This window comes from Oncorhynchus gorbuscha, linkage group LG12 (genome assembly GCF_021184085.1).
Source record: "Oncorhynchus gorbuscha isolate QuinsamMale2020 ecotype Even-year linkage group LG12, OgorEven_v1.0, whole genome shotgun sequence".
Lineage (NCBI taxonomy): Eukaryota > Metazoa > Chordata > Actinopteri > Salmoniformes > Salmonidae > Oncorhynchus > Oncorhynchus gorbuscha.
In genome coordinates this window covers 37,013,531-37,075,967 of record NC_060184.1, presented here as the reverse complement: position 1 = coordinate 37,075,967, position 62,437 = coordinate 37,013,531, and the positions used below count along the sequence as shown (strand labels likewise).

The 62,437-nt window shown below is 44.1% G+C and overlaps 3 protein-coding genes across 4 annotated transcripts in view; 1 reads left to right on the top strand and 2 right to left on the bottom strand.

Annotated features, from left to right (window-relative positions):
- Positions 1-3,801: 3,801 nt before the first annotated feature.
- Positions 3,802-40,447, bottom strand: LOC123990962 (kinesin-like protein KIF26B). Its single transcript, XM_046292023.1, has 15 exons — positions 40,212-40,447; positions 39,641-40,000; positions 37,666-38,160; positions 34,762-34,850; positions 34,420-34,603; positions 30,470-30,697; positions 30,001-30,094; positions 24,141-24,394; positions 17,508-17,709; positions 16,718-16,874; positions 16,411-16,570; positions 12,768-16,212; positions 9,057-9,226; positions 7,483-7,633; positions 3,802-7,112 (listed from the first exon to the last, which is right to left on the bottom strand). Exons 1-15 carry the CDS (start codon positions 40,272-40,274, stop codon positions 6,913-6,915), a joined length of 6,252 nt encoding a protein of 2,083 aa, XP_046147979.1. The 5' UTR covers positions 40,275-40,447; the 3' UTR covers positions 3,802-6,912.
- A 7,821-nt stretch (positions 40,448-48,268) lies between these two features.
- LOC123990961 (heterogeneous nuclear ribonucleoprotein U-like) lies at positions 48,269-58,208 on the top strand. The gene is made up of 14 exons (XM_046292022.1): positions 48,269-48,936; positions 49,869-49,983; positions 51,813-51,892; positions 52,191-52,330; positions 52,557-52,656; positions 52,910-53,022; positions 53,377-53,640; positions 53,881-54,000; positions 54,227-54,355; positions 54,603-54,771; positions 55,203-55,484; positions 55,773-56,101; positions 56,330-56,506; positions 57,572-58,208. Exons 1-14 carry the CDS (start codon positions 48,444-48,446, stop codon positions 57,620-57,622), a joined length of 2,562 nt encoding a protein of 853 aa, XP_046147978.1. The 5' UTR covers positions 48,269-48,443; the 3' UTR covers positions 57,623-58,208.
- Positions 58,209-61,166: 2,958 nt separating this feature from the next.
- Positions 61,167-62,437, bottom strand: part of LOC123990960 (left-right determination factor 2-like) — a 6,489-nt gene continuing 5,218 nt past the window's right edge. For both annotated transcript variants that reach the window (XM_046292021.1, XM_046292020.1), the window contains exons 3-5: positions 62,233-62,437; positions 61,878-62,117; positions 61,167-61,748 (exon numbers count right to left, since the gene is read on the bottom strand). The exon at positions 62,233-62,437 is cut by the window's right edge and continues 39 nt beyond it. In XM_046292021.1, the coding sequence (XP_046147977.1) occupies positions 61,424-61,748; positions 61,878-62,117; positions 62,233-62,437 (770 nt within the window). In that variant the 3' untranslated portion in view covers positions 61,167-61,423. The remainder of the gene's footprint in view (positions 61,749-61,877; positions 62,118-62,232) is intronic.

Here is a 62,437-nt window from a genome sequence, read left to right as displayed (position 1 = left end):
CAAAAACATGTCACCATGTCATTGGATTTAAGGTAAAAAGTTGGGTGGAAAAAAATACAAAATTCCCTTACTTTGGTGACTTTTTCAAATCCAATCAGTTTTCCACATTGATTCAAAGTCATCACATTGACTATTGTTTTTTTAACCAGTTTTTGCCCAGTGACATATGTCACTCTGGTTGTTGGAGCTATTTGTTGTATGGGGAATATGGGCTGCATCAAGGTGTATTTGTTCCTGTCGATGAATGTTCCATTCTCACAGGCACCTGAGCCTGTTTGGGGATGTGATTTCAATCACAATCCACTTCCCCCAATGGAATCTTTTTGTTTAAATACCCTGTACAGTAGGTGGCAGCAATACACAAATAGTTGTAGTCTGCCATAAAACCTTAAATAAGAAGAAGGAGGAGAAGGTGCATTTGTGAGTAGCCTAAATCTGTCTTTGATGATAGCCAGTGCCTACCCAACCTCTGACCGCACTTCACTGGCTGGTAAATGTGGTTTATTGCCCATGCCCAGTAGTTACACAATGTGGAACAGTAGACTATTGGGTAAAAGGTATCTCCTTTGAAACAGATGTTTTCAAATATCTATTGGAGAGCTTTGGTATCATTCTCATGGAAAGCTTATTCAATATCTGACACTTGATGTTGCGCTAGTGTGTCAGTAAGGTACTGTATCTGAGTCAGTGTTCTTTTCAGTGGCATGTACATCTTGGTAAGGCAAACTTACCCAATTCTGTTTATGCATGCCAGCAAAGCCACAACACAACACTAAACAATACATTAATTCCACTATAACAGTGACAAACGGTACCCACATACTGTTAACTACATAAATCTGTCCCAACAGCAGAGCTTTCTTTTCAGCACCATGGAGTGAATCCTTACCACTGTTACACCTTGCTATCAGCAGACCCTTGTCTGGCAGAGGAATAGTTCATTCAACCTCATTTACTGCCTTTTTAAAAAACATAGCTGATATGGCTGACTTGCTTAAACAAATGTGATTTTTGCTGACAATTGAGATGTACAAAATATGGCATAAGGGAACAATGAGCGGATAAGAGGCAATCTGTAAATTTGATTAAGACATTAATGAGCGAGTTAAGACTGATGTAGTCAGTATAACTATTTGTTTAGCACTATTGAAATGTACAGCAACAGAATTCAAAACATTGGCCGTTCTTACAGTATTCTCCCTGCACACCAAGTCAGAACGTAGGATAAGTAAATGGGGCATATAAGCAGACAATGAAAGCTACAATATTACAGTATTTTATTATAACATTTCTCTAAAACAGGCTATAGGCTACATGTGCACAACCAAGTCAGAACAGTAGGCTAAGTTATGAGGGGAAAAGGGACCAAATTATTATTATTTTTTTTTTTCACCTTTATTTAACCAGGTAGGCTAGTTGAGAACAAGTTCTCATTTACAACTGCGACCTGGCCAAGATAAAGCATAGCAGTGTGAACAGACAACACAGAGTTACACATGGAGTAAACAATTAACAAGTCAATAATACAGTAGAGAAAAGGAGAGTCTATATACATTGTGTACAAAAGGCATGAGGAGGTAGGCGAATAATTACAATTTTGCAGATTAACACTGGAGTGATAAATGATCAGATGGTCATGTACAGGTAGAGATATTGGTGTGCAAAAGAGCATAAAATAAAATAAATATAAACAGTATGGGGATGAGGTAGGTAAAATTGGGTGGGCTATTTACCGATAGACTATGTACAGCTGCAGCGATCGGTTAGCTGCTCAGATAGCAGATGTTTGAAGTTGGTGAGGGAGATAAAAGTCTCCAACTTAAGCGATTTTTGCAATTCGTTCCAGTCACAGGCAGCAGAGATGTGTTGCCATCGTGACCAGTGAACTGAGATAAGGCGGAGCTTTACCTAGCATGGACTTGTAGATGACCTGGAGCCAGTGGGTCTGGTGACGAATATGTAGCGAGGGCCAGCCGACTAGAGCATACAGGTCGCAGTGGTGGGTGGTATAAGGTGCTTTAGTGACAAAACGGATGGCACTGTGATAAACTGCATCCAGTTTGCTGAGTAGAGTGTTGGAAGCAATTTTGTAGATGACATCGCCGAAGTCGAGGATCAGTAGGATAGTCAGTTTTACTAGGGTAAGTTTGGCGGCGTGAGTAAAGGAGGCTTTGTTGCGGAATAGAAAGCCGACTCTTGATTTGATTTTCGATTGGAGATGTTTGATATGAGTCTGGAAGGAGAGTTTACAGTCTAGCCAGACACCTAGGGACTTATAGATGTCCACATATTCAAGATCGGAACCATCCAGGGTGGTGATGCTGGTCAGGCGTGCGGGTGCAGGCAGCGAACGGTTGAAAAGCATACATTTGGTTTTACTATCGTTTAAGAGCAGTTGGAGGCCACGGAAGGAGTGTTGTATGGCATTGAAGCTCGTTTGGAGGTTAGATAGCACAGTGTCCAAGGACGGGCCAGAAGTATATAGAATGGTGTCGTCTGCGTAGAGGTGGATCAGGGAATCGCCCGCAGCAAGCGCAACATCATTGATTAGTAGCTCATGAGGCACATGAGCTACTAACAGTTTACTACACAACATACACATAGTATTACTTTCTTAGCTACAGTATACATAGCTCTCTGGCATATTACATAATTTATGCAGCAGCATACAATACTTTTTTAGACTCACCTTGTTGTGCTGTGCTCACTTGAACAGGAAGATGGTGCGGCGGTCCTTCTTGTGGGCATATTTTGTCATAAAACTTTGTCATCAAAGTCTGGCATTCTCTGGATTTATGGTTCTTTCAAGACAACTGAGAACTCTGAAAAAACAAGGTCGAATCATGACGTCAGTGATCTTCAAGCCGGGGCTCTAAAAAGAGGCCAGAGTTCCCGACTTGGAATTCCGAGTTGGATGAACGTTCAAAACGTATTTGACCAGTCGGAGCTCGTTATTTTCCGTGTTCCCAATTGTCTTGAACTCACTGAAGTCTGAGATTTCCCAGTTCAGAGTTTCCAGTTGTTTTGAATTCATGCTAGATTGACAGCATGGACAATGTGTTCAACCTTTTCTGGCCCATGATGTTGAATGTTTATCCTTTTAAGCATGGGAAAGAGACCCTTAAACCCAGACTTGGACCACACACCCTCTCCACTGAATAGCAGGCTAGTGACTGCTTTGCAACGCTTGCAGTTAGACACTGATTCCTTCTAAACCACTCATTGTTGAATCTGCGATTTCTAACTTGTTGTGTAACGTTTATGTCCAATGGCCGATGAGCACCGATGCATTTTATCTGTAATGTCTCTCATATGACAAGGATAGAAAAATATTTGCCAGTAGTGATTCATGATGATGACTGCTTGCTAGCAGAAGTATGATGTTGACATGATCAGTCCAATCAAAGCTATGGTAGATATAACGTGATTTGACGTCACTTTACCTGTGGCCAATGACCTTGAGCCTTCTTGGATGGACACTTCTAATGTAACCCTATGGCAGCACCCAAGGGGCTTGAATTTTAGAGCTCTCCTCGTCGATTTTGTGGTGACGTATTGTCCGCGTGAGTGAGGGAACACTGAGCCAATCACTGCACAACTAGAGAACATTACCAACCCCTACGCTCCGTATTTTCCTCTTGCTGCCCCACCACCACAGAAAGCACTAAGCTAGGCTGAAACATCTGCATTTTGGAGCTGCCTTACTCAAGAAAGCAAAAAAAGAGACCATGTTTGTATTATTATTTTTTACATTGTTTGCAAACTGATTTGTGACACATTATCAATGCCAAAATATCATTCAAAATAGGCAACAAAGAAAAAAATTCTATTTAGATAAACAAGTGAGGCTCAGAACAGTTGGCCCCACCTGCCCTGAATGACGGGTGACCACTGGTTCTTCTAGCCTACTCCCATATGCTTGATACATCTGGTAGTCCTTAGGGCCCTCTGTCCCATGTACAATTAATTATTTAAAAATATGTACAGTATAGCCCTTGTGCATATGTAGACAATATTTCTATAACTGGTCATTTAAAGTCTGAAATCCAACAGACACTGTGGGTTCATAGAAAGATACGTTGACAATTTCTATTGTGACAAAGTGGTGACACGTCAAACACAGGCAGACCCAGAGCTGAGGAGTATTTACCCTTTGAATTCCCTCTTCCTTTCTGCCCTTTCTAAATATGAAAAAAAAACATTTGTCCTGTTCACATCTGCGTTGTTATCTTTGGGATGATTTGCAATGAGTCCTAAATGGCTGTGAAGTAGAGCAGAAAGAGGGAAATGCTGGGATGGGGAGCGATCCAGGGAGTGTGTGTGTAATGAGTCTGACTTTTCGAAGTGAACTCCAGCTGACTGCGCATCCTCATTAACTTCCCACTAGAAAACATTTGTAGCGACATCCACTAATGGCTAAGCTGCTTGCAACATATAACAATAATGTGGCTTAAACTTAACATCCTGCAATTGACTCAAATAGACTGTTAAACCCTGTAGATATGAAAGGAACATATACACTCAGTTTAACCAATGTAGTAATTGCATCGTCTTCTGATAGGCTAGGTGGAATTCTTTGCCATAATGCTTGGACCTATTCAGGCTTTTCAGATCCACGGGACAGACGGAGTGCACGGGGGAGCCTGGTCCCAGATCTGTATGTGCGGTCTTGCCAACTCCTTCCAGATCACAGGAGGTTGGAGGCACCTTCATTAGGGAGAACAGGTTCGTGGTAATGACTGGAGCGGAATTAGTGGAATGGTATCAAATACAGAAAACACATTGTTTCCAGGTGTTTGATGCCATTCCATTTGCTCCGTTCCGGCCATTATTATGAGACGTTCTCTCCTCAGCAGCCTCCACTGTTAGAGATTAAACCGATGTTGGACCAAGCTAGCCTAGGGGGGTAGGAGCTGGAGCTCCGTTTGGGATTCAGTGTTACTGTCGTTCTCTGTGATAGTGTTTTGTCACCCTTCTCAAACGACCGTTTAAAACAGTGTACTCCGTGTTGGCGTTAATAACAACACAAGCCAAGCCTCCAGCTCTCATACCAAGTCGTTAGACTCGGGTGAAACGAACAAAACACAAGGGGTACACAACCGCTTTAGGACAGTTTATCCTTTGTCAATACCATAATAAATGCAGAGAAATATGAAGATGTAGGTTATAAAGACTTGACATACGACATGCTGATACTGTAAATAGGATTCATAAAACGGACATCATGGAGTGTGTGTGTGTGTGTGTGTGTGTGTGTGTGTGTGTGTGTGTGTGTGTGTGTGTGTGTGTGTGTGTGTGTGTGTGTGTGTGTGTGTGCGTGTGTGTGTGTGTGTGTGCGTGTGTGCGTGCGTGCGTGCGTGCGTGCGTGCGTGCGTGTGTGAGAAATGTAACACTCATATACGTTAGATAAGTATTCACCCCCTGACTAAATACATGTTAGAAACAACTTTGGCAGTGATTACAAAGGTGAGTCAGCTTGGCTTAGTCTCTAAGAGCTTTGCACACCTGAATTGTGAAATATTTCCCCATTAATCTTTTCAAAATCATTCAAGCTCTGTCAAGGTGTTGGGGTCATGGCTACACAGCAAACGTTTTATCCTGAAAAACTCCCTAGTCTTTGCCAATGTCAAGTATCCCCGGGTGATACCATGATGCAGCCAACACTGTGCTTGAATATAAGGAGGCAGTTACTTAGTGATGTGTTGTGTTGAATTTGCTCCAAACATAAGGCTTTGCATTTAGGCCAAAAAGTGTATTCCTTTACAATCACCAATGGCCTCATGGTGACATCCCTGAGCAGGTTCATTCCTGTCCTGCAGCTCAGTTCAGAAGGACGACTGTATCTTTGATGCGTCTGCGTGGTTTAATATATAATCCACAGCATAATTATTAATTTGACCATGCTTAAAGAGATACTCAATCATTTGATTTGTTATTGTTACCCATCTACCGATCACTACCCTCCTTTACGAGGCTTTTGAAAACCTTGCTGGACTTTGTAGTTGGATCTGTGCTTGAAATTCAATACTTGACTGAGTGATCTTACAGATGTTGTATGTATGGGGGACAGAGGAAGGGGTAGTAAGTATCCTTACCTTGTGCGAGACGAAACAGCTCATAGGGCAGGACCCTATCTTCTGTTTCTATAGCGTGAGGCCACTGAGTTGGTACACAGGAAGGGGTAGTCATTAAAAAATCATGTCAATTCCTCTTTCGCACATAGTGTGTCCATGTATCTTATGTGATTTGTTGTGCCAAATTTGACTACTGAACTCATTTAGGCTTACCTAAACAAAGGGGGGGAATACGTATGCAACTATATTTCAGTTATTTCATTTGTATTCATTTGTAAACATTTGCACTATTTTCTTTTCACTTTGACATTATGGATTATTTTGTGTAAATCAGTTAAATCCATTTCAATGCCACTTTGTAATGTAACAAAAGGTGGAGAAAAAATTCAAGGGGGCGAATACTTCTGATACCCACTGTAACGGTGAATATTGACCTGTATCGTGTGTCAGAAGAACATGCACCATTCGGAGTGAGAGTGCTCTGTGGCATTCAGAGAGATGCTGATTCAACTCTCTCTTATTCAGGAGAAGTCAACACTGAGTGATACTTCTCACTACTGTTAGGGAGTTGAAATACAAATACCTGTGTATGTTTTCAAGTGGAATTCAGATAAGCATAAAAAGATGGTGGTATTCCATTAATGGCCTTCTCTCTCTCTCTCTCTCTCTCTCTCTCTCTCTCTCTCTCTCTCTCTCTCTCTCTCTCTCTCTCTCTCTCTCTCTCTCTCTCTCTCTCTCTCTCTCTCTCTCTCTCTCTCTCTCTGTACATCTCTTTTTCTCTTTCTTTGTAAATCTCTCTCTTTGTACATCTATTAACAACAATGGGAAGAAAATTACACTAAATCCCCATGAATCCTTGCTGCTGTTCTGTCCGGCGGCGTCTCCACACTTGCCGGCGCTTGGTGGCGACGTCGAAGCACGTGACCATCATGACGTTGGCCTTGCAGAGGTTAACCTTGCTCTCCAGCCTCGCCGTGACCACCTCTAACGCTTCCAGGTGTTCCAGGGAGTCAACCTCAAACGTCTGCCACAGGTCAACTACACAAACACAACACAGTGATCAGTGATGACTGGCCAGCAAATTAGCATGATCAAAAACGGCCTATTTCAGCTAGGCATCATCTTAATAAAACATGAACTACAGAGGCCTCTCAGGATCAACATTAGCCACACAACACCCTTACAAATACACCAGAAAAGGACATGAGATAAGAGGAGAGGCAATCGGGGAAGGGAATATCTTATTATACCGGTTCTATGGCAATACGAAGACTCCATGCAATGGCTGCTATTGCATTGGTCAATAATGAAAAGATGATTGTTCACACCTTGTAGTCTAAGTCCAGTTGCTTAGAGAAATAAACTGACTAGTTAATGAATTGCTGATTACTCTATAGTAAACACTTACACTCTTGGTTCCATTTCCCTGGCTCCAGCATGAGATTCTGTTTGGCCAGCACCAGCTCTCTCTTCAGGCTGTTGTACTTGGCTCTCACCTCTTCGATCCTCTGCTGACGGTGCTCCAGGAACTTGAGTTTGGCACTGAAGCAGGCTATTCCCTGTTAACAACAACACAGCCAAGGACAATGAGAGCTTCAGCTACACATCCATTTACACAGAGAAGAGCCTCTTCAGAACAACAAGCCTCATATTATGGATGCAAGCCATTTTCTTAGGTTAGTTCATAGTGTATATGTATTGTATTTAAATACAAACGTATATACAAAAACATGTTTTTAATCGAGCACACAGCCATGCAATCTTCATAAACATTGGCAGTAGTATGGCTCGTACTGAAGAGCTCAGTGACTTTCGACGTGGCACCATCATAGGATGCCACCTTTCCAACAAGTCCATTTCTGCCCTGTTATTGTGAAGTGGAAACGTCTAGAAGCAATAATGGCTCAGCCGTAAAGTGGTAGGCCACACAAAACGGGACAGCCGAGTGCTGAACTGTGTAGCGTGTAAAAATCATCTGTCCTTGGTTGCAACACTTACTACCGAGTTCCAAACTACCTCTGGAAGCAACGTCATAACAATAACTGTTCGTTGGAAGCTTCATTAAATGGGTTTCCATGGCCAAGCAGCCGCACACAGGCCTAAGATCACAATGCACAACACCAAGCTTCAGCTGGAGTGGTGTAAAGCTCACTGCCATATGACTCTGGAGCAGTGGAAACAAGTTCTCTGGAGTGACAAATCACGCTTCATCATCTGCCAATCTGGGTTTGGTGGATGCCAGGAGAACGCTACCTGCCCGAATGCATAGTGCCAACTGTAATGTTTGGTGGAGGAAGAATAATGGTCTGGGGCTGTTTTTCAGGACTAGGCCCCTTAGTTCTAGTGAAGGGAAATCTTAACGCTTACAATGACATTCTAGATGATACTGTGCTTCCAACTTTGTGGCAACGGATTGGGAAAGGCCCTTTCCTGTTTCAGCATGACAATGCCCCTGTGCACAAAGCAAGATCCATACAGAAATGGTTTGTCAATATCACTGTGGAATAACTTGACTGAATTACACAGAGCCCTGACCTCAACTCCATCAAACACCTTTGGGATGAATTGGAACACAGACTGTGCCCGACCTCACTAATGCTCTGTGGTTGAATGGAAGCAAGTCCCAACAGCATTGTTCCAGCATCTAGTGGAAAGCCTTCCCAGAAATGTAGAGGCTGTTATAGCAGCAATGGGGGGACCGACTCCATATTAAGGCCCATGATTTTGGAATGAGATGTTCGATGAGCAGTTGTCCACATACTTTTGGTGATGTAGTGTATGTATGTATGTACTGCACATGGACTTTATACATGCAATGCATTGTATGCTTGCATTGTAAGTTTGCCATTGTTCTTGAGTTGTGTTTGGCTATTTATGGTTTTGTACACAAACTCAAGAATAGCTCTGATTTCTCCTGATTAACTAAACTAAACATGTATCCAAGCCTATCCTCAAACACCCACTGACATCTTGTCCCCTCACCTGTTTGCCTGCTCCTCCTCTCCTCTGCAGCCTATCCACGTCATCTATCTCATAGACCTTGATCTCGTAGGCCTCTGAGATTCCCCTGTCCACCCAGCGAGACCTGGGCCCACTGGCAGACCTCCTCAGAGATTGGGACATGCCATTGGACAGATGTCGCGGGTGTGAACCTACAGGTCAGATGAAATGGAATAAGATAGTGTAGAGCGGTGCAGAGCAGTGTAGTATAGAGTAGTGTAGAGTAGATTAGTGTAGAGCAGTGTAGTGTAGAGTAGAGTGGAGTAATTCAGAGCCAGGGAAGGCATGAGACTGTAATGAAACATTTTATCTTGTGAAGAGACAGCCTTGAAAATGTTAATCTTGTTTCAGTCATAAAGGAACCTTGGTTCCTGCCTGTGCTTGGTAAAGATATGATGGGGAGGCAACATGACCCCCTCCTTAGGATCATCTGGCAGAATGCCGAGAATATGTTCTATAAGTTAAGATAAGAGACGGTGCCAGACACATGCGGCACCAACCCTATGGACTATGTCTATGTAACGTGTCTAACAGGACTGCCCCGGCAGAGCTCCTGATAGACCAATATGGTGCATCAAGTTTGTTGGAACCTCTCCAGTTAACTGTTAATAAACAATGATTCGTTTAAGATTGACTTTGAGTGTCCCTGTGTAGAATTTCCTTGACAATTTGGTGTCAACGAACAGGATGATTGATTCTGCCTGCGTTGCTTTCCAGTGGGGGTCTGCTAGGAAAACCGCTGGCAAGTTCTATGAAGTGCGAGGGAAATTCTCTCCTGACCAAAAGAGGATGAGACCCGCCCAGACCCTTACTGTGAGCTGCCCAGGAGGAGACACATCACCTGCAAACAATTGAGGGACTCAGCAACTGAAGTCAATTTAAATGAATTTGTATAAAAATAGGAAATAATTATAATAAAACCAATTAAACTAAACATAAAAATGGAGGAAGGTACCCCCAGTCCTAAGTCAAGTAATAGCACGAAGTGAATGTGGATGTGAGTTGTGTGAGTGTAGTGAATGCGGATGTGAACGTTTTATGAGTGTGGAAAGTAATAAGCTGATTGAAACTGGGAAAATAACAAGATTGAAATTTGGATATTAAGAAATATTATTGGATTTGTAGCCTTAGGTTTAGTTAACAGAAAATCATGTTCAACATTCATTGGTTCTATTTATAGTTTTATTGGTTAGGGATAAATCAAGTCTCGTACCTTTACCAAAAGTCTGAGACTTTATTTCTCAGACCCTTTAGACAGTCATACAATGCTTTAAAGGGACCACTCTGAATATTTATCAGAATAGTTTTTACAACATTTACTTACGTGTGGGTGTGCAAGTCGTATATTTGTATTATTTTTCTCCATTGTTACTTTATCAAATATCTAGTAACTGTCACGACTCCTACCGAAGGTGGCTCCCCTTCCCGTTCGGGTGGCGCTCGGCAGTCGTCGTCACCGTCCTACTAGCTGCCACTGATCTTTTCCTCCCCCTCCTTGTCTGTTTATTAGTTACACCTGTTGTTAATAAGGTTTATTAGTTGGGCTTTTTACTAGCCAGCCGGCCCGCCTGCTGGGTGTGCGGGATTGTTTTATGTGTACTCTTTGTACACGCATGTATATCACAGTTGTCCGTGTACGTGAGCTGTTTTGGGACTGTTTAGTTCCCCTGTGTTTTGGGGCATTTGTTTTGAGTGGCGTCTGTTTTCACCTGGTCGGTGTATAAAGAAGTAGCCTACTCTGAACTCTCTGTCTCTTGCGTCTGACTCCTTCCTCCACTACACCCCGAGCATTACAGTAACCCATTAAACTCTTCATATGTTACTTTATCTCTAGTAATCCATTATACTTTTCTTCACCAATTCCTCCTTTAGACTAGTCTTCTAATCATACAGATGTTTAGATATTTACACCATATTTACACATCGGGAATAGTATTTCTCCTTTCATATCTCTCACATGCACAAATTCCCTATTCAATACAGATCATCATAAATGCCTACAGACATCCACACCACTCATGTGCATGTTCAACGACTCTAAATAACACCTTGTGCTATTATCAGTGGTTCTCAGACCACGTAGACTATCGTTACACACGTGCTATTCTAAAGGACAGTGGCGGCTCAGGTGAGAGAAATCGGGACATTATCAAGGGCGGCTTCAGGTGAGAGAAATCGGGACATTATCAAGGGCGGCTTCAGGTGAGAGAAATCGGGACATTATCAAGGGGCCAGCCAAATGCTAGACCGAGAGTGCCGGGGGGGAGGGGGGTGGTCAACCATGCCAGTAATTGATTTAGGCTTACCCAAAATGGTTTATTTGGGGTATCAGGATGATTGTGGAGGTCTGCACACTGCGGAATCTAGAGTACTTTAGACTAGAAATGCATTGAGATACTGATATGTCATTAACATGCCACTCGCCACAAAAGCTCCAGCTGAAATGTTATTTCCAGAATCCATAAATGAAATTGTGTAATGAAGCATGTGGAATTGTATGAAGCGAAGATCTTAAGCCATGGTTTTGCAAGTTGGATTGTACAACCCAGAATGGAGGGTTTGAAAGTGTCCGTGTTTTTAAGCATTGATTTTGTTTACTTACTACTTTGATTGTAGATTTTAGCTTTAGTATGATGATTATGAAAGAAATTAGATTCACTCCCGTTAATTTAAGTATAACCTTTATTTTAATTTTGTTACAATGATGCATTTTGATATAGAAGCTAAAAATCTAATGCTTACCTTAAAATGTAATGATTATTAAGAGGATGGAACATTTTATCTTGTGAAGAGACAGCCTTGAAAATGTTCATCTTGTTTTAGTGTCATAAATAATCCTCGGTTCCTGCCTGTGCTTGGTAAAGATATGAAGGGTGGGCGACATGATCCCCTCCTTAGGACCATCTGGCAGAACACCAAGACTATGTTCTATAAGTTAAGATAGGAGATGGTGCCAGAAACATGCCAGAACCAACCCTATGAACTATAACTATGTACTTGTCTGTAACCAGTACAATACAGGTCTAACGGGACTGCCCTGGCAGAGCTCCTGACAGAAGTTCACTATGGTGCATCAAGTTTGTTGGAATTTCTCCAGTTAACTCTTCTCCAGACCTCCCTGTTAATAAACAATTATTAATTTAAGATTGACTTTGAGTGTCCCTGTGTAGAATTTCCACGACAAGACAAATACAAGCCCCACTAATATCAAGACTATTTTTACTTGACAATTCAAGCACTTTTCTCCTTGGGCTCATTAATTAATGATGTGACCTAGATAAAGTCTTTGGAGGCAAATAAGAGGACAGTAAATGCAATGGATAGTAATCTGTGCAATACCAATGAATTACATAAAAAGCCAATATTACTGTACAATGCATTACAATTTGTGAAAATGCACGTCACACACATAGCGCTGTTCCTCACTTCATTGCACATCCATGTTTTTTGTAGTTGTTAACACAGAAGACTTTGTTCACCAAATCCACAGAGCACATTCCTGCTATTTTAACACAACACAAAATGCAAAGCAGGAAACATTAATCACACACTTGTAACTACAGCGACTTACAATATGACCAGCGGGTAAAACTGGTTCAAATGCAGTCATTACCAGGTCATTTCAACCAGTTTTGTCCAGTTTTGCTCGCTGGCTGTGCATTCAATTAAGGAATTACCCAGATCAGATCTTACCGTTGCTGCTCCTCCTTTTGGGGTTCCTCTCACTTCGGGCCACACTGATCATAGAACAGCTCTTATTGCTGATAGAGTCTCTGTTGGATGTAATGCTCCCTGTGGCTTCGCTGTCCCTAACCATGCTCTCATAGCCACTGCTCACCACGCTGTTCCTATTGGTCAATAACGCTGTCTTACCCATGGCCGGGGGCAGCTCCCCGCTCAACACACTAGTGACATCACTGGCGTGCCCGCTGAGGTGGTTGGGCCTGCGAGGCGCTGTTACCCTGGCATAGGGTGAGGGTACAGGGTGAACAGGATGAACCTCTCCCATGGATCTACAGGCAGCTCCAGCCGCTGCTGCCATCTTGTCTAGAACTAGTCCTCCGGAGGCCCCACCAGAGGGGTAGGGCTCTCTGCCGATCTGGAGGAGCTCTGAGATGCGCCCGTTGATTACCCGGACGGGGGACTTTGCTATGAGGCGTGGTGGTAGGGTCTGGGGCGAGGGGGTCTGGTTTCGGCTTAGAGACTGGGTGGACCAGGGTGGACCATGCTCATTTCTCTTCCCATCAGGGGACAGACTGGCGCTCCTGTTGATGGACTGACGGAACGCCTTGGGAGAGAAGCTGAGGTTTTTGGTACTGGGGATGGGGATGGATATCCGGCGGACCTTAGGGCTGGTCATCATCAGTTTCCCCACCGCAGAGAGCTTAGATCGGCTGGTTCTAGGAGACTGGAGGGCTGTGGAGGTGGTGGTGTTGGGCTCAGTTATAAAGGTTGACTTGTTGGTTTTGGGAGAATGGGCTGTGTAGGAGGTGTTTTTGTCAGTCAAGGGAATGGACCTAGGGGCCCTCCTGGGGCTCCTGCTGGCCCGGGTTAGGGTGGATTGGCTGGACTCCCTTTCCCAACTTCCTTTGGAGCCCTTGGAGCTCCCCATGGAGCTCACAGAGGATAGGCTACTGCCTCGGTCCAGAGTGTGGAACTCTAGTGGTATTCTACCTAAAGAGTTGGTCCTGCTTGCCAACTGCTCTAGTTTAGCACTGAAGAGCCTACTGCTTTCCTCTATGGGAGATTCCAGCTTGCCGCTATCATATCTAACACTCCGAGTGGATGGCTTGGGCTCCAACGGTGAACTACTGGCTGTGCTGAGAGGACTGTTACTAGTTCTCTGTCTCTGCTGCTGCTCCAGGCTGTACTTCCGAGCTGGTGAGAAGGGGAGAGGGAGGCTCTCCCTGGCACAGGAGAAGATTCCCTGCCTGGCTGAGGATGGCCTCCTCTCCAGGGTCACCCAGGGACTACCAGGGGTGGATGATGTAACGTCTGGGGCTTTATCTTTATACTCCTCGCTCATTACATAGCTCTCCTGCTTGTTGATATTATGCCAACCTCTTGGTAGACTGGCTGTTTTGTGGTGGGTAGCTGCAAGGTAACCAGGGATACAATTCTCTGGTGTATTCCTGCTCCTTTCACTACTGTCCCCTGGTGTCTTTGGAGTAATTAGGGAAGATGGAACAGGTAAGACCCGGTCATAACAGGTTAGGGAACAGGTGGTGAACTCCCCTCCTCTGGGATAGCTCCTTTCTGCTTGGTTACCACTCCTCCCTCTGGCCCTATTCTCTAATGACATCATCTCATAGCAACCGGTCTCCTCCCAGGCATGTGTGTCACATGATGCAATACTATTAGTTTCACCTGGGAAAGGCATCAAAACACTCTCGTTGGTATTCTTCTCGTGATTCCTCTCAGTAATATAGAACGCACCTTCTGTCTCCATCGCCGTTTTACTTCCTGAACCTTTTAGATGATCTCTCTTCTCGGGTTCAGCATAAGCATCCGCTCGCGTGAAACGGGTGTTAGAAACCCCTCGGCGATGACGAGACCCCTCCGCATCACTACTCCTACTGAGGTCAGCGAGCGAGGGGTTTATAAAGGAGGGCAAGACCCGGTTCTCCACCCTGGAGAGAGAAGACATGGCTTTGGGTTTGGTGTTGGCTTCCACAGCCATGATCTTAGTGGTAGTAGCAGGGTCCATCGCCTTGATAGTGGAACCTGTAGAATCTTCACTAATGTTACTGATAATCCTGATGGGAAGGGAACCCAGTACTGACCCTGAAGAAGCCTGGCCAGAGGAGGAGTGGGCATCCCTGATCCTGATGATGTTCCCTGCCCGGCCTCCTCTCTCCAGCGCCCCGCTGATGGTCACCTCCTCCACCATGGTGAACACCAGCTCATCCTGACCCGTCTGGTCCAACGGCTGCTGGACCATGACCGTGATGGTGGCCTTCATCTCCTTCAGGTCTGACTCTGTAGTAGGCTGCTTGGAAAGCTGGGGAAGGATCATCTCTCCTAGGAGAACACTGGTAGCCAAGGAGGAGGTGGTGGAGGATGAGGGGGAGAGGAGGGATGGAGAGAGAGAGGGGGATATCGGAGTGCTCTTGCCCGCCGGAGAGGTCCTGGTCTGGTGTTGCAGCAAGCCAGACCTCCCTGGGTATCCAGCTGGCTCCAGAGGCAGAGGAAGAAGAGACAGAGGAGGATGAGAGCTTGGCACCGGGCTGATCTGAGTGTAGATGTCACTGTGCTGTGGAAGAAAGCTGTACTCAGGGGGGTTGCCTTGGTTCTGGCAGGCTGGATGTATACTGATAGAGCCACATGGGTTTGGTTGGTCCTCTTTGGAGCTGGCTGCACTTCCCTCCTCACAGTCATACAGACCAGAGTCCTCTCTCTGAAAACTGTCGACCGGAAGACTGCCATCTGTCACCCGGCTCTCTTTCTCGCCCACAATGGAAAGCTCACACCACTTCACCTTCATATTCAGTAGTTTCAAGGAGGTATTCTCCACAGTCTCAGTTCTGCCTAAGCCATCTTGGGGGACTGGAAGGGACTCGGTCATGGCAGACGGTTCTTTTAACGATGACTTGGTAACTGTTTCGCTGACGCCGATGCACCCGAGTCGCTCCTGCAGCTCTGCGAAAGTGTCACACTTAAGACTTAAGTTCCTCTCACATTGGCCCACTTCTGCTGTATTCTGAGGAAGTTGTTCTTGGATGATGCTCTCATTCTTCTTCTTCTCTCCCTGCAGTCTGGGCATGATGTTTAGAAGGTGCTGCAATAGCTCTTTCTTTAGAGCAGAAAGCTCAGCATCCTCCGATTCCGCTTCAGCCTTATTCTGGTGTAGAGAGTGGATAATGGGGGTAAACTCCGGCTGGCCCTGGCCCTGCTGGGTCAGCTCCGCACTGGGCTGCTGGACCGAGCCATCGGGGTTGACGTGGATGACCGTGTCACAGCACTGGTTGCTGCTGGAGTGGTCATCCAGCAGATCGCCACCGAGCCTGAGCTGGGGCAGGTCACTGAGGTCAGAGTCCACAGCATTGGTAGAGTGAAACGCTCTGAGAGAGAAGGGACTACTCCCTCCACTCCTCTCTCTAGTCAGACTTCTACCACTGGGAGAGCAGGATGTTGAATACTGAGAGCGAGAGAGAGCGAGAGAGAGAGAGAGAGGTCAAAGTTAGTGATCATTTTTTTGCCTCGCCACAAAACAAAATGCTACTAAACTGCTTCAATTGTTTACTGTTAGGCCACCCAAGGTTAATTGAATACCACTTTTAACAATTCTTGGCACCAAGAATGTAATGGTAAGTAATCTATAATTCAGTAGACATACGTTTGCCTTCTTCTGTGTCCTGCGAATGCGCGAGGAAATTTGGACAGTGGAGAGTGTCTCTGGGAAGTGTTCTGGTGAGTCAGTCACATGGGCCAGCACGGTCGTATGACAGTTAATATTACCCAGAGACTCCTGTAGCAGCATGGTCACTTTACTATCTCTGTGGTGAGCACAAAATACAACCATCCTCATCATCACCGTCCACATAACACGTACATATACGTACAATTATATGACATACCAGTATTAAAGACTCAATTTCATGATCTACTCTATTGTTTTAAATTGAAAGTCTCCAGTTTCTAACCTGTAGGGGATGTTTTTGTTTCCATTGTTGAGTAGGGCCAGTATAACACTGCCCAGTTCAGACTCAGGACGTCCTGTTCTGCTGTCACTGGTTCTACAGGTCCCCTTTATACTGTTAGCCAGGTCTATCATGATCAACCTGCTATGACCCCCTGGTACTGAGAGAGGGAGAGGAGTGGAGAGGGAGAGGAGAGGAGAGGAGAGGAGAGGAGAGGAGAGGAGAGGAGAGGAGAGGAGAGGAGAGGAGAGGAGAGGAGAGGAGAGGAGAGGAGAGGAGAGGAGAGGAGAGGAGAGGAGAGGAGAGGAGAGGAGAGGAGAGAATTCACTAGAGGAAATGAAGGGCGGAAAAACTGAGATCACCAGAGAGAATAGTTGAGAATAGAGCAAAGAAAATAATAAAAAATAAATCCAAAGTATTCCAAGTATTGTTAGAAAACAAATGAGGTACAGTTTATTCAGTCAGCCGTATGCAAATGAAGTCTCCAGATATTAGCTTGATAGCTTACTCACGAGTCCGTACGGTGACACATACAGTGCAAGCTACGTACAGGTCACTGACCAATAAGAAGAAGGAAAAAATACGAACAAAAATAAAGAGCGTACAGACATTTTTACTGTCAGTGTCTTGACAAAGTACTCTGACTGAAACGTGGACACAATAGGCAATGTGCATAGGTAATAACCTTATTTCCTACACACCGTAGATACAGGGCCCATATATATCTCTATCTGATCTATATACGGAATAGCATGCCAGAGTTATCTTTTCTACAATGTACAGAAATAGCCACCTTTGCCGCTGCCCTCTGTGAGCTGCTGTTGGACGTGCAGAGTAAAAAACATATGGGAGTTGGAGGAGGACGATGGTGTGGTGATGTCACTGCGAGCTCCACTCGTCGGGCCGCCGGCACGGTGGCGCGATGCGATGGCTGCATCCAGCAGGAAGGCAGCTCTCTCGGCGTTGGGGGCAGATACCACACTGTGGTGCCGAAGCTGCATTAGAGGAAGAGATCATACTTCACTTTATTTTATATTTGTATTTTATTTTCACGACAGAACATAGATAATGTATGTAGAGAGGGAGAAAGGTCGGATAGAGGTACAACGGCACAGAGGGGGAAAGGGGGACTCCGGGACAGACACCGGCACAGCAAGGCATGAATATAATATGACGTGTTGTTCAATGTGACAATGCCAATGTAATTTTGTAACAGGGATTATGTACTGTAATTAAGTTAAATCCCACTCCCTGGCTCTTCTGATAATGCATCTGAATAAGGAATGAATTAGTGTTGTCTAATTCCTGACTGTGTTAGTACCAAACAAAACAGTAATTATATATAAGTAATTATATACAGTGCCTTCAGAAAGTATTAACACTCCCTGACTTTTGCCACATTTTGTTGTGTTACAGTCTGAATTTAAAATGGATTAAATTGCTATTTTGTGTCACTGCCTACACACAATACCCCCTTAATGTCAAAGTGGAATTGAAAAAATATATATATTTTTCGACATTTTTACAAATGTATTAAAAATTAAAGGCTGAAATGGCTTGAGTCAATAAGTATTCAACCCCTTTGTTATGGCAAGCCTAAATTGTCACGCCTTGGTCTTAGTATTTTGTGTTTTCTTTATTTATTTGGTCAGGCCAGGGTGTGACATGGGTTATAGTGGTGCGTTTTTGTCTTAGGAGTTTTGTGGGGTGTCTACGTAGTCTATGGCTGCCTGAGGCGGTTCTCAATCAGAGTCAGGTGATTATCGTTGTCTCTGATTGGGAACCATATTTAGGCAGCCATATTCTGTGAGTGTTTCGTGGGTGATTGTTCCTGTCTTTGTGTTTGCACCAGATAGGGCTGTTTTGGTTTTCGTTATTTCATTTAGTTTTTTTTTGTAGTTTTTGTATGTTTAGATTTTCCTTCATTAAAATATAATGAATCACCATCACGCTGCATTTTGGTCCGATCCTTGTTCTACCTCTTCATCAGAGGAGGAGATAGAAGAGAGCCGTTACAGAATCACCCACCCCACCCAGACCAAGTGGCGTGGTAACAGGCAACAGTGGCAGCAGGAGCAGCGCGACAAGAATTTCTGGACTTGGGAGGAAATCCTCGACGGGAGAGGACCCTGGGCTAAACCAGGGGAGTGTAGCCGCACCAAGGTGCAGTGAGAGAAGGACTGGACATGGGAGGACGAACTGGACGGTGAAGGACCTTGGGCTCAGCCTGGAGAATATCGCCGCCCCAAGGAAGAACTGGAGGCGAAGAAAGCGGAGAGGCGCTGGTATGAGGAGGCAGCACGGCGACGCGGATGGAAGCCTGAGAGTCAGCCCCAAAAATGTATTGGGGGGGGGCTCACAGGGAGTATGGCTATGCCAGGTAGGAGACCTGCACAAACTCCCTGTGCTTAGAGAGACCGGGCAGGCACCGTGTTATGCTATAGAGCGCACAGTGTTTCCAGTGCGGGTGCATAGCCCGGTGCGGTTCATACCAGCTCTTCATATTGGCTGGGCTAGAGTGGGCATCGAGCCAGGTAAGGTTGGGCAGGCTCGTTGCTCAAGAGCTCCAGTGCGCCTGCACGGTCCGGTCTATCCAGAGCCACCTCCACACACCAGTCCTCCAGTGGCAGCTCCCCGCACCAGGCTTCCTGTGCGTGTTCTCTATCCAGTTCCACCAGTGCCAGCACCACACATCAGGCCTACAGTGCGCCTCGCCTCTCCAGCGCTGCCGGAGTCTCCCGCCTGTTCAGCACTGGCAGAGCCTTTCTCCTCTCCTGCGCTGCAGGAGTCTCCCGCCTGTTTAGCGCAGCCAGAGCCTTCCTTCTCTCCAGCGCTGCCGGAGTCTCCTGCCTGTTCAGCGCAGCCTGAGCTGCCAGTCTGCATGGAGCAGCCTGAGCTGTCAGACTGCATGGAGCAGCCAGAGCTGCCAGTCTGCATGGAGCAGCCAGAGCTGTCAGTCTGCATGGAGCAGCCAGAGATGCCAGGTTGCATGGAGCAGCCAGAGCTGCCAGTCTGCATAGAGCTGCCAGTCTGCATAGAGCAGCCAGAGCTGCCAGTCTGCATGGAGCTGCCAGTCTGCATAGAGCAGCCAGACCTGTCAGTCTGCATGGAGCAGCCAGAGCTGCCAGGTTGCATGGAGCAGCCAGAGCTGCCAGTCTGCATAGAGCTGCCAGTCTGCATAGAGCAGCCAGAGCTGCCAGTCTGCATGGGGCTGCCAGTCTGCATAGAGCAGCCAGAGCTGTCAGTCTGCATAGAGCAGCCAGAGCTGCCAGTCTGCATGGAGCAGCCAGAGCAGCTAGATCCGCCAGTCATCCAGACTCTTCCAGATCTGCCAGTCAGCCAAGACTCTTCCAGATCTGCCAGTCAGCCAGACTTTTCCAGATCTGCCAGTCAGCCAGACTCTTCCAGATCTGCCAGTCAACCAGACTCTTCCAGATCTGCCAGTCAACCAGACTCTTCCAGATCTGCCAGTCAACCAGACTCTTCCAGGTCCGCCAGCCAGCCAGGATCTGCCGGAGCCAACTACCTGCCTGAGCTTCCTCTCAGTGCTGGGCTTTCCCTCAGTGCTGGGCTTCCCCTCAGTGCTGGGCTTCCCCTCAGTGCTGGGCTTCCCCTCAGTGCTGAGCTACCCCTCAGTCCCGAGCTACCCCTCAATCACAAGCTGCCCCTCAGTCCAGTGGGGTTCTGGGTGGGGACTATTGGGCCATGGTCGGCGGCGAGGGTGGATTATCCCAGGACGCGAGGGGGAGGAACTATGACATTAATGGAGTGGGGTCCACGTCCCGAGCCGGAGCCGGAGCCGCCACCATGGACGGACGCCCACCCAGACCCTCCCTATGGTTTTGAGGTGTGTCCGGGAGTCCGCACCTTAGGGGGGGGGGTTTCTGTCACGCCTTGGTCTTAGTATTTTGTGTTTTCTTTATTTATTTGGTCAGGCCAGGGTGTGACATGGGTTGTTGTGGTGTGTTTTTGTCTTAGGAGTTTTGTGGGGTGTCTACGTAGTCTATGGCTGCCTGAGGCGGTTCTCAATCAGAGTCAGGTGATTATCGTTGTCTCTGATTGGGAACCATATTTAGGCAGCCATATTCTGTGAGTGTTTCGTGGGTGATTGTTCCTGTCTTTGTGTTTGCACCAGATAGGGCTGTTTCGGTTTTCGTTATTTCATTTCGTTATCTTTGTAGTTTCTGTATGTTTAGTTTTTCCTTCATTAAAATATCATGAATCACCATCACGCTGCATTTTGGTCCGATCCTTGTTCTACCTCTTCATCAAAGGAAGAGATAGAAGAGAGCCGTTACATAAATAAGTTCCGGAGTAAACATTTGCTTATCGTAAGAGTAGGGGTGTTAACCCTGATGTCCTACCTAAATTCCTAATCTGGCCCTCATACTGTCACCTAATCATCCCTAGCTTACGATTGGCTCATTCCTCTGCCCTGCAACTACTCCCCAGGCTGTGAATGAGTTTTCAGTCAATTTACCTGGTAAAAAAAGAAGGGCACCTATTGGTAGATGGGTAAATGTTTAAAAAGCAGATGTTGAATATCCCCTTGAGCATGGTGACGTTATTAATTATACTTTGGATGGTCACACCCAGTCACTACAAAGATACAGGCGTCCTTCATAACTAAGTTTCTGGAGAGGAAGGATACCGCTCAGGGATATCACCATGAGGCCAGTGGTGACCTGTCATTCAGGGCAGAGCTCCCAATTTTTAGCTAAAATAAATACAAAAATATTTTATACATTGGCTCGTGTTCTGTCACTCATAAGGGCGCTACGTCACCACCAAATCTAAGGGTAAAGCTAGAAAATTCAATCCCGTTGGGTGCTGCCATAGAGTTACATTAGAAGTGCCCATCCAAGAAGGCTCAAGGTCATTGGCCACAGATAAAATTACTATCCCATTATGTCTACAGTAGCTTTGATTGGACTGATGTCAACATCATACTTTCAAAATCTTAGCTGACAGTCATCATCATGAATCAAGTTGACAATCTACTGGCAAATCCTTTTTAATCCTTGTCATATGAAGATAAATAGTGAAAAGAAATTATAGATAAAATGTGTCGGTGCTCATTGGACAACAACAAGTTGGAAATTGCAAATTCAACAATGAGTGGTTTGGAAAGAATTAGTGGCTAACTGCAAGTATTGCAAAGCAATCACTAGCCTGCTATTCAGTGGAGTGGCTGTGTGGTCCAAGTCTATGTTTAAGGGTCTCTTTGCCAAGCTTTAATGATAAACATTCAACATTGGCCATGCTGTCAATCCAGCAGGATTTTTGCCGTGCTCAAAACAACTGTTAACTCAGAACTGGGAAATCTGACTTCAGTGAGTTCAAGACAACTGGGAACTTGGGAAAAAATGAGCTCTGACTGGGAAAATACATTTTAAACGGTCATCCAACTCAGGAACTCTGGCCTCTTTCTAGAACTCCGACCTGAAGATCACTGATGTCATCATATTTCAACCTTGTTTTAACCAGAGTTCCCAGTTGTCTTTAAAGCACCATAAATCCAGAGAATACCAGACTTTGATGACAAAGTTTTATCACGAAGGACCGCCGTGCCACCTTCCTGTTGAAGTCAGCACAGCACAACAAGGTGTCCAAAAATGTATTGTATGCTGCTGCATACATTATGTAATATGCCATAGAGATATGTGTACTGTAGCTAAGTGTATGTTGTGTAGTAAACTGTTAGTAGCCCATGTGCCTCATCCTTAAAATTTGGTCTATTTTCCCCTCTTAATTTTACCAGCTATTCTGACTTGGTGGTGCACATGTAGCCTATAACCTGTTTTAGAGAAATGTAATCAATGAATATTGTAGGAGCTTTCATTGTCTGCTTATATGCCCCCTTCATTTATCCTATGGTTCTGACTTGGTGTACAGGGAAAACACTGTAAGAACGGCCCATGTTCTGAATTCTGAATTTTTAAAGGGCTGCTTCGCTGCCAGACAAGGCTCCGCTGATAACCAGGTGTAGTAGAGGTAAGGTTTTGGGACTGCTGTTGGGACTCTGCTGTTGGGATAGCTTTATGTTGTTCCTAACAGTTTGTGGGCACCGTTTCTTACTGTTATAGCGCAATTAAAGTATTGTTTAGCGTTGTGTTGTGGCTTTGCTGGCACACATTCCCAAAACATTAGTTTGCCCCACAAGATTTACATGCTAAAATAGCCACCATTCGTATGAGGCGAATGGTGACTTTTAAACAGTTACAGAGTTTAATGGCTGTGATAGGAGAAAACTAAGTATGGCTCAACAACATTGTAGTTACTCCACAATACTAACCTAAATGACAGTGTGAAAAGAAGGAAGCCTGTACAGAATAAAACTATTCCAAAACATGCATCCTGTTTGCAATAAGGCACTAAAGTAAAACTGCAACAAAAAAAACAAAAAATGTAAAACTTCATTTCCTGAATATAAAGCGTTATATTTTGGGCAAATCCAACACTCTTCATAATTTCAAGCATGTGGTGGTTGCATCATGTTATGGGAATGCTTGTCAACAGCAAGGACTAGGGAATTTTGGGGGATAAAATAAACGGAATAGAGCTAACACAGAAAAACTTGGTTCAGTCTACTTTCCAACAGACACTAGGAAACATTCACATTTTAGCTGGAAAATAACCTAAAAAAACAAGACCAAATATACATTGGAGTTGCTTACCAAGACGACATCGAATGTTCCTGAGTGGCCTAGTTATAGTTTTGACTTTAATTGGCTTGAAAATCTATGGCAAGACTTGAAAAATGAGAAATGATCAACAACTTACTTGTCAAAGCTTGGAGAGATTTTAAAAGAACAATGTGCAAATATTGTACAATCCAGATGTACAAAGCTCTTAAAGACTTACCCAGAAAGACTCACATCTGTAATCGCTGCCAAAAGTTATTCTGACATGTATTGACACGGGGGTGTGAATACTTATATAAATGAGATATTTCCGTATATCACTTTAAGTACATTTTAAATACATTTCTAACATTTTTAAAAACATGTTTTCACTTTGGCATTATGGGGTACTGTGTGTAGATGGGTGAGAAAAAAGATCCGTTTAATGCATTTTTAATTCAGGCTGTAACACAACAAAATGTGGAATAAGTCAAGGGGTTATGAATACTTTCTGAAGGCCCTGTAAGATACCCTTAGAGTGACATGACACCTTAGTGACATGTGTAGTAGTAACAATGTAACTACAGTAGCATGTGTTTTTCTGTGTTCTTAAGACTTGGGACTTCATTAAGAAACTGTTCTTACGCAGAGATTTCATACCAAGGCTGCACATAGAGAAATTCAATAGAGAGCTGACTCTTCCATATTCTGCATAGCAAAGAATCAAGTCAGTTCTATAAACGTTACACATTTCTATGTGATCTGAACCGTCCACAACAATAAGCCCCTGTATCATCATTTACCTGTATTCCATAGATGGGGTCCTCAAAGAGATAAAGGTCTGCTGATGGGCTGTCCTGGAGGTTGCCTGACAGTAAGTCCCTGAGGGTCTCGTCCTCCCCACAGACCTCCATAGCGGACACAGACACAGCCAGGCTGGCCCCAGTCCTCTCCCTCCTCCTCCTCTCTGTGTGACTGTAGAACCAGGAGATGGCACATGGGATGACCCCTAAACTCTGGCTGCTGCTATCACTACCCATCATGGTGTTCGACTTCCCTGTTAACCACAATAATAAGACACACACAACACAGTCAGTTTGGGTGCTCTGTGTGTGTGTGTCTTTGTGTGTGTGCGTGCGTGCGTGCGTGAGAGGGAGAGAGAGAAAGAGACAGAGCATCTTGGTAAAGAGCTCGCGGGTAGGGGGGGGGAGCTTCAGAGTTGGTTTATTGAAACTGTCAGTATTTACAGTACATGTCCCAATTGTAGGGTTAACTTGGAGGACAGAGGGGATAGAAAGGGCAGATTTCCACCCACATTAAGGTTCTAACAAAACAGTTTTAATTGTCCACACCCAAAACACTGTCAAAATACCATCTTCTGAAATGGAAGTTATTTAAGCAAGGCTCAAGGTGGTGTGTTATATGGCCAATATACCACGGCTAAGGGCTGTAATCCAGGCATTCCGCATTGTGTCGTACATAAGAACAGCCCTTAGCCGTGGTCTATTGGTCATATATACCGCAATCCCCCTAGGTGCCTTATTGCTATTATAAACTGTTTCTCAACGTAATTGTCACACCCGTGCTATACAGTCTGATGTACCAGGGCTTTTAGCCAATCAGCATTCAGGGCTTGAACCTCCCAGTTTATAATACAGAACATATTTCCTCCAATTTAATAATGAATTTATTGATAATACCAGATTGGATTTACATACGGCACTTTACATTGTGTGCCACTGCCACTTACTAGCAGACACTTTTATCTTCCTCCAATAAGCACTTTGAAAAAAAGATGCCACTTAGTACCAAAAAGGGTTCTTCCCTGACCCCCACAAGGAACCCTTTCAGAACCCTTTTTATAGAGCTTTTTATAGAGCAATGTGTAGAAGCCACCTAAGTGATCCAGTATAAAGGAGGGAGGGACTTTTGTCCCGTATTACAGTACCATAACTCTAGTGATCCGTGACCTAGGTTTACTCACTCTAATCCAAATGCTAATTGAATTAAGGTAAGAGAATTGGTTTTGTCCAATTAAAGGCGAACCAGCCTGCCATCATTCATTCCAGAGGGCCATTCTATGGAGGGAGGGAGAGAGATTGATATCCCCTGGCAGCCGACCTGCCGCCGTCTACACCGCCCGACTAATTCAATCTGATTTACGGTCGGTCGGTGGCGTCATGTGTAGTAGAAAGGTATAGCTCCAAGGAGACACTGCCCTTACAGGAGAGAAAGGGGTTTTATGTATTTGTGTCACACAGACAGTCATCTATTAAAAGCCTTTAGTAAAGCTAAGTGGATTCCATTTTCCTAATAGCAGAGCAGAGATCGTTTTACAGTCCATTTCGTTTTTTAGTCCACCTCGGCCTTCTCATCCTGACTGACAAAATATTTGTGTCATGTTGACGTGTTTTGCAGGCAGAGCGACGGCGGAAGAAGCTTAAAAACACTTGGGATGTATTATGGATGAATCTCCCGCTGTTATTTATCGAAGAGGTGGAAAATGAATGGAATGGAAGATGGGATGAATAAAGGAGAGGACGGATGGAACACCTCCCATGCCACCACAGCCCCCATAGGGAAAAGAGAGATGGAACACCTCCCATGCCACCACAGCCCCCATAGGGAAAAGAGAGATGGAACACCTCCCATGCCACCACAGCCCCCATAGGGAAAAGAGAGATGGAACACCTCCCATGCCACCACAGCCCCCATGGAGAAAAGAGAGATGGAACACCTCCCATGCCACCACAGCCCCCATAGGGAAAAGAGAGATGGAACACCTCCCATGCCACCACAGCCCCCATAGGGAAAAGAGAGATGGAACACCTCCCATGCCACCACAGCCCCCATAGGGAAAAGAGCGATGGAACACCTCCCATGCCACCACAGCCCCCATAGAGAAAAGAGAGATGGAACACCTCCCATGCCACCACAGCCCCCATAGGGAAAAAGAGATGAAAGATGGAACACCTCCCATGCCACCACAGCCCCCATAGGGAAAAGAGAGATGGAACACCTCCCATGCCACCACAGCCCCCATAGGGAAAAGAGAGATGGAACACCTCCCATGCCACCACAGCCCCCATAGGGAAAAGAGCGATGGAACACCTCCCATGCCACCACAGGTCCCATAGGGAAAAGAGAGATGGAACACCTCCCATGCCACCACAGCCCCCATAGGGAAAAGAGAGATGAAAGCGATGGATGCAACTCCCATGCCACCACAGCCCCCATAGGGAAAAGAGAGATGGAACACCTCCCATGCCACCACAGCCCCCATAGGGAAAAGAGAGATGAAAGTGATGGAACACCTCCCATGCCACCACAGCCCCCATAGGGAAAAGAGAGATGAAAGCGATAGATGCAACTCCCATGCCACCACAGCCCCCATAGGGAAAAGAGAGATGGAACACCTCCCATGCCACCACAGCCCCCATAGGGAAAAGAGAGATGAAAGCGATGGAACACCTCCCATGCCACCACAGCCCCCATAGGGAAAAGAGAGATGAAAGCGATGGAACACCTCCCATGCCACCACAGCCCCCATAGGGAAAAGAGAGATGAAAGCGATGGATGCAACTCCCATGCCACCACAGCCCCCATAGGGAAAAGAGAGATGAAAGCGATGGATACAACTCCCATGCCACCACAGCCCCCATAGGGAAAAGAGAGATGAAAGCGATGGATACAACTCCCATGCCACCACAGCCCCCATAGGGAAAAGAGAGATGAAAGCGATGGATACAACTCCCATGCCACCACAGCCCCCATAGGGAAAAGAGAGATGAAAGCGATGGATACAACTCCCATGCCACCACAGCCCCCATAGGGAAAAGAGAGATGAAAGCGATGGATACAACTCCCATGCCACCACAGCCCCCATAGGGAAAAGAGAGATGAAAGCGATGGATACAACTCCCATGCCACCACAGCCCCCATAGGGAAAAGAGAGATGAAAGCGATGGATACAACTCCCATGCCACCACAGCCCCCATAGGGAAAAGAGAGATGAAAGCGATGGATACAACTCCCATGCCACCACAGCCCCCATAGGGAAAAGAGAGATGAAAGCGATGGATACAACTCCCATGCCACCACAGCCCCCATAGGGAAAAGAGAGATGAAAGCGATGGATACAACTCCCATGCCACCACAGCCCCCATAGGGAAAAGAGAGATGAAAGCGATGGATACAACTCCCATGCCACCACAGCCCCCATAGGGAAAAGAGAGATGAAAGCGATGGATACAACTCCCATGCCACCACAGCCCCCATAGGGAAAAGAGAGATGAAAGCGATGGATACAACTCCCATGCCACCACAGCCCCCATAGGGAAAAGAGAGATGAAAGCGATGGATACAACTCCCATGCCACCACAGCCCCCATAGGGAAAAGAGAGATGAAAGCGATGGATACAACTCCCATGCCACCACAGCCCCCATAGGGAAAAGAGAGATGAAAGCGATGGATACAACTCCCATGCCACCACAGCCCCCATAGGGAAAAGAGAGATGAAAGCGATGGATGCAACTCCCATGCCACCACAGCCCCCATAGGGAAAAGAGAGATGAAAGCGATGATACAACTCCCATGCCACCACAGCCCCCATAGGGAAAAGAGAGATGAAAGCGATGGATACAACTCCCATGCCACCACAGCCCCCATAGGGAAAAGAGAGATGAAAGCGATGGATGCAACTCCCATGCCACCACAGCCCCCATAGGGAAAAGAGAGATGAAAGCGATGGATACAACTCCCATGCCACCACAGCCCCCATAGGGAAAAGAGAGATGAAAGCGATGGATACAACTCCCATGCCACTCCACACAGGAAAAAGATAAAAGATGAATTCAACAGATATATAAAAGACATTGACGAAAGAGATAATAGCCACTCCCCTTATAAGGTTTGGTCTTCATGGCCACTTAAAACAATGCTACTTTCCTGATGAAAATAACATCATAGATGAGCATAGGCTGGTCATGCTGATCAACAGTATGCATGTATGCTTTTGGCTAATGCTGGTTTTGCTGCTGACTAGCCTTCGCTGTGTTTCTGCTGGTGCCTTCGCTGTGTTTCTGCTGGTGCCTTCGCTGTGTGTCTGCTGGTGCCTTCGCTGTGTGTCTGCCGGTGCCTTCGCTGTGTTTCTGCCGGTGCCTTCGCTGTGTTTCTGCCGGTGCCTTCGCTGTGTGTCTGCTGGTGCCTTTGCTGTGTTGTTGCTGGTGCCTTCGCTGTCTTTCTGTCGGTGCCTTCGCTGTGTTGTTGCTGGTGCCTTCGCTATGTTGTTGCTGGTGCCTTCGCTGTGTTTCTGCCGGTGCCTTCGCTGTGTTGTTGCTGGTGCATTCGCTATGTTTTTTGTGGTGACCAGCAATCACTGTGTTTTCGTTGTTCCCAGCCTTTGCTGTGTTTTTGCTGGTGACCAGCCTTAGCTGTGTTTTTGCTGGTGACCAGCCTTAGCTGTGTTTTCATTGGTGACCAGTCTTCGCTGTGTCTTTGCTGGTGACCAGCATTTGGTACGTTTTTGCTGCTGAGCAGCCTATGCTGGCTTGGAAAGTGATATTTAATTCCAATTAGAATTCAGCCAGAGTGGGGCTCTCCAACAACTGGAACTTTTATTCACCCACAATGTGGATTCAGAATGACTGCCAGGGTTAGAAAGATGAATAAATAAGACTAACTAAACAATCTAAACTGGAACAACCATTTCAGTAACAGGTGCAATAAGTCCAACGAACAGATTGGATTAGTTTAGAACAATGATTTTTTTTTTAAATAATAATCTTTGTGTGGCATAATGTACATACCAAAAATACAACAAACAAAACAGATATTGAAATAAACAATTCTAAGAATCAACTGCAAAATATGATAATGATGGGCTTGGTAAGACCAGTTTGCCCAGCTAGAGCAGGGATAGGCAACCTTTGCAGGCCTGCAGATATATATTTTTGAGAGTTAGACTAGTAGAATACACACAAGGTGCAATTTCAAAATAGTGTTATGTCAGTCACTGACAGTCACTTGATTAGCAATGTCAGCTAACATTTTTAATATTGGTAAATTAGTCTAGCCAGCTATCTAAACTTGTAGTAATCATATATCGTTTTGTCACTCTCACTCAGCTATAGTATTAGATATTGCAAACATTTATCTCCACCCTTCAGCAAAATGTTAAGAATTGTAGGAAATTAGTTGTAAAATTACATTTTTTTTCTCTCCACTTCATGGCTAGATCATTAGAATTGCATGCAATTATAATAAAATCCTCAATCTTCTCTCTGCCTAATGGCAAGATGTGTTTCTCTCCACTGTCAAGGTGAGAGAAAACAACATTAGTGAAATAGGGCCCTCAAAAGGCTATGGCCAGCTTTGACTGCATGTGTAGGTACACACACCTGGGAGCCACTGCAGCCCTTCGTGATGAGTTCAGAGTTGCTAGAAAGATTGCTAGATTGAAACCCCAAGCTGACAAGGTAAACATCTGTCATTCTGCCCCTGAACAAGGCAGTTAACCCACCGTTCCTAGGCTGTCATTGAAAATAAGATTTTGTTCTTAACTGACTTGCCTAGTTAAAAAAAAGTAAAACATTTCTTTTTTTTAAAGACCATGGACCAGTTTTACATTTATGCTGGTTTATGCAGTTTTGTTCATTACTTACCTGCTTCACCATGTCCAAAACACAGAATACATCCGTCTGCCCCGTTGACCACAGAACGGATGACGTCAGGCAGAATACCTACACACACCTCCGCCTAGCAGAAAAGATAAAGGAGGGATCGAAAAATAGGGTGAAAAAAAGGAGAAAAAGTGGGTGAAAAAAGGAGAAAATGAGGGTGAAAAAAGGAGAAAAAGAGGGTGAATCCATCCATCCACCTTCGCATTCGTCCAACTGTTTAAAACGCAAATAACACTTAAGCGGAGGGGCATGAATGAATGAAATGGCTGAGTGTGTCCGATCCATCAAACAACACTAACACACACAGCTGGGAAAGGAACGAGGCTGGGAGGCTAAGATAACAGCGCTCGATATAGCGATGGCTGTCTGCAAACGGCATTTTAAGTCCCATCAGTTTTCAGGTCATCAGACAGAGATAACAAACCAACCGTACTGTACTCTACCCACTGACCTGGGTTGACTCTAGGGGGTAGGCTGCGTCAAAGACATATGTCTTAGAGTGGCCCTTGGCTTCCCCAGCGTGTGCCGGCGTGGAGTTGGAGTGTGGCTGTTGATTGTGGTTGGTGGTAGGATCAATAAAGGTGACCCTTCTCTTGGCTGGGTCCACCCTAAGAATGGGTGGCTGGGGTTGGGAAGGGGGCACGGTGGGAGAGGGGCAGACTCGCAGCACCACTTTGACCTGTGTGGAGAGAAGAAAGCTGGTAGTGAAGATGTGATCATGTTTTTTTTTCAGTGGGGCTGTTGGGAACTGGTATGAACAGGTGTTGAGTAGGTAATTATACCGTAATGCTTGAAGTTATGTCAAATGTGTTTTATATATATATTATTTTGTTATTTGCGCCAAAGAAAACAGGTGATAGACAACAATACAGATATAAACTTATTTTTTTACAGTGTGCAGGTGTGGTTGGAAGCCCAAGGGCTTATATGAAAACCACACCACAAACAAACAATATACAATACATAAGTACAAATATAATAAAGGTTTGTTAAAACAGATTATCCTACTAATTATAAATATACAATTGAACTGATAAGCAATCACGATCAGTTCATGTTTAATGTGTGTGTGCATGTGAAAGTGTGTGCATGTGAATGTGTGTGCATGTGAAAGTGTGTGCATGTGAAAGTGTGTGCATGTGAAAGTGTGAAAGTGTGTGCATGTGAAAGTATGAAAGTGTGCGAGAGTTAGGCTATATGGAGGAGGTCCCTGAGTATTTCAGTTCATCAGGCTGACCCCCAGTCTTCACTTGAAGTTATTGTATAAAGTCCTAACGTGAATATTCATTATCCGACTTGAATCTTCTATCTAAAAAAAAGGTTTGGTCTCATTTTTACGATAAATGGTCCAGGTCGAAGACAAGATCTACATAGAAATCCATAAAAAGAGCATTTACTAAAAGGTTTAGTGGAAGCTAAAAGAGTATTTAAATATTCCATATGGGGGAAAAACAACAGTAAAAGCATTTTTTTTACACAAAATAAAACTGATAGAAGCAAGAAGGAAAGTATGAAAATCCATGCATTATTAAACACTCAAAATCCAAAACAATAATATCTAAATGCATCAGATGTGATTGTAGAATAGTCAAAGCAGCTGTCAATATGGGTCACAGGCAGGATGCTCTCGTTCTTTTAAAGGAGGTTGGAAACGACAGACACAGCAGTCGCATTAAACCCTAGGAGTTTCCCAGCGTTCCTGATTCTATTCGCTTCAATCCCCTGCTATTTATATGTTTCCGTTGGAATAGGTGTAAGAAGACGTTAAGCTAAACGGAGTAGGGATATCGCACAGCTCGGCAACTGAGGAGAGATTTCAAACGTCACTGGTAAAGAGTAAGAGAAAGGCAGCATTCTGCTGTTCACCCCTGTGAGATGGTGTCTCTTTTACACCAACTTAGTTACAAGAGAAGAGGAATGTAGAGGAAAACTTGTACAGATCAAAGCACACTGTCTGCCACTCTGACTTAAACAGCCATAGACTAGTGCTAGAGAGAGGATATAACTGTAGTAGCTGTTATTATAGCTGTTATTATAGGCTACACAGTTTACCCTGTACTATAAAGCATTGAAATCCTATAATTCAGTGTAACGAGTCTATGTAATTTTATGCTGTTAAATTGTCTGTAAAAGCACTATATAAATCTAATCAATGATACATGTTTATTAATTCATGTAGCTACATCCTATATATCCCGAGTAGGAACGCCACATGAACAGATTTCTGCTGTTCAGATATTAACTTAGGTCTACTAGAAATACAGTGGATTTAAAGGCTCTGAGAGGTTTTATGTTAAGTTAGCTAAGACCTCAACAGCCACTTAACTTAGTTCTCTGAGGTCTGACTCCGCACATCTGAAGGGTAAGAACGTCGCAGAACCACCAAGATGAAGTCAATTAACCATGTACTTCTGCTTAATAAACCCAGCTGAACTGAAGTTTGTTCCATCTGAGCGAGTCTAACCTCACCATGATGACATACCGCATGTGTTTGATAGATGTCTTTTTGTTTTCTTCTACTGCCTCTTACGGGGAAAGAAATCCAAAGGTAACGGAAAGTAATCTGACTACATTACTGAGTTGGGTAATAAATCCTTTCTTTTGGGGTTATGGTCAGGTTAAAAAAGGTAACTAATCTACATTTCCATATTTACTAATCCTTTTCTTGAAGATCAAGAATATAATTAATTGGAATGACTGTAAATCTGACAGACTTTAGATTTTAATGTAAAAATATAGCCTAATCATTTTATTATCTGTATTGAAGTAGAAAGCAATGGGTTAGAAGCCTACATAACCTAACATCCATTTCTGGCCAGCTATGTAAACTCTAACATTGACTTATCTTGTAATAGATGTCATTCAATTCTTAATATTCATTTTTGTCTTCTTCTAATGCCTCTTAAAGGAAAGTCATCTAAAAGTAAATGAAAGTAATCCGATTACGTTACTTTGGGTAATCCAAAAGCTATGTTACTGATAACAATTTTGGACAGGTAACTTGTAACTGTCACGGATTACATTTAGAAAGTGACCTACCCAACCGTGAACATAATCCATCAGCCTTGATTATGATGATGAATCATAATAAAAGCTAGTGATGGTAGCTTGTCTGTCTGCTATCTGTTGGAGGAAGTCTTGCTATGTAACTCCTACCCTGACTGTATGCTATTGAGCTTGTGTCACCGTATATTTATGGGGCTGAATTATTCAAGAAGCCATATACTGAGAGAGAGAGGAAAGGGGGGTGAGATAGAGAGAGAATGTGGGAAGGAGAACCGGAGAGAGAAAGGGAGAGGGGTGAAAGAGCGAGCGAGCGAGAGAGGCGGAGACAGAGAGAGGAAAAAAGGAGGTTCTCTCTGAGTTGGTCTGGGCTGAGTGCAGGTGGAATGGAGGGATGGGATGGAGGCCTGTTATCTGTAACTCTAGACCATCGTCTGTGAAGCGTGAGGGCAGCCATATTGATTTCGTCTACAGTATACCCCAGAGGGGGGAGGGCAGAGACAGAAAGGACATTAACACCACATTATAGCATTTCATAAAGATGGGGGTAGGTATTATGAGTGGCGATATAGGATCTTCTTCACTCCTCGACACAACCACTCTCACTTGCTTAATGACTCTCGAATCACATAAAAAAGTGTATGTGGGAGAACGATTTATTTATTTAATAAAACATGTATTAAAACATTTATTTAAACATGTATTTTCTACCAAACAAAAGTATAAACGCAACATGATAAGTGTTGCGTGTCCAATGTTTCATGAGCTGAAATAAAAGAACCCAGAAATGTTCCATACGCACAAAAAGCTTAATACTCTTAAATGTTGTGTACAAATTTGTTTACATCCCTGTTAGTGAGCATTTCTCCTTTGCTACGATCATCCATCCACATGACTGTTTAATCAAGAAGCTGATTAAACAGCATGATCATTACACACATTGAGAATATTTGGGATGCGCTGGATCGACGCGTACGACAGCGTGTCCCAGTTCCCGCCAATATTCAGCAACGTCACACAGCCATGAAAGAGTGGGACAACATTCCTCAGGCCACAATCAACAGTCCGATCAACTCTATGTGAAGGAGATGTGTCACGCTGCATGAGGCAAATGGGGGAAGCACCAGACACCGACTGGTTTACTGATCCACGCCCCTACCTTTTTTAAGGTATCTGTGACCAACAGATGTATATCTGTATTCCCAGTCATGTGAAATCCATAGATTAGAGCCTATTTAATTTATATCAATTGACTCATTTCCTTACATGCTTTAACTAAGTAAAATAAAATAAAATAGAATAGTTGCATGTGGCATTTATATTTTTGTTCAAATTCTCTTTTACATAAATGATCTGATTGGTCAAGAACGAGGTGAACAACTGACTACAGCTGGTTACCTTGCCAAAGTTGGGTGCGTCTTTGAGTTGGTTGGCAGCTTGAAGGAGGCAGGTGGGGACTGTGGGTGGAGACCTCTGGATGATGCCCCTGTAGCAGGTGTTGTAATGGGGGAGAGGAGACACGGGAGAGGGGGCAGACATTTGGCTCTTCCTCCTCGACGTCAGGCTCAGTTTCTGGGCTGCCCTGTGGAAAGATAGGATGTGGACATTTCAAAAACACAGTAGGTTCATCCTCAACTTCTGAATGATTATTTAAGACTTTTTATTAATCATCAGTAAAGAACTACCTGCAGGAGCACATGTCTACTCAGTAGACATCTAACTGACTAATTTTACACATACCTGACCAGAAAGGACAAAATTGCAGGAGCCATTGGACTGCTCTGGACAGCCACAGTCTCTTTCGGTCCCTCTGAGAACTCCTCTGAAAACTGGAGAGAAGTAGAATGATTATCCTAGGAGATACTACTTCAACTTTATTAGAATATCCATAGCCTGGGGGTCCAGTCTGTTTTGGCTATTAGCCAACTCCTCTTTGTGTTTGTTCAATGTCATGCCAAAGTACAGCTTGGCAATGATAAGAGAGTTGCCAACAGCACATCGTAATATAGCCCAGGGAATAGATGCCATTTGGAACGCAACCCAAGAGAAGAATCAATTGTTAACCTGTGGATGTGGGGCATCAGGATGAAAGCACATTAGGTAAATGGGACATTCATCATATAGCTCTACATATAGACTAGTAGTCACACATGGGACACATAGCTCCAAGGTTTAACGGAGACATGACTCAGACAATCAGACTCAGAGCCATTACTAAACCTACTGTGACCGTGCTGCATCTGACTATTCCACACCACATACCCTCGAGGATGCACGTGAAGAGTCTGACTCTTCAACCCAACCCTGCTTTCCCTTCCCTTCCCTCCAGCCCTAGTGTGTGTGTGTGTGTGTGTGTGTGTGTGTGTGTGTGTGTGTGTGTGTGTGTGTGTGTGTGTGTGTGTGTGTGTGTGTGTGTGTGTGTGTGTGTGTGTGTGTGTGTGTGTGTGTGTGTGTGTGTGTGTGTGTGTGTGTGTGTGTGTGTGTGTGTGTGTGTGTGTGTGTGTGTGTGTGTGTGTGTGTGTGTGTGTGTGTGTAAGCTTTGGCCTACTCCCTACTCTGTATATCTGCTGAAATGAAGTCAAAGAGCTTGGCCGCGAGCGAAAGCGACAGCCAGTGTCCTGTTTTATAGTGGCCCCCTCTGCAGCTCTACTGTCTCATCAATGTTTCAGCTTTTTAGGGCAAGATAACAACCCTGTTCCCCTTCCTCTATTGCTACTGCCACAGGAAATATCCAGCCATGTAATGCCAATTAGAGCCATGAGGCACCTTGGGGCATGACTAACATCTGGAATGAGATGGGTTTAGGGGGCATGGGGTAAAGTTCAATTCTACCTCAACTCCTTTCTAACTCTGAACTCCCTGTCCCCCACACCCTGAAGATCTCTCTTTCTCTTGCTATTTTTCTCTCTCTCTCTACCCCCCCACTCTGTCTCTCTCTACCCCCCTCTCTCTCTCGCTCTCTCTTTCTCTTTTGTCTTCACCCCTCTCTCTCTGTCCCTCTCCTCGTCCTCTCATCTATCTCAAACTGGAATGGTGTAAACACTCCCATTACCATTAGCATGAGGTCACCTAGCTTTGACTAACATTTGCTCTCCTTCCTCCAAGTGGAAAATCACATGAAAACACATCAATAGTCACGTTTCCATCCACAGCTTTTATGCGAGTAAAGTCATGCCATATAAAAAAGAATCACGACAGCTGTGAGGGAAACAGGAAGTCCAATTTTCTAGATGCCGTCCAGGTCATTCGTTTGTTCGACGTGGGATCTTTTTGTGCCTGTAAAATGAATTATGCGTGAAATAGTGGTGGAAACACCTTTGTGTGCAAATATTGATATAATAACCATCACATCAAAGTCAACTTGGAGTCACGCGATGACACGGGGTGTGGTCCTCCCACTATAACTCAATCAGGAAAGCATGCAGTTTATTAGGCTACAAATGAAATAAGAGATGATGAACTTCACAGGGCGGTGAAAGTGCATGATATGAGTAGGCACATTCGCTATTTGACGCAACAGTTTGGTGACAAAACTATCAGTAGAGTTGAAAATGTGATGGAAAAACAATGAACTTCAGATTTTTATTCAGTACATATAAACGTAAGCGGAAAAAGTACATTTTGTGTGCACTACGTATTCACGCACAGATTTTTATCTGCAACAAGTCCGTTTTGTGGAAACTCACCACTGTTGGGGAAAATGTGCACATTTTCTTTCATGCGGATTTTAGAATATTCACATGAAAATCTGTCACCAATTGGATGGAAACCTTCCTAATAGCAAACTTACACCGGTATAATATGCTCTGCTTTGCATATTGTCTAATAGACTATGGCAGCTAACCTGGTACCAGATCTGTTTGTGTTGCATACAGCCAACTCCTATGGTCATTGTTATGCCAACCATAACTGATCTGTGATCAGGCTAGTCCTCAGCCAGACAGCCACTCCACTGTCAGAAACTGACAGAACAGAGACCACTTCACTTCATTAGCCACAATGCACTGAAGGAGATATAGGTAGATTCCCAAATGGTGCCCTATTCCCTATATAGTGCACTACTTTTGACCAAAGCCCTATGGTAGGAGCCCTATGGCTGAACAAGCTACTGTAGCCTACTTAAGGCTCCTTAAATGCTTCCATCCATCCACTTTCGTCCCGGCTGTATTTACCACCTAGCCCTGTGAGGGTTACAATACTGCACTATGCATATTTCACCAGTCGTTAAATATGACCAGGCTATTGATCATCGTGCCGCCTGCTTTTTGACTGGCTGTTTTATGACGGAAAATAAATCACAACCCAATTCCCTCCATTAGCGATAAGGTTGCAAATGTACACTTCTCAGGATCTAATTGGGGCAGATCGGACGGAGTCAATCAATTCTGACAGTGACACCATCCTCTATGAGAGCATCCACTCCACTCCTCCCCTCTCCCCTTCCCTCCTCTGTGCTCCTCTCCTTTCCTCTACTCTCCATTCCTCTTTTAGATGTACACCACCTGCTAGGGGACGTGTCATGACTTATGATATTATCCTGATATTGTTCACGTTGCTTCCATTAGACTCCCTAATAACGATAGCTATTGTGATATCAAGGCAATATTGTGATATGCAACCTGTAGATTTTTAGATGTACAGTACCTGACAGGGAAAGATGGTGACTCCATTATTGCTGGACATTGATATGGAGGAGGCCAGCTGCTGCTGCTCCTCAACCCATCTCTCCATCTGAGCTGGGGTGGGTTTCAGGATCCTCCTAGGGTGGGTCTTCTGGGTGCTTTGACTCCTGGTGAAGCCTGAGAGGCGGGGGCTAGATGGTGCTGTGGAGGTGGTGGATCGAGGTCCAGGGGAGGGCTTGGCAGAGGAACTATGGGTCCTGGCAGAGCGTGACAGGTGGGGGCTAGATGGTGCTGCTTTGGTGGAGGTGGATCCAGGAAGGGGCTTGGCGGGAGATGTAGTGGCCCACTTGGCACGCTCCTCCCTGGCTAGGATCAGGTGGATGGCCTCCTGCTTCAGCTGGCTCAGGTGGGCACCACAGACGTCACAGCCACTCTGCTCGTCCTCCACAGCCCAGGCGTCTATGGTACCACTGTGGGTTTGGAGGTTGTCGTGGAGATAGGCTGACAAGGTGGAGTCCTACAGAAGGGATGTAAAGGGAATGTACAGTATGGTTCTATGCATTGAGTCCAAATCAATCACAAAAACAACAAATATCACAGTGAATTACAAAAGCGGGAAAAAAAAATGTAGAATTAATTGTCATTGATGACAGTCTGTCATTGAGGAAATGATGTATCAAAATGTGGCATGGTAAGAAGTAGGTCTATATCGACTTCCAGAATCAATCATTATAATAGCATCTATCATAGGACAGAGATGGTGGCATAGCACACTGTATGTTAGTTTCTGTGCCCTTGTTCTCCCTGAACTTCCATTCCAAGACCTTTCTGCCGCAAGCTGCTAATGTCAATGACCCACATTTTGAGTCCCAGACTACTGCAATATTGCATGAAACAAAGTCAACCAGAAAAATGCAGATGTGCCCAAACAAACTCCAAGCCAAAATCTGAGACCGAGCCTGGTAATAGATCTGTTTGTGCTGTGGAGCCAAACTTTGGGTTATGTGTTGGTCATAACAAAGAGGCAAATTGATCTTGGCCCAGGCAAATTGATCTAGGCCCAGGCAAATTGATCTAGGCCCAGGCAAATTGATCTAGGCCCAGGCAAATTGATCTAGGCCCAGGCAAATTGATCTAGGCCCAGGCAAATTGATCTAGGCCCAGGCAAATTGATCTAGGCCCAGGCAAATTGATCTAGGCCCAGGCAAATTGATCTAGGCCCAGGCAAATTGATCTAGGCCCAGGCAAAATAACGACCACACATTCTTAGAAAAAAAGGATCCAAAAGGGTTCTTTGGCTGTCCCCAGAGGAGAACCCTTTTAGGTTCTACTGTACATAACACTTTTTTTTCTAAGAGGGTAAGAGGTGGCTGAACAGCACAAACAGGTCTGGAACCAGACTGTCAGAGACCTGTATTTTCAGTAGGATTCATAACAGGCCAGATTTCATCATGGCCCTGGTCTGGAAATCAATACACTACAAGAAGCCATTATCAGATTTCTACTGACCGTCTCCGTCTGAACAATGAGGTAATATCTCCACATAATGGTCTGTGGTTCATTTTAAAACGTCCTCTTCTACTTCATATTCCTCTCATAGGAGAGTAAAGCAAATGTTTTCGTTGTACCTCTGGTAAATGAGGTTTGAAGGGGACATGAGTTGCTTTGTTCAAATATTAATATCAGTCTGAATCAGTTCACTCTAGGGGATAGCCTATGAGTCAGCTCAATGACAGGATCTGATGTCTGCTACATATCAGATGCAATCGGGAGAAAAACATCTAAGTAACTGACAATTTGGATTTGTCAAGGCAGCTAAAATATGTGACAACATCTCAAATATGTTGCAAATCTGTGGCTGAGTCACATGTTCTGACCATTTCAATTCAAACCCATTCAATTGTCACCAAAGTATATTGTATCACTACAATGAAAGCATGCTACTGTTTACTGCATAAAACACATTTTCATAGAAAGTGATGAAGTGATAAGCCTACCTTGCATGAGATATATTGAGGAATGACGAGGCTCCGTGCGTGTATCTTTAACACAGCCACAGTCGCGGTGCAATGCTCACAAATAACTTTTCCGTCAGATTTCCGAACGCTCCAACTTCCCACCATGGGGGGTCTAACAGTATCAAATCCACTGGTAATCCCAGGTCCTCCGGCGCAGGGTCTCGTCAGAGACCCTCGGGATGGGACATCCGTTTTTGGCCACGGAACTCCATGAGGGTCGGCGTTGGACCCGGCACCCTCTGGAGAGGGGCGATCTGTTGATTGACAGTCCTCGTGTAGTACTGTACCGCTCCCAGTCTCAGAGTCAAATCTGGATGATTTACATTGAGACGCATCTGTCTGTGAAATGTACAAATATCATGCACCTTAATATACTGCACACTGAAGAAAATAACCATGACATCATCATAACATAAATTGAAACTGATGTTTTACAAGCCTATGAGTCATCAAATAATATGTTGATACTATAACTGTGCAACCCACTATCTAACAACTTAAGATAAATACTGAATGTGGAAAAAGTATTATTGAATCAAGCGTCCCTTACCCAATACCTTCGGTTCCCTGCTGTGGGACATCTCTCCTTCTCTCTTCGAGTGAGAGATGCCATAGCAATAGGTTGTTGAGAAGGGAAAACGGAACAAAGCCAAAGACAAGGATATGCTGTCTACTTTACTCGGCCTTGTTTGTTTTTTTTTTTTTACACGGTTTAAAAATGAAAAGTATGAAGCAATTATATTATTCTAATCCCGTAAAGTATCCGCACTTGCGCGTCTTGTCATGTTGAGCTATTGGCTGTGTGAATGAAGGCGTGCGTAATGTCAGAGCGCATCAAGAGGGAGAGCGCGCAGGCATCCTACTGATTTAATTTATTTGTGCATTCCCCTCGTTGTCCACAGGGAGGCAGTGAAATGCAAACTATAAACGTGGCATTCGACTTATCTTTTTTAAACTGCTTTCTCAATTGAAGTTTATGGTCTGTAGGCCATGTGAAATATTCTGATTATATGGCCATTTGGGGTATTTCTTCGCGTTTTTTGGATATAATTGTGCCTAACATAATGCTTGTTCGGATGATAGCGGACTTGGCTATAAGTTATGTGAGTGTGTCTTGAGGACATTCCATGAACCAGAGTGCCGAAAGTTCATAGTGTGGGTTTTATGGTGGGAGTGTCTGGGAACAAGTTGAATTGATTCTCTCTGATCTTTGGAGAAAAAGTACACTCACTCACCACCTCCCACACAGATGACTTCTCGTTAGGAAATATGCTGTCAGCCATTACTGATAATGAACTCCATTTTGCTTGATAATTCTTAGATGGTAGGAAACCATATTTTACTGTACTGTGTTCTTGTGGAAATGTTACTTCAATAACCTGACATTCAATATATGTCTGGACATTGACAGATATTTGAATGTGTGTGTGGTTGAGGGGCGGTGGGGGTTCTCCAAAATGCACATGGATGCAACATGGATAGTATGAAACTTCCATAGTATGGAAGGCCAGTCCTGTCACTGAATTTTATAAATGTTGGTTCTATTTGGTATTTTATTAGGATCCCCATTAGCTGTTGCAAAAGCAGCAGCTACTCTTCCTGGGGTCCACACAGAACATGAAACAATGACATAATACAGAACATCAATAGACAAGAACAGCTCAAGGACAGAACTACATGAATTAAAATAAAATGACAAAATGCCCACATAGCCTACATATCAATACATACACATTAACTATCTAGGTCAAATAGGGGAGAAGAGTTGTGAGGTGTTGCTTTGTCTGTTTGTTTGTTTTTGTTTTTTTCAGAGGTGGCACCACAGATCCCATAGTAGTGGGGGGGGAAATTGTTTTCCTGGGGCCCAGAGTTTTCCCTGATCTGGCAGCCTAGAGAAACGTATGTAGCCTAGAGGAGCGCATACAATTCACTGTGATTGTTATCAGTAGGTTACAGTTGACCAGACTGAACCACAGATGAATTGTGCACGAGTTGATAAATCTTGAGGCAAATCAGTTTAAACAACAGTACTTTGTCCCTCTTTTCAACACTTTTGTGTCAATAAGCCGAATCAAAAGTGTTGGGGCAAATGCCAAATCGCCACATAATTTCAGGTTATTGGGGCCCTTGTCTGCTGGCCGTGTGTTCCTCGGTGGCTGTTGCCAGAGCCTGATGTTGAAATTACAATTAGTGATTAAAAAAGGTTCTGAGGACTGTGGAGAGCCTTCTGTGGTTGTTGAGGCACATCTGAGGTGGGAGTGGGGTCCTTACTTGTGGATCTTCACAGATGGGTAAAGGGACCAAGGCAGTGGGAGAGCAGGGTTTGGGATACATGTTCACCACTTTCAGATACACCAGGGTAGGCGGCGGTCTGATGGAGCATCAGTCTTCTCTGCTGAAATGCTACCACTAGTGTGGGCATTGGGATGGGTGGAAGAAGTGGGGCCTAAAATGGTAATTTTGTGTTCAGACACTTCTGCTAGCCTGGTCAAACTTAGAGAAGGGAAGTCAAAGACATAGCCAGGCCTGATGGCATCTGAGGGCGGCAGGTAGACCAGACCTGAGGGTGGCAGGTAACCTAGCGGTTAGAGCATTAGGCCGGTAACATAAAGGTTGCTGGTTTGAATATCCGAGCCGACTATATGAAAATCTGACAATGGACCTTTGAGCAAGGCACTCAACCCTCATTTGCTCCATGGGTGCTGTACTTCTATGGCTAACCCTGTTAAACAACCTATTTTGATACACACGCATTAACATCTGCTGAACCAATAAAACCAATCAAATGTGATTGGATTTGTGTGACAATAAAACATATACAGTACCAGTCAAAGGTTTGAACACACCTACTCATTCAATGGTTTTTCTTTATTTTGACTATTTTCTACATTGTAGAATAATAGTGAATACATCAAAACTATGAAATAACACATATGGCACAATGTAGTAACCAAAAAAGTGTTACACAAATCAAAATATATTTTAACTTTTAGATTCTTCAAAGTAGCCATCCTTTTCTTTGATGACAGTTTTGCACACTCTTGGCATTCTCTCAACCAGCTTCATGAGGTAGTCACCTGACATGCATTTCAAATAACAGGTGTGCCTTGTTAAAAGATCATTTGTGGGATTTCTTTCTTTCTTAATGCATTTGAGCCAATCAGTTGTGTTGTGACAGGGTGGGAGTGGTATACAGAAGATGGCCCTATTTGAAAAAAGACCAAGTTCATATTATGGCAAAAACGGCTCAAATTAGCAAAGAGAAACGACAATCCATCATTACTTTAAGACATGAAGGTCAGTCAATCCGGAACATTTCAAGAGCTTTGAAAGTTTCTTCACGTGCACTCTACACTACTAAAGTTTGCTATGAAGAAACCACTACAAAAAGTTCTACAGCTGCACCATCGAGAGCATCCTGCTCGGCCTTTGACCGCAATGTACTACAGAGTGTAGCTCGTATGGCTCAGTACATCACTGTGGCCAAGCTTCCTGCCAGCCAGGACCTCTCTATACCAGGCTGTGTCAGAGGAAGGCCCTAAAAATTGCTAAAGACTCCAGTCACCCTAGTCATAGACTGTTCTATCTGCTACCGCACAGCAAGCGGTACCGGAGCGCCAAGTCTCGGTCTAAAAGGCTTCTTAACAGCTTCAACCCCCAAGCCAAAAGACTCCTGAACAGCTAATCATGGCTACCCGGACTATTTGCATTGTATAATCTATGCACAGTCACTTAACCTCCACCTACATGTACATATTACCTCAATTACCTTGACTAACCTGTGCCCCCGCACATTGACTTTGTACCAGTACCCCCTGTATACAATCAAATCAAACTGTATTTGTCACATGCATCAAATACAACAGGTGAAATGCTGACTTACTACAAGCTCTTAACCTACAATGTAGTTTTAAGAAAAATACTTGTCAAGTAAAAAAATAGATAAGTAAAAAATAAGAAATAAAAGTAACCAATAGTTAAAGAGCAGTGGTAAAATAACAATAGCGAGGCTCGCACAATTGGCCCAGTGTCGTCTGGGGTAGGCTGTTATTGTAAATAAGAATTTGTTGTTAACTGACTTGCCTAGTTTAAAAAAAGGTTAGATAAATAAATAAATATATACAGTGGGTACTGGTACAGAGTCAATGTGTGGGGGCAACGGTTAGTCGAGGTAATTCAGGTAATATGTACATGTACAGTGGGTAGACTTAAAGTGACTATGCATAGATAATGAGAAACAGAGAAAAGCAGCTTTTGCACTTTAATTATTTGTTTTCTTCTTTTTAATTTTTTAATTTTTTAATTTCATTATAGTTTGTAAATACTTTCTTAATTACTTTTCTTAAAATTGAATTGTTGGTTAAGGGCTTGTAAGTAAGCATTTCACAATAAGGTATACACTTGTTGTATTCGGCGCATGTGACAAATACAATTTGATTAGATTTTTACAGGACACGCATAAGAAGAAAAGACTATCATGGGCTAATAAACACGATCAATGGACATTAGACCAGTGGAAATCTGTCCTTTGGTCTGATGAGTCCAAATTTGAGATGTTTGGTTCAAACCGCCGTGTCTTTGTGAGACACACAGTAGGTGAACGGAGGATCTCCGCATGTGTGGTTCCCACCATGAAGCATGGAGGAGGAGGTGTGATGGTGTGGGGGTGCTTTGCTGGTGTCACTGTCAGTGATGTATTTAGAATTCAAGGCATACTTAACCAGCATGGCTACCACAGCATTCTGCAGCGATACTCCATCCCATCTGGTTTGTGCTTAGTGGGACTATCATTTGTTTTTCAACAGGACAATGACCGAACAAATCAAATCAAAAATCAAATCAAATGTTATTTGTCACATACACATGGTTAGCAGATGTTAATGCGAGTGTTGCGAAATGCTTGTGCGTTTAGTTCCGACAATGCAGTAATAACCAACGAGTAATCTAACCTAACAATTCCACAACAACTACCTTATACACACAAGTGTAAAGGGATGAAAAATATGTATATAAAAATATATGAATGAGTGATGGTACAGAACGGCAAAGGCAAGATGCAGTAGATGGTATCGAGTACAGTATAAACATATGAGATGAGTAATGTAGGGTATGTAAACATATAAAAGTGGCATTGTTTAAAGTGTCTAGTGATACATGTATTACATAAAGATGGCAAGATGCAGTAGATGGTATAGAGTACAGTATAAACATATGAGATGAGTAATGTTGGGTATGTAAACATTATATTATGTGGCATTGTTTAAAGTGGCTAGTGATACATTTTTACATCAATTTTTACATTATTAAAGTGGCTGGAGTTGAGTCAGTATGTTGACAGCAGCCACTCAATGTTAGTGGTGGCTGTTTAACAGTCTGATGGCCTTGAGATAGAAGCTATTTTTCAATCTCTCGGTCCCTGCTTTGATGCACCTGTACTGACATCGCCTTCTGGATGATAGTGGGGTGAACAGGCAGTGGCTCGGGTGGTTGTTGTCCTTGATGATCTTTATGTCCTTCCTGTGACATCGGGTGGTTTTGGTGTTCTGGAGGGCAGGTAGTTTGCCCCCCCGGTGATGCATTGTGCAGACCTCACTACCCTCTGGAGAGCCTTATGGTTGTGGGCGGAGCAGTTGCCCTACCAGATGGTGATACAGCCTGACAGGATGCTCTCGATTGTGCATCTGTAAATGTTTGTGAGTGCTTTTGGTGACAAGCCAAATTTCTTCAGCCTCCTGAGGTTGAAGAGCCACTGCTGCACCTTCTTCACCACACTGTCTGTGTGAGTGGACCAATTCAGTTTGTCCACTCCTTCAAGACTATTGGAAAAGCATTCCTGGTGAAGCTGGTTGAGAGAATGCCAAGAGTGTGCAAAGCTGTCATCAAGGCAAAGGGTAGCTACTTTGAAGAATATTAAATATATTTTGATTTGTTTTACACTTTTTTGGTTTCTACTGTATATGATTCCATATGTGTTATTTCATAGTTTTGATGTCTTCACTATTATTCTACAATGTAGAACATAATAAAAAATAAAGAAAACCCCCTGAATGAATGGATGTGTCCAAACTTTTGACTGGTACTGTATATACAGTGGGGGAGAACAAGTATTTTATACACTGACGATTTTGCAGGTTTTCCTACTTACAAAGCATGTAGAGGTCTGTATTTTTTTAAATCATAGTTACACTTCAACTGTGAGAGACGGAATCTAAAACAAAAATCCAGAAAATCACATTGTATGATTTTTAAGTAATTAATTAGCATTTTATTGCATGACATAAGTATTTGATCACCTACCAACCAGTAAGAATTCCATCTCTCACAGACCTGTTAGTTTTTCTTTAAGAAGCTCTCCTGTTCTCCACTCATTACCTGTATTAACTGCACCTGTTTGAACTCGTTACCTGTATAAAAGACACCTGTCCACACACTCAATCAAACAGACTCCAACCTCTCCACAATGGCCAAGACCAGAGAGCTGTGTAAGGACATCAGGGGTAAAATTGTAGACCTGCACAAGGCTGGGATGGGCTATAGGACAATAGGCAAGCAGGTTGGTGAGAAGTCAACAACTGTTGGCGCAATTATTCGAAAATGGAAGAAGTTCAAGATGACGGTCAATCATCCTCGGTCTAGGGCTCCATGCTAGATCTCACCTCGTGGGGCATCAATGATCATGAGGAAGGTGAGGGATCAGCCCAGAACTACACGGCAGGACCTGGTCAATAACCTGAAGAGAGCTGGGACCACAGTCTCAAAGAAAACCATTAGTAACACACTACGCCGTCATAGATTAAAATCCTGCAGCGCATGCAAGGTCCCCCTGCTCAAGCCAGCGCATGTCCAGGCCCATCTGAAGTTTGCCAATGACCATCTGGATGATCTAGAGGAGGAATGTGAGAAGGTCATGTGGTCTGATGAGACAAAAATAGAGCTTTTTGGTCTAAACTCCACTCGCTGTGCTTGGAGGAAAAGAAGGATGAGTACAACCCCAAAAACACCATCCCATCCGTGAAGCATGGAGGTGGAAACATCATTCTTTGCGAATGCTTTTCCGTTTCTCACAGTTGAAGTGTACCTATGATAAAAATTACAAACCTCTACATGCTTTGTAAGTAGGAAAACCTTCAAAATCGGCAGTGTATCAAATACTTGTTCTCTCCACTGTATATATTTTATATAATAGAGCTGTTAATGGCACTTTAGGAAGGGTGTAAGGTAAGTGTTCTGTTGGTCCCAGCTCATGTTCGGGTAGGGGAAATGAGGTAGAAGATAAGGTAGTGAAGGCAGCTCTGAAGAGGGAGGTAGATGTGGTGGTCCTGTTAGGGGGGATGGAATGTAGGAGCATCATAGCAAAGGAGTTGACCTAGGAGTGGCAATGTGAATGGGAGATAGAGGAGCGGGGAAGGCAGTATTTCTCTATCCAGAATTGTGAGGTCAGTAGGTATCTGGGGAGTGAAAAGAAGGATTGGGTTATTGTTATTTGGGAAACACCCAGATGGGAAGTGGGGAGGTAGAAACTGTGGTGATATGCTGAGGACAGGAGGACATTTTTCTGTGAGCTGGCTGAGTTGGGTGTAACCTCATTTTTGCTTGTAACAATTCTGGGCCCAAATGACAGGCAGAGCGAAATAGTTTCTCTATTCCACTGGCTGGCACGTACGGGTGTGAGGCTATTAGATACTTAAATGTGTAATTCGCACTTTGACCTGAGAAAGGCAGCAATACAGCATCTAGTCTGCCTGAAACGCACAAAAATAATAACAATACGGGAGGGGTAGAAGTCTAACAGTATACTCAGTTGAACTGTTGGCGATAGTAGTTGCCCTCCAGTGGGTGGAGGACGTACAACCTGTTAGAATTATAATATGCTCAGATTCTCTGTCGGTATTAAATAGTTTATCATCAGGTAAATCTAATAGGAGTCACCTACTATTGGAGGTATTCATGTGAGAATCTGCTGGGTCCCAGCACATTTGGTTGTGGAAGGGAATGAAATTGTAGACCAGTTAGCCAAAAGAGCTTTGAAATGAGATATAACTTATATTAATGTTCCACTGGGTAGAGGTGAGGCCAAAAATAAGATCACAGCCATGTGTGGTAGAGATGGGACTCTAAGCCCAAGGGCCGGCATTTATATGCCCTCCAATGAAAGGTTGGTGGACCAAGACTCAAAGGTCAGATTAGGAAGGAAGAGGTGGTGTTTGCTCAATTGTGCTTAGGACATTATACATTGAACTCGTCATTACATCGGGCTGGCAAGCATGTGAATGGTTTGTCTGGAGTGTGCGGCCGATGAAATGATGGAGCATGTGTTATATTGTTGTAAGTATGTTGAAGAGAGGGAAAGATTGAAGTGTAGGGTCATTGATCGTTGGGTGGTTGGAAGGGATTTGGGGGATGGGGAGGTCTATTAGAAGTTAGTAGGGCTCTTTTTTTATTTTCTCAGAAGTACTGCGTTAGATAGGAGGATTTAGAAATGTTATAAAGCGTGATTGACCACACATTCCAAAACAGTAGGTGGCGGTATGCACCTATAATGTTGGTTTGCAGACCGCCATTATATCATAGAAGAACGGGGAGAATACGGGAGGGGTTTGCTCGCTTTGGCGCCCACAAGCCCTTCTGCCAGTGAAAAGGACTCTACTAACGCTACTGCCATTTGGCGCAGTTAAAAATACGTGAACTTGCATAGCGTCCTTTACAGAATTTCCCGTCTTCGTTGTAATTTTGCTTTACTTTAACAGCGTGTTTCAGTTTAGTGTTTTATACATATATCAAAATGAGTTCAATTAACGTAAAAAAATTGAAAGTAAACGAGTTGAAGGACGAGCTGAAAAAGCGTCAGCTGTCGGACAAGGGGTTGAAGGCCGAGTTGATGGACCGGTTGCAGGCCGCGCTTGACGAAGAGGCCCTGGCTGGAGATTCTCCCCTTGGGCTGGAGGCCGCGGAGGGAGGCTTTCCCGAGGGAGACGACGAAGCCGACGCCACCGCCGCTGCTGATGACCAAGAGGACATGGGGGAAGATGAAGAAGACGAGGGCCCCGTCGTTGAAAGCATGGATGCCAACGAGGAGGAAGAGAATGGAAACGGAGAGGGAGACGCCGCTGTCGTGAACCAATGCGAGGAGGAAGAGAACGCGGCCCAGGAGGACGACGAAATGGGTGAGGTAGAAGAGGAAGAAATGGATCCAATGCTGAAGGAAGGTGTGGACGACATGGAGAAAATCACATTGGACGCAGAAGATGGTGAGCCTGGAGACCATCCAGCAGAGGGTGAGTCGCTGGTTCCATTCGAAAATGATTGGGCTGGGTGTCACATGTTTGCTAACGTCGTTAGCCTATAATATGTCGGGTGCGTTCGCGAAATTGGTTTCGATGTATATTTGTTAGCTAGTTAAGGTTAGTGTAGCTAGAAAAATATGTAAATATTGTTTAACTTGGTCCTACTACACGAAGAACACCATTGGGCTCACCCTATACGTACTTTTTTTCTGTTTGGTTGGTTAGCCTAGCTAGATAGCATAGCTAGCAACTACACAAAAGAATGCTTGCTAACTAAGATAGCTAACTCGCGACGCTAGCAGACAGTGGACAAGATTCGACAGGTGCTGGTTTTGGTAGACTCGTGGTTCTAACTACTCAAGAGTATTCTAAATGCGTCTACAAACGGGTTCCAATAAACTGGTCATATTAGAAATGTAGCTAGCTAAAAACAAACATTGTGTAAACAGTAACTGAATGAACAAGCTCGCTAGCTGTCAAGCTAACTCGTAAGCTAGCCGCGTATGGCATTGTGCAGGAAGGGGGTCAATGGAGGATAGCCTGCAGTTCAGTTTCGTCTCTTCACTGACTTGCCTCAGTAAACTATTGACCCCAACATCAGGGACTGATTGACAATGGTCTATTTCCCGATCCATTTTAATAACTCTAACCGTAACTGGGTTATTGTGCCTATTTTAATATTTTTGTCGTGATTGTTTACATCTCTTTACATTTGATCTGTATTGTTGACCAGCTACATTGTAATCAACCCTACTCTCTGGTCAAAACAGCCGTAGACTTCTGTCTAACTTCAGACAGGCAATGGGGTCCTAATGTAATGGGCAACAAGTTAGCCTTCTGTGGGCCAGCCCCACCACAGTCACAGTGCGACCTATCCTTTCAATAAAGGAGCACCTCATTATATTCTTCTTTTATTTCCTAAGGGGATGCGGACAAAGACACGAATGCTGATCAGAAGAATAAGAAGGGTGTTAAGAGACGCCGGGAGGAACATGGAAGGGGCTACTTTGAATTTATTGAAGAGAACAAATACAGCTGGTAAGGATGGGAGACAAAATGGCCTTCGGTATGTCTGAAGAGCCATCACAGCTATGTGAACTGTATTGGCTTTAAGCGCCAATGCATTAATTAGCGCCAAAACCCTCACTTAACTAACTTCTGTCAACATTATGTACGTTTCATACATGTTTGAATTGAGGGTCATCCCTGGCTTTTAAATTAACCTTACCATTATTACACATGCAGTGCCCACATACACCCCTTATGGACTGCATAATGTAGTAAGAGAAATGAACACCAGTTTATGAATTTGATTGTTCAACATTCACTCTCTTTGTGCAGAAAGGCTTATTGTGTACACTGACAAAGGTGACGCAAAGCTGCTCAAAAAAAAACTCCCGGAAGAGTAGCAGATGATGGGTTGGGGCAGGGGGGTCGCGTACGGGTACAAGGATGTATCCATTTTTCCGGACGTATCACTTTTTCCGCAAATTGGAGATGGGTGCTCTCCACTGACCGCTCATTGTTCCTGCTCGCACTGTTGTCTTTTTTGAATGTTTGCTTTTGTCAAATCACGTCTCTCTCCACCATGTCATCATTTATATTCCGTGTGATTGATGTGTTGTTTTTTTACAGGAATGCTTTCTCACTATACAGGTCACTTAAACCTAGTCCAGGACTTAAAATAAATTCAAATGGATATTCCCCATTAAACAAACTTTTTAGTCCAGGACTAGGCTGATCTGTATCTGGGGAAAAGACACCCCCCTCCACCATGTGTATCTGGAACCCTATTTTGTTTTCATTGACCCAGTGAACGGTTATCTTGTCATCTCAGAATGTCACTAGCCTGTGTAAACAAATAAATCACCTGGTGGCTGATCCTTTGACTGGAGCAGAGCCCCTCGTAGCTAAACCACACACTATACTGGATGACCCCTGGCTTATGCTCCTTGGTGTCAGTGTGTTTTGACCAATGTTGAGAGAGGCCATTGCGTCTGACCCTACAGCACTAGGCTATTGTGAGGACTGTGCAATATGACCAAGAACAGGTTTTTAACTTGTTTTGTTGCAAAGATAGAAGAGCAACGCTGCATTATGGTGTTCCTCCTGTGCCGGAGGCAGGGTTTAGTTCTGCAAATGCTTCAGTCTACATGCTTTGGACACACTCATCCTCATGTTGTGATACTCCTATTCAATATTTCAAAGCTAGTTTCATAAACACAACTTGGCAACAGCTTGATTCTGGTTCTGAAGGCCTTTGTTCGTAAGTCGGTGTGGCACAACATTTCTTAACAAGTTCACCTTTTTATCACTACAGTCGCTGGGGTATTAGAACCCCTGCCACACAGTTGAAGCTCCTATAGGCTATGTGGAGCTAGCTTGCGAGCCTCTGTTCCGTGAACATGAAGCGGCAGCTTCAGTGAGATTTGACCTTTAGTGAGAGCAGCTCCACACAGAGTTAAATATATCCAGCAGCCCTTTATACGGCATGACCTTTCAGCATTCTCCAAAACATAAACACAGTTTCTGTCCACATTGAGGCCTTTTGGCTGTTGATGCTTTTTATAATAAGAAATATAGCCCCTGGGACTAGTTTTATTTTGTATTTTTATCCAAGGCACCAGTTGACCACTGCAGGTAAGTGATGCTGTTTCATTGTGATTGTCAAAACCTAAAGACTCCAATAGCTTAAATGTTGGAGTTCCATTTCCGCCCATAGTCTGGACTCTTTCCACTGCTGGACCTCTTCTTCTCTTCTGGGAGGAGGTCACAACCGGATGGCCGTACCTGCGATTGCATTCAGGTTCCGTCAGAAAGGTTCTAATTCTCTGACGTTGTGACTGACTGGCTGTGTTCTCTTTCAGGCCTAGTCTCAAGTCTCCACTGCCACCCCTGGAGGAGGAAGATGAGGAGTTTGATGATACAACAGTCTGCCTGGACAACTGTGAGTCATGTTTGTTATATAGATGGACAGCCGGGGCTGGGTTTAATGAATCCCTCTACAAACACTTGTGCAGAAGTAATATGCCTACACCCAATCCCAAATCATAGCCCCTACTACTGCCCCTATGTACTTGATTAGCTTGCCATATTGCCTACATTCGTTCCAATATTCTCTAATCTCCGCTAGTGCATTGCGCATGGGGCCTAGGGGACGATTTTGGGATATGACACCAGAATCTAGACGTGTCAGGGGACCGAGAAGAGGGAACTTAATGTGTTTTTTTTTGTTTGTGTTCCAGATAACTGCGACCTGCACTTCAAGGTGTCCCGGGACCGCTACAGCGCCTCCTCTCTCACCATGGAGAGCTTTGCCTACCTGTGGTCTGGGGGCAGAGCCTCATATGGGCTGTCCCAGGGCAAGGCCTGCTACGAGATGAAGGTAGCCCAGTTTGTGTTTCATTTGTAATTGGGAATTCATAACATTCTGACCTTGGATAAACCCATTATCGTTTGTTATCTCCATTTTTATAATTTAAATGCACCACTACACAGTTAAATAAAGGGTCAGATTTTTTTCAGATTTTTTTAATCGCCTGGTTGTGCAATTAAATGCCTGATGTAGTCCATTTGCTGCTAACATCACCAATGTAATATTCTGCCTACAGATAACTGAGAAAATCCCAGTGAAACACATATCCAGTAAGAACATGGACATCCATGAGGTCCAGGTTGGATGGTCCCTAGCTACTGGCAGTCTGCTCCTTGGTCAGTCTCCAATGGCATTGTTGTTTTTCAAAAAAGTAATGGTTGTTATGGGATGTTGGCACCCTCTAGAGGTTGTTAGGGAGCATGACATGGAACTGGAACAAAGCCTGTGTGTTTTGCAAGGCAACAATGCAGTGTTATGGAATGAGTGCAGAAACACTAACATCACAAATTATATGACAAAATCCTAGTTTTAGTTATATCACCTAGTCAGCTGTGCGTATCGTGTCTGACGTGAGTTATGTCATTGCAGGTGAGGAGGAGCATTCCTATGCCTACTCTGGCAAAGGCAAGAAAACCACCAATTGCGTGACTGAAGATTTCGGGGAGACTTATGATGAGAATGACGTCATCTGCTGCCTCATTGTAAGATCTTTCTTAATTTCGCCTTACTAATTGCAATAACGTAATATTCTCAACGCACCAGCCGATTTTTAAATGAATGTTCAGACTTGCATGTGGTGTCGAGTTCCTCGTCACTGAGGCCCGTCCCAAAAAAAACAAAGCATTTAGATGACATTTATTTAAAAATATGGTCAGTGATGTAAGCTGTCTCAGAAGGTAATCTATGTCCACAAAAACCCATCAAAACCAACCAGTATTTGTGTTTGGGGATTCTAAGTGTGGGGTGATAACTTCCTCATTAGCACCTCACATTTTCAATGGTCAATGTTATATTTTGCACATTGAAATTACAAGCTGTAAAATGTTATATTGCAGAACTTTGAAGGTGAGGAGGTGGAGATGTCCTTTTCTAAGAACGGTAATGAGCCAGTGGTGGCCTTCCAGGCCAGTAAGGAGTCCCTAGTAGGGAAAGCGCTCTTCCCCCACGTCATCTGCCACAATTGTGCAGTGGAGTTTAACTTTGGCCAGATGGACACGCCCTACTTCCCCCAGCCAGAGGGCTACACCTTCCTGCAGCAGGTTACCATGGACGACCGTGTCCGCGGACCCAAGGCACCTGACACCAAGAAGGACTGTGAGGTAACTATGGCAACCCAAAACATCACTGGCAGTGATTTGTTTGACACAAGGGCCTCCCTAGCAATGTTATCTATCCATTAAGCTCAACCTGTATATTTCAGAATAAACGGCTAGTAAAATGTGTCTCAGATAATGATTCGCATATTTCTAGGGCCCTTTTCCCCAAACTAATGTTGATTATTTTATGTGCTTAACTTCTTCTACCGCTTACTGATCTGTTGCGTATGTGTGTCGTTGTAGGTGATTGCCATGGTGGGCCTGCCTGGCTCAGGAAAGAGCACCTGGGTCAACAAGCACATCCAGGAGAACCCTGGGAAATATTACATCCTGGGCAGCGACACCATCGTGGAGAAGATGATGGTCAGTGTTGTACTTAGTCATGGTGTTTGTGGCCCTCTGTATTTTAGAGTAAGTTCTCTCTGCACCCATCTTAGAATGAGGTCCTAGTTGTCTGTCAGTTTAGTTTGTGAGCTAAACGTTCAGTCCTAATTGTATATGTAGTCCCTGGTCATTTGGCACTGTAGGTGTATATCCTGTCCTGCATCAATCTTATTAGTCTCTTTTTGCAATTAATTTTCATATGTAGATTGGCAGTTTGAAGCGTCAGGCGAAGGACACAACAAAGCTCACTGCCATTTCCCAGCGTGCACCTCTCTTCCTGGGCAAGTTCATTGAGATCGCTGCTCGCAAAAAGAGGAACTATATCCTGGACCACGTAAGGCTTGATATTCAATCGCATTCCATCACAGCCGATTTCTTACAAGTCGCGAACACTGACCTTTAGGACTTTTTGTGAATAGGAAAGTAGATGTTTGGATACACATAGAATATTCTCATACACATGAGTACATCATTATATAGTGTAGGCAGGTCTTCGGTGCCAACAAAGCAGTCCAAATCATCATTATTTATGTTCACACGGGTCAGCATTATAAGTAATTCCCTCTCCTTCCTCTGCCCAGACCAACCTGTCTGCCCCGGGCCAAAAGCGGAAGATGTGTCTATTTGCTGGGTACCAGCGGAAGGCTGTGGTGGTCTGTCCCTCAGACGACGACTACAAGGAGAGGGCCCAGAAGAAGGCAGAGAGCGACGGGAAAGACGTGCCCGAGCACGCTCTCCTCAAAATGAAAGGTAACGCCGTGAGCTGAGCTACTTCACTAATAAAAACTGTTAAAAGTAGTCTCATACCGTGCTAAAAAGCTAGCGACTTCACATCTTTAGCACTAATCCAAAAGCCCTCAGAAAGTTTGTAGTAATAGAGTAAGGTTACACGTACACTCGTATATATTCTCCCTAAAACTATTTTGGTTTTCATGTTAGCATGGCTAGCCCCCTCTAAGCTTTGCCCACTCGTGGCTGTCTGTGTCACAAGTGGCCATATCAGGGGGGCAGAGTGACCCTCTCTCCTGAACCCTGGGTCGGGGGCTGTACCCCTGCCTCTGGGCCTGGTGGGAGGAACACCTCAGCTTTCATAGCAGCGCTTACCGTCACTAGAAATCTAGATGGTGTTCATACGCTGTCTTCATAACCACACCATCTCCTTGACTCTTTCCCCTGTGCAGGATTCTTCACCCTGCCAGAGGAAGGCGAGAGCTTCGCTGTGGTGAGCTACGCTGAGCTGCAGAAGGAGGATGCCGCCAAGCTGGTGGAGCAGTACAAGGAGGAGAGCAAGGCGGCCCTGCCGGCTGAGAAGAAGCCCAACCAAGGGTCTTTAACCCCCAAGAGAGGAGGAGGGAATGTCCGGGGGGGAGGCAGAGGCAAGAACCAGTTCAGCCGTGGAGGTGGACCTGGCCAGAGAGGAGGTGGACGAGGTGGCTTCCAGCAGAGAGGCAACTTCCGAGGAGGTGGGAGGTCACGATTATCGGCCATGTTGGTCAGATGATGGGTTTTGGCATGACCGGTTTTAACCCCGTTTTTAGGTCTCGCTAAATTGCTAAAACATTCCTTGTTTTGTCTGCAATGATCTGATAGGACTGGACAGGTGAAGGCAAATCAAACCTCTTGATGTGCCTCTGCCCTTTTTCACTTGCATTTATCCTGTAGTTGTTGAATAGTGGAGATGAGCAGAGGATTTTAGATCATTAAGATTCAACCCCAGTCTAACTGATGTGTCCATGTCTGCCTCCACCAAGCTCCAGGCCCACGTGGTGGGTTCACTCGCCCCCCTAGAGGGTTCATGCCCTCTCCAGCCTTCAGAGGTGGATTCGCCAACCGGGGCAACTTCAACAGGGGCGGTGCCCTCATGGCCCCCCAAGGAGGGACCCCAAGAGGAGGACCAATGAGGGGCCACAGGAGTGGAGCCATGAACAGAGGTGGTCCTCCAATGAGCCGAGGAGGCGGCGGTCACATGAGCCGAGGAGGCGGCGGTCACATGAGCCGAGGAGGCGGCGGTCACATGAGCCGAGGAGGCGGCGGTCACATGAGCCGAGGAGGCGGCGGTCACAGGGGCAACTTCAACCAGGTGGGTTTTGTCACAGCAATGGAGAATTACAAGTTGGCCTTTATTTGGATAATCTTCTATAGAAGGTGTGTAGATGCTCAAACTATTAACCTGGATTAGTTGGTATATAGTTAGTTGATGCATTACATTTATAAACCATCTTTAGGGAACTATCCAAATAAGATGTTATCAAAAAGTTATTTCTACAATTGTTTATTTATTAGCGAGATGTCTTGTCTTTCTCCCCAGGGGTTCCAGCCCAGAGCAGGCAACAGCCGTGGGAATTTTGGCAATAAGAATGGCAGCGGTGGGTTTGGGGGCGGCAGGAATGGTGGAGGACGTGGCGGCGGATTTGGAGACAACAGGACTGGTGGAGGATTTGGCATGGACAAGGCTCAGGCCTTCAACCAGAGCTGGCAGCAAGGGGTGAGTCTCCGTTTTGAGTTTAAAGGGCAAATCCTAGCTTGTTAGCCTTGTAAAACAATTGAACGTTCTCCCATTTTTGTAATTTTTTTCTTTCTCACACTGTGGCTGTGTTTACACAGGCAGACCTATACAGATCTTTATTAGATAATTGGTATTTTGCTAATAATTAGGCAAATATCAAAATTGGACTACATGTGTAAATGCAGCTAGGGTCTATAGGGTCCACTAAACGTATCATAATACCCATAACCTAGAGGTTAAACAAGGAAATGGTTCCAATCGTTTTCCTCTATTTATTTTTCCCATAGGGGATTTTAGAAACACTTAAAGTTAGGACTGATTTGTGTAGGCTTACCCTGGCGTGAAGGTTTGGTAACCATGTATGTCTCGCTAGGCCAGGGTTACTTAACGATATTTTCTGCTTTATTTACTCTGATTTTTGAAAATGCTAATTAGCAAAACTACAAATCCCTGCGGGCTCCTGCGTGTCATGTCTAGCAGACACCTTTGCTAACAGGGATTGTCAATTTAAAACTTGCACAAGACAGTTCACAGAATTGTCCATTTAAGAAATGTTGCCAATTTATTCATTACTACATTTAGCTAACATTAGAAAGTTAATCCAGAGATTCTTACCTTTGCCTCGATTCGTTAGTCTCGTTGATCATGGAATTTGTAGTACTTTATGATAGCCACATTGGCAAATAATTAGCATTTTATTTTGGGTGGTTAATACAGGCAAATATATTGATTGATACGTCACCTTGTCCTAGAGATTTACAAGGTTATCAAAACGTCACGCCAGGGTAAGCCTATGCAAAACACAGCCCTTATTTTAAGTGTTTATAAAAAAATCCCCTATTTGGAAAAATAATGGAAAATGATTGGAACTATTTCTCTGTTTGACTGCTTGGTTTTATGGGTATTATGACTTCATTCTGGATGGTTGAGTATACTTTTGAGGCTGAGAACGCGAATTGGGAAAGTTTGCACTGAGGCCTAATGTCACTTTTTAAGAGTTTTCTTCTATTGTCTGCATCTAACTTCCTTGATCTGTGTCCCTAGTTTTGGAACCAGAAGCCATGGAGCCAGCAGTATCAGCCAGGATACTATTAAAGACTTTCTGATCAAAAGGACTGGTGGCCATTAATGGTAACCAACCACTAGCCACGGACCCCCTGCCCCACCCCTCTCGTTTTTTCTAGAACCCACTTTTTAAATTGAAAACAAAAACACAAGCCGATGGAGCAACATTCCACATCCGAGGAGAGGAGTCTCTCTGAAGCTTTATGGGTTTTTCATTTGATTTTGTACATTTTATGATCTCCACATTTTAAAGAAATCACATGCTTTTAAAAATCCCATGTTTGAGAAACATACCACATCACGAATCGCAACGTTTTTCCTCTGCTTCAGTGACATTTTCAGGGTTGTGCACTTTCTGTGTAATGTTTTATTTTTTATTTTTTACAAAATGTAAATATTGTCTTGCGTAGTTATGTTTGTTTGTATAAGAAGTGAGAACACTTAGTTCCTTTCGGTTATTATCTTATGAGAGGCATGGTAGCTATAGTATTGTTAGTGATTTGTATATGTAGTCCATAAGCAACAAACAGTAATTTGTTATTTTTAATTAAAACATCAAGCATGTAATCTAAACTCCGTAGATTTACAATAAACAACCTATTTGCTTTTTGCAGAAGTCTATGGCTTATGACTTTTACTTGAGTTCAAAGGTTACCTAAAGTACCTTTTGAATGGGCAATGGGCTGGTTTGCTACTTCAAACAACGACATCTGCCCTATATCTACACAGTTAGCATTTCACAATGTGCTACTTACTGATGATGTAATTCATCCGTTGTTGATACACAACTCTTTCCTTTTCATGATACAGGTTCTCATTGAGTTGATATTTTGCAAGAGATACCTGTTCATCTGGATGCCATTGTGCTTTGAAGAAGTATTACAGCAAATCCATTTCTGTAGGGTATTAGAAGCCATTTTAAATATTGCATTATGCCTTTCGATATCATAATTTTATGATTTGTGTATTTCTTGATAAAATGGGACACATTACTGATCATGGTGCTGACCAGGCTTGATTCTCAGGTGCAAATTGAAGAGCGGTTCCTTTAATTTGCCGAACTTTGGTTGATTGGTGTGGCATTTTTAGGTTAAGCTTTGAATAGTGTGAGTATCTCAATTGTTCTCGCCTCAACCATTGGTGGATAATGTCAGGGGGGCAGGACCTCTGACTTTCTCATCCAATGGGTTTTAACACGAGAGGACGCAAGCCATATGGAATTGAGATTCTCCCAGAGTCGATGACCACAAACGAGTTCGCAAGAGCACAAACAAATCTGGGACCAGGCTAATTTGAACTATGCTTTAATGGAAGGGTATACATTATGTGGCTGGTTTAGCACATATGTTCAACAGTCAGTTGTAGGCTACATTGAAAAGGGTTGATTAAAAAAATTACAGCGGCTTGTATTTACACCAGCAAATAAAGGCCTACATGTCAGTGTATACCCACCAATACCCTCACTGCTACTAGAAGTGACTGACATTGCAACACACAGCAGACATTGAGTTTTGTATGTGTAATGGAGTTTAGAGACCTGGAGTCTTGCTTTTAGTGTAATTTATCCAGCGTGATTTATAGGAGCAATTGGGGTTATGCGCCTTGCTCAAGGGCACTTTGGCAGATTTTTCAGGTAGTCGGATCAGGGATTTGAACCAGCGACCTTTCGGTTACTGGCCCAATGCTCTTCTCTCAATGCTAATGCCCGGGCTTAAGCTCAGTAGGCTAACAGTCTTATAGCACACGTGATCCAGGTCCAAACCAAGTCAGTCACATCTGAGGTGTGTGAACCCTCTGTTCAAATGAATTGGTGACAGTAGTCCGACAATGTCAGCTCTTACATGTGTAAACTCGCATAGCTCAGGCTGAAGAGCCTACCAGCAGTGTCAAAGTGCTGTGTGTTTCACTAACCTTGTGTTGCTAGATCATTGAAAACAATTAGACAAAATTGTCAGTCCATTTTGTAATTGTTTCATTAGCTTATTTCAAATTGTATGACCAGGTGTGATGTGTACTTGAACAGTTGAATGGATGTCCGTGAACTGATTTAAAGTATTCTGCATAATGTAAGTTAAAAATAGTCCAACCAAACAGATCAAAAAATATTTCTTTCAGCAGTGTATATTACTAAGTATTTTCAATATACTAATTCATGTTGTAAGTAACTTACAGCTTTTCTCTTCCTGCTGAGTTTTTTTTATTTTTAAATTGGACAATGTTTGTTGATGCTTCAGTTTTTTACGTATTTTTGTCACATGATCAATAAAGTGAATGATTATAAAAAAATAAAACAAGTGCTTCTTCCTCCACATCTCCAAGGGAAGGTTTCCAGGCGGGGGCTGTCATGGTTAAACAGATTTGCTGAGCATCATTTACATCAGCTTCCTGACTGAGTGTGCTGGTTGTTTGATTCCATTAGGATGAGCCGGTGGCCACATAGGGAGCAGACACTGTCACACAAACGCAGAGGCCATATTTACATCTGGCTTAGCAGATTAATAGGACCCAGACAGTCAAGAAGAGAACTCCATAGACAATCAAGGTTCAATTGCAGACTGGGGGTCTTGTCATTTTAATGGGGGTACTTAAGGTTTTAGAGCTTTGGCCAGTCTGGGTACACATTGCAAAGGCAATGCCAAGAGCACTCTGTGTGAGCACCCTGTTGTGTGTTCTTGGTTAGGAAAAGTAGCTTGTGTCAGCCACAGACTTCTGATATGTGAAAGAAATAGGCAGATCTCCAATATCACATTTTCAGAAATAAAGTTAACCTTTAGGGACAGTTTGCCAGACAGTTAAGCCTAGTCCTAGACTTGATCAATGTAGAATCTCCATTAAAAATACTTTAGTCCAGGACTAGGCTTAACTGTCCCTAAAGGTTCACTTTATATCTGAAAATGTGATATAGGAGGAAACCTAACTGCCTATTTCTTTAACATATCAGAAGTCTGTGGCTGACACAAGCTACTTTTCCTAACCAAGAGCACACAACAGGGTGCTCTTGGCATTGCCTTTGCAATGTGTACCCAGACTAGCCAAAGCTCTAAAGCCTTAAGTACCCCCATTAAAATGACAAGACCCCCAGAGTCTGCAATTGAGCCTTGATTGTCGATGGAGTTCTCTCTTCTTGACTATGTCTGGGTCCTATTTATCTGCTAAGCCAGATGTAAACATGGAGATGTAAATATGGCCTCTGGGTTTGTGTGTGGCCACCGGCTCATCCTAATGGAATCAAACAACCAGCACACTCAGTCAGGAAGCTGATGTAAATGATGCTCAACAAACCTGTTTAGCCATGACAGTCCTCGCCTAATGCTCTTTCACTGAAACAAGTTATGTCATTAGATAAATAATGGTTGTTGACTTATCATTACCAACTAAATACAGTGCTAACTAAGGATAACAAGGTGTATGTAGGCTTAGATAAAGCCAAGTGTATCTGCTGGGTGGAAGGATACCTTAATAATACATTTCTGTCAGTGTGATTTTCCCAATCGCGCTTCATGACAAATAAAATAACGACTTGTTTAATTAAAGAAAATATGTTACATTTAATCATGAAATCCATAGTATTTACAGCTCAAAAATATAACATCAGACCAAATCTTGACAGTTTCGTCTGAGTGGTACAGTATACCATTCATACAAAGGCAAACTTATGAATTAATTATTTACAAAATATAATAAAGTGCTTGGTTAGTTTATCTCAAGAGATCTGCCGTGCTCCCTCTTATTATAGCCTGCAACTCTCCCTGAGAATTCCCATTTTAAATAGGAAAGTACTGTAAGTCCATTTGGAGGCGTCCTGCCCTGCCCAGTCCCAAACACTTAACTTCAAACTATGGAGATGTTGTCCATGGTGCAGGCACATGACTCCACGATCATGTTGGGGAACTCAGCCACTTCTATCTCGGTGTAGTCGCCCTTCTTGACCAGGTACATAATGGGCAGCGGAGTGCTCTCTGCGATGCTACACTTCCTCTCCCCGTAGCCATAGTTGCGCTTGGGCTGCTTGCATCCCCCGGCGCATCTGTAGGCCTGGTATCCCGCTGGCTCGATGATCCAGTACTGGGTCCACGTGAGCGCGCGGAAATTGATGAAGTATTTATCTCTACAGCACGTGTCCTTATCTGGGTTGTTTTCACAGTCGCCCCGAGACCTATGCGGAAACCAAATAGGGAGTCGTTAGTTAACCTGTACTAATTGATGTGTAGCCTAAAGGTATGATAATTGTCACCGGACCAGTGTTACAATGTTTACACATTCTGCATATTAAAGAGCGCCTTACCCAAACTCTTCGAGGTTGAGCGTGTAGAGGACCAGCTCAGGTTTTCCCAAGGTGTTGTCCGCCTGGTCCTGGGTGGTAAAGTGGACACTCTTAGCAATTTCTGCCGCGTAGCTGCCAGGTCTCTCGCCCTCGATCCACACCTCCAGGTGCATAGGTGTTTTTTGCTGCGTCTTTGACCAATAGTGCAAAGCCTGAGTGACATCAAAGCTTTTCCAACCGGTCTCATGGATGGGGATCAACCTACAGGAAATAAATGGTTGATTAAAAACCTTGCACATAGGGTCTAAATGATAAGAACAAAGGACAACACAGCCTAACGGAAATGATCTGGACACGACTTTGCGTAAAATCTTACCGTGAGTCCACCAGGGAGGTTCTGTTAGAGCCGTTCTCCAGCATATCTACCCAGTAGATGGAGACTCTGGCGTTGTTGACTGGCCGGTGGTTCCTCCTCTCGGGCATGGAGCGCTTGTTAGGGGCTTTATTGTACAGTTTCAGTTCGGCCATGGTCACCTCACTGTTATGGGGGATGCGGGTATCCATATCGAATACCATCCGTT

Coding starts and splice junctions, on each gene's coding strand:
- LOC123990962 (XM_046292023.1), bottom strand. CDS start 40,274: ATGGCATCTCTCACTCGAAGAGAGAAGGAGAGATGTCCCACAGCAGGG. Junction 34,604..34,761: donor ATTTTGTCCTTTCTGGTCAG/GTATGTGTAAAA, acceptor ATCTTTCCACAG/GGCAGCCCAGAAACTGAGCC. Junction 7,634..9,056: donor GAGGAGGAGCAGGCAAACAG/GTGAGGGGACAA, acceptor TGTTGTTAACAG/GGAATAGCCTGCTTCAGTGC.
- LOC123990961 (XM_046292022.1), top strand. CDS start 48,444: ATGAGTTCAATTAACGTAAAAAAATTGAAAGTAAACGAGTTGAAGGAC. Junction 51,893..52,190: donor AACAGTCTGCCTGGACAACT/GTGAGTCATGTT, acceptor TTTGTGTTCCAG/ATAACTGCGACCTGCACTTC. Junction 52,331..52,556: donor AGGCCTGCTACGAGATGAAG/GTAGCCCAGTTT, acceptor TTCTGCCTACAG/ATAACTGAGAAAATCCCAGT.